The following is a 72,089-nucleotide window of genomic DNA, read 5'->3' on the forward strand; positions in this document are numbered from 1 at the left end:
TGGACACGACTCACCAAAAGACATATCATGTAGTTCGGCTCTAATTTGGAAATGGCATGTTTGGCTCGTGAACATGATCATAGGGGCGTTCTCAGCATGCTTAGTTAAAGGGAAATATCAGCATCTGGTTTATTAGAAAATAAATGCCACAGTTGTTTATCCTTTGCCCATTATTGTTGTTAAATAACTAATTGTGGTTTGCAATTACAAGAAATTAATTGGGGGATCCTTGGGTCTACGTGGTCTCTCCTCTCTGCTCCTGCTTCTCTCAGCATGAAGCTTTATAAAGACAGATTTGTGCTTTTACAAAAAGTCCCAGTTTGTCATTATGTCCAAATCACAAACAGCAGCCCCAGAAAGGCCCAAAGGGGTTTACAGCAGCCCACTTCACATTGTCAGAATTCATACATCCTGAATGTATGGAAGGGAGCCAAGAATTTCACCTTGTCCTACAGCCTGAATACATTATGAATAGATCATCTCTTTGTCTTTTGCAAACTGGATTCGAAAATGAACTGCAGTTGTGACCTCTGTTTACTCTGTGTGACTTTGCAGTAAAGATACTGCTAGCTAATATGTGCCATCCTGTGCCAACATAATGTTCCATCAAAAACAGAAATTAGAGCAGGAAATCTTAGGATGAGTTGGGATGCTTTTGAAAGCAGTAATTGACACACTCTTTTCAAAATCTTATCAGTTTTTAGGACTGGGACCCATTTAGTACATTTTCTTTAGTCCCTTCCGTTTGGCTCCTTCCCTTTAGGCAGATGGATGGACTCACTCCTTACACCCAGCAGAAGGACCTTTTCCCACCTGTGTGTACACCCACAAGATCTCTCACACAAACCAATTCTTATACAGTTAATAAAGGGCATGCATCAGAATAATTTCTGACCCTGCACCTCTCACTTCCTATTCCTCTCTCCGTATTTCTTAGCTTTCAAGCAGTTGTAGAAGTGGCAGGAAATCTAGGCAGGGAACAGTTAGCAAGCATCACAGGCTGAGAGGAACTGCTGACATTTGCCTCAGGCAGGAGCTGGCTGAATAGGCTAAAGCTAAACCAGTGTTAGGCATACCGTTGTTTGGCAAATAATGTGTAAGAATGGCATCTGTTGAGATCCCCCTGGATCCACAAAAGGGTCTAAGTGGAAAAGCAAAACACTTAAAACTGGGGAGTGAATCCTCACTTCCCAGACTAGTGGACAGCTACTAGTCTCTCTAACTAAGAGAGGCAAATCTTCAGCCCTACTAAGCATTAAACCAGAAGTCAGCCCTACAAGATAGAACACTTACAGACTGACTTTCACAAAACAATTAATTTGGAAGCTTGTAGCCAAATAGGCCAAGGGACTAGTTAAGAGTGAAGTGCTGAAATCCAAATAAACCACAGAAGTATACTAAAATAGTTTATTAACAAGAGTGCAAGAGATTGCAAACATAGAAGTTTGCAAGACAAGAAGGAAAATGAAGCTAAATCACTATCCTAAAATACTATACAGGCTTTGATGTTACCTTGTCAAGCTAGAGCACAAAATCCAAATCAGACTTCAAAGTCCAAAATGCAAAGAACAAGGGTTCTGAGCTGACACCTATCCTGGCAATCAGACTCTGAGCACAAAATGTAGAGCAGCAGGGATCCACCAGCACTCGCACAGAACAAAAAAATAAAAGTGTGTGTGTGTGTGGGGGGGGAGCTAGAATGAAGATCTTAGCTTTATTCCAAACTGCTTGCATCTGGCCTGATCCTATTTACCCAATCAGGAATATTGCATGTACTCCAGCCTAAGATTCCTTGCTCTAGATAATGCAGTATAGGCGCATCTAACCTTGAAGCTCTGATGTCATTTTGCACCTGCTTATTTCAGTTTCACTCTGAAAACTGCTAAGTCATGCTGACATTACTTTTCCAGAGAAAAGCCTTTGCAGTTTAACCAGACCTAGAAACCTGAATCAAGGGTCTGAATAGCCAAGAAACAGGCTAGGATAGACCAGTTTCTTTAGAGAATTGGTTTTACTACCACTGGTATGTATGCATGTGCACACAAACACGCAGGGTTTTTTCTCAAGGATATGGAGTCTCTCCCATGAGAGAGAATGAGAGAGATCTTTTCCTGGCTCTCTACTGATACTTCATCAGTCATCCACTTATGAATTTGACTGAGTTTGGAAACAATATAGGTTCTGCTTAAGTAAGTAGTATAGAATCCTGCTGATATTTGGTATACCCATCATCATCGTCATCAAATAGCTGATAGAGAATCATTGGCATGTTATGTGATGGAGCTTCAAAAATTCTCCATTTGAAAGAACCACACACACACACATACACACAACCAAGCCACTACTAAAATTTGGGACAACTTCAAGAGTTACTCTGATGCACATCAGGGGGTGAAACAATAATGGGAAATCCCGGGACAAGCACTTTGTATACTAGAATAGGTTATTTGAGTTCCAGTCACTGGTTCATGGAGAAAATCTTACTATCAAGCTCTAAATCACCATATTTAAAAAAAAAAATGAGGCATATTTTTAACAAAAGCTTCAGGGTAGCCCTTTCAGTATGAAGCTGATATTAGAGATGAGCACGAACCGAATACGAACCAAAGTTCATGATGAACCAGGCTGGTTCGTTTGGTTCATTTTTTGGTTCGTCACTGGAGACAGCCTGGCGCTGATCAATCAGTTTCCTAGGCAAGAGGGGATGGACTTCCTGCAGACCTTCTGCTGATCCGGAAGTAGCCTTCTGCTGGCCCAGAAGTGACCTTTTGCTGTCCTGGAAGTGACAATTTGCTGACCTGGATGTGCCGTTTTCACATACCAAACAAACTGGTTCACGAGCCGGGGCAGGTTCATGAAAGTTCGTGGTTCATGAAATGCAACGAACCACAAACTGCATGGTTCATTTTTTTTCTGGTTCATGCTGAGATAGGCTCTGATTTTTAAGCACAAGAGGAACTTCAGTTAACATTTTATAGAGTTTCAAAGGGGTGTTTTATAGCAATAATTTATGGTGGCTTGGCCAAGAATGAATTTCCCTCAGGATTGAAATACGTTTTTGGATTAAGTACCATGCAGTTTTCATTAGCATAGTGACCTTTTCTGTCTTATTAATTCACACCAAACTTCAGCTAAAAGTTTCAACAACTTAAAAAGCACACACAAAAAAACTATGGATACATTAATATTCATCGTTCAAGGAAAACACATTTTGTTTTTATTAGTATTTCCTGACCCATGAGCAACGTTTCAGATTTCATGATGCCCTCGTTCTGTGAACTATGTTGACACCTCTCATATTATTACTACAAAATGGCAATTTAGAAATGAATATTTAAAGTGAACGTTTAATAAGATGATGTTACAGCATTATGTTTTTTAAAAGTTTTTAAAAGATTTTATTTAAAGAAGAAAATATATGAAAATAGAATGTGCATAATAAAGGTTTATACAAATACTAGATTGGAAATTGAGTTGAGACTCATATAATCTTATATAAACAATACACATAAAATTGTTTTGAGACTTGTACAAGCACTACGTTTAAACTTACATTGAACTAATAAAGTGATACATTCAAAATTTGCCATACCTAAACATAATGTAACTATTAGTTACATAACAGTTCTCCTTTCCTCTCTTTCCCTCCTTCTCTCTCCTTGATTAATTTTACTTATACAAACTACAATATCAGCTTTTTTCCTTTTAATTCTTGTCTTTATACTGTTGCCTTAATTAAAGTTAATTTCTACCTAAGTAGTCAAAGAAGTCCTTCCATTTCCCCCAAAATTCAGCTACCAGTCTATTATATAGATAGGTAGTGGGTTTAGCCATTGATGCATATTCATGAATCTTATGTCTCCACTCGAACACATCAAGATAATGTTATAGCATTATGTTTAGTGTTGGGCCAGGGTCTGGAGTAGGGTTGCCAGGTCCCCCGACCCTCAGGCAGGAGATCGGCGGTCTGGCACCCACTTTATGAGTTCCCCTGTTGTGCTCTCACAGAGCACGTGCACACTCCCAGCCTGTACGATGGCATGACTTCCAGGGAGTGACATCATTGCGCTGGTCACATGCTGCCCTGAGAGCACTCCCGTGCCCCCAGGGGGCCAATTCAGGCCCAATTTGGCCTGATTCGGGCTTGAATCAGGCCACTGTGAAACATTGGAGCTCTGAATTGGCCTGAATCTGGTCACTGCAGAGCATGGAAGCGCTCCTAACCTCCACAGAGGCCCAATTCCAGCAGAATCTGGCTTGATTCAAGCCAATCCAGCCCGATTCTGGCTGAATCCACCCCGATTTGAGCCAAATCTGGCCCAATTCTGGGCAAATGCAGCCTGAATTGGGCTGCTGCAGCACACAGGAATGTGCCACGCCACCTGGGATCACACCTCGTTGCCTGGGAGTATGTTGCGCAGCCAGAAGCATGCTGCCTGGGAGGTGCGCCCCCCCCCCACTGGCCAAGTAAGAGGGGCAGTAGGTGGAGAGCAGGAACAGGGGATCCTTCACCCCAAGTGGGGGACTGGCATCCCTAGTCTGGAGGGCCTAGTTCAAATCCCTGCTGGGCCATAAATCTTTCTGGGTGACCATGAGTTAGTCATTTGGCCTTTTAACCTAAGTTATGTTATAAGGATGAACTGAATTAAAGTAAAGGGGAGAATCAGGCATAGCATTTTGACATATTTTAAAAGGAGGGTGTGTTTTTTAAAAAAAAAGAATTGATAGCTATTTGGTTGTTCTGTATTTTAGTGTTCTCTTACCTTACCAGGAGTTTTAATTTAATTATTTATACCCAACTTTTCTCCCCAGTGGAGATGTGAAGCAGCGCGCGCACGCGCGCGCGTGTGTGTGTTTGTCTATATCTAGCTCTCTGTATATAGAAACATATAGAAGAAAGAAAAAAGGGCTTCTGAATACAGAGCAAACCCCTCTTCCACACTTCCCAGAAGATTTTCTGCCCTTGGTTATAACTCTTAGACCTCTGAGCATGTCCAGACTGAAATACCTACAGCAAACAAACTCAGCCAGGTTTTACAGAGCTGCTGCTAGCTAGAGATGGGCACGAACAGCAATATGAACATGAACAGCCCAATCTGCTGTTCGCAAACAAGTTGTTCATGAGGCCCCATTCTAAACGAACAGGTGGTCGTTGCAAGCCTTGTTTGTTGCTGTTCGTCGCTGTTCATCAAGCCAGACAGTCTGGCACCTGCAATCAATTCCCTTGGCAACTTAGGCAGGGATTGTCTGAACTCTGTCTGAACTCCTGCTGTTGCCCTGGAAACCCCAATCTAAGCCCAATTTAGCTTGATAGGCAGGTCTTCCTTTCAAGTGTGGAGCTCCAAATTTGTTACAACAAGACAGCAAAGACCAGGGGGGAGGGGGGCTCCCATCTCTGACTTTGCAGACTGTGGAGAGACAGTTGCTGTTCGCATTTTGATAGAGAGAGTGCATTGGAGCCTGAATTTTCTTTGTGTGGTGAGATAGGGATCTACCCCTTCAAGTTCCAGGGCTGCTGCCAGGCTCTGGGCCAAGCTATTATTTATTATTGGTACCTTTCCTGGTGCCTGCTCAGGTCAGGTTTCTGGGAGTGGTGCAGTAGGGATCTTGACTTGGATGATGGCTGGAGGAGAGCCTGCCAGCCCCCATGAACAGCCAACCACAAACATGTTCGTGAACAGGGCCATGTTCGTGGTTGTTCATGAGTCCCTGTTCATGGATGGCAATGAACAATGAACATCATGTTTGTTTTTTTTCTGTTCGTGCCCATCTTTACTGCTAGCCAGACAGTAGGGTTTTTCCCCACTTGCTCCCTTGCATCTGCCTACACACATTCAGGCATTAGGCAGCATCTTCCTGCTGCTTGGCTTTTTAAATGAAGCAACCTTCTTCCCCCTGAGCCAATTCCCCTATGCCCTGGTCAAACATAAGGCTGGTGTCATATTTTGGGGTGTCCTGAGCAAGATGTCCTTTAGCACTCTCTCCTTCAATTTACACATTTGCATGTTAAAGAAAAAATAATTTTGAAGGAGAAAGCATCTCTTTTTTTAAAAAAAATGAAGCATTTTATAAGACAAATACCTGCCTGTGTGACCCAAAGAATGATTCTTCTAAACCAGCACCTATGAACCATGATTTTCAAAAGCTCTTCTACCATTAGTTTTTTAAAAAATAAAAAGCACTGCCTGATTATTGGAGGCAGATTTTAAACAATCATAATATTTAATATTATTAATTTAACTGATGATTTGACTATAGATTGCAGACCTAGTTTTAAAAAAGCTTTCTTCTGTTTTTATGTCACATTCCCAAGTGATACATTCCAGATATATCACTCCAAATTAAACTGAAAATAAATGCTAATATTTATTACTTAAATATTTTTTAAAACATGTTAATACAACTGCAGGTAGGCCATGGCTGAAATTCTACAGAGCTACTGCCAGACAGAGAACAATGTACCTACATTAATTGATGGTCAGACTTAGTACAGATAATGGTCAGACTCAGTACAAAGAAGCTTCCTGTGTTTGAATGCATAGATTCTGGACTGATTTCTTGCATTCTGGCTGCAAAGGCATTCCCTACCTTATTCACTGTCAGTTTCCTCTTCATTATAACTCTAAATTCTGCCTTTTTGATTTTTTCACTAGCTCTCCCTCCTGTATCTTGCAGGGGCAGTTTAATCCTCTCATTGTCTCTAGCAGGGAAAAAAGAGTGTGAAGCAAATTCAGTGTTAACTCACTAACAGTGCCATCTTAAGCAGAGTCACACCTTTCTAAGCCCATTGACTTCAATGGACTTAGAAAAGTGTAACATGCTTAGGATGGCACAGTACATCAGCAGAAACTTTTACGAGCAGGAAAAGCTTAGATCATCTTTCAGTTTCAAAGAAGGCTCTGGCATTCATTTTCGCTTTCCGGAACGCACCAGAGTTTCAAGGGATTATAAAAGAAGTAGAACAGCTTTGCTAAAGCTGGGTTTCTATAGGTTGCACCTGGAAAAATATTTGCACATCTCAACTCATATACAAGATTTCTCAGTCAAATAAGCTATTCTGTTTTCATCATGGAACAGTGTCTGTGTATACTTAAAGCCCATTATCACGATCCTTTTGAAAACAATATGATTTATTTTATGCTACAGCAAACACAATTAAGCCAATCAGACAAACTTCCTTTCAGCACATTATCAACAAAATCAAAGCAGGTTTTTGGCCTGCCTCCTCAGTTTGTCAGGGAAACACAACCTGGCAATGACTGCATTCCACTTCCCACCCACAGACCATCAGTGATTCTTTATTCTTTCAGGAATGAACTCTGATTATGGTTTATTGCTGAATATATAAAGTGCATCAGTGCTTTTCAGATGTTCTGTCCCTGTGATACATACAACAAATGTGATCAACTTTTCACGTGAGTTGCATAACATGTGGATTTTCCATTTTTGTATGTGTTGCCCAGTTTATAAGAAATGTGACAGTGTGTATTGGGTATTTTCACAGGGACCACACACTCCAAACGTACACTGTCGGCAGGCTGACAGTTTGTGTGGATATAATGTCTACTTTGAGACTCCTGGGTATCTGTTCTCAGACTGTACATATCAGATCAGTCTTTGACACTTACATTCCATAATAAGTCTCCTTGATGAGTCTCCTCCATCTGATGTCATCTAAAATAAGCTTCCCTAAGATTATCTGTATACTTTTCAGTTGCAGTCAAAAGATAGGCTTTTTAATCCAATGTTTATACATTTTTTCCTCCATCCTCTTTCTTTGTATAAAATATGTTGCTGATTTAGGGTTCATTTTGCTGCATCTGATAAAGTGAGCTCAAGCTCATGAAATCCTACTATAAGTTTGATCATTAAGTCACTACAGGACTCATTTGTTTTTGCGCATCAGACTAGTAGTGAAATCCTAATCAGAGTTATATCCTTCTAAATCTATGGAATTTGCACTGAAGCTGAATAGCTCATCTTCTTTCTGCAACATGATTAGAACTCTGGAATCTCTAGCATTCTTTCATGCAACATGATTAGAACTCCGGAATCTCTGTAATGGCATAGATTCCATAGGTTTTCGCTTTGAGATAAATTCTTCTCTTTAGTTTGTGAAACCTAAAGCAACCTCAGTTTTATTGCATAAGTTTTGTTTCTAAGAGATCAGCAGATTTTAAGCAAAATACTCCCACGTGTGGGGGTCTTCCCTTTCTTGTCGTGCTAGGAATGCTGTGATTCTTGTTACAACAACAAAGGCTCTGGAGCACACTCCAGCACGCTCCAGAGCTCCTGGGCCCATTCCCCACACCTCCCCCCCCCCCCGCTTGTCAGCAAGGTAATAGGCGGTTGGGGGCAGAGGCTGGGAGCGGCCATTTATCTGTCACCAGCCTTTGAAGCACTAATAGGGAAATGGGAGAATTGGTAAGAGGCCTTCCACTATAGTAGGATCCCCCCCAGATTGAACAAATCTGGGCTGAGCTGGTGAATTTGGATTAGTTCTTTGATGATATGTTGGCTATATGATTGCTTGCTTTTGATATTTCATCATAGAGATTCCAAGTTCCTTCCACAGGATATTGGCCATAGAATTGTAAAACAGTCAGTAACGATGCTTCAAGACTTGGAAACCATGGTGAAGGAATTCTATGCTTCCTTTGCCATAGATCTAGGCGGAGACCACACATCCTCAAGCTATTTTCAGTCCCCATTCAACATGGTGTAAATTGGTTTTCAGATAATTGGCCCTTAAACTCAGGGAACATTGGGCCGCTAGATGATGTCTGCCTGGTACTGAAAACAGTAAATTGTGTTATGTCTTTTTCATCATAACACTGGGCAAGTTGTAACATGCTAAGAAAATTTCAAACTGGTCTACAGGGTACTGGAAGATTGGAATGAAACACATTTTATTCCTTTCTGACACCTATATGTGCATTTTACTAAATTGATGAGACTTCTTGGCCTAAGCCCCAAACTATCAAATATCAGAACAACCATCAAAGGAGGCCTGCTGTAAATTATTTTCCCTGCTTAACAATTAACCCAGACAGGCAACAGATTTCTGTCAAAAAAAAATGTAGATCACACAACCAGAGGCTGCACATCCTGGCCTAGGGAAATATGTCAATTGATATTCTCAGGTAAATACAATCCTAGGCATTGCTTTGTTAATAATATAGTGCAATCAGCGTATAAAATCTTAACAAAGTAACGTAAACTAAAAGGGCAAGTTGGTTGAAATTAACTTGTACCAGATCAAGCCATTGGTCCATCTAGCTCAGTTTAGTTTATTCAGGCTACTCACCGTTTTCTAGAGTTTCGAGCAAAGAGATTTTTCTTGATTGTTGCTATCTTGCAGCACAGCTAAACAGTGCTGTGTCCCTGGGGACTGCAGCTCAGGGGGAGGAGGTATCCTGTCTCCTCCCGCCCCCCAGGTGCTGTTTTTTAAGAGCTCAAATCTCTTGGGTATTTAGGCTCTTGAAAAATGGCACACTGGGGGACAAGAGCCCCTCCTCTCCACGTTCCATGGTCCCAAGAATGATAGGGCCCCTGCGGCAGTTTTAATGCAAGAGAATTCTTGCTGTAAAGTAGCTGCAGAATCACCAAGATCAAAAAGAGTCCAGTAGCACCTTTAAGACTAACCAATTTTATTGTAGCATAAGCTTTCGAGAAATAATACAATAAAATTGGTTAGTCTTAAAGGTGCTACAGGACTCTTTTTGATTTTGCTACTACAGACTAACACGGCTAACTCCTCAGAATCACCAAGTTGTCCCTCAGGATATTGTCTAGTTGTGCCTTAAGATTCTTTAAGTGGAGGTAATTGAAACCGGGTCCTTCTGCACATGATATATGTGCTCTGTTGTGGAGCCAAGGTCCTCAGGCCAAGAAGCAGGCAATTTAAGCTTTGACAGTAAGGGAAGCACCTGTTGAGGAAAAGAGGAGGATAGTGAGCAAAATAACAAGCTGTGACAATCAGGTATCCTAATAACCATATAATCCACAGCTAAGGCATTCACTGATCAAAGTATAATAATGACCAACATTTAGGACATTCAGTAAAAGAGATACAATCGGTTATGGTAGGAGAAATTTGAAAAAACAAGCACAAAGCCAAGCACAGATATGAAATCTCTCTGAAACAAAGCATAACTAATTTACATGCCATGTTTAGCAATGTGGAAACTCCCTAGAAGGCTAATGTCTGCATCAAGAGACAGTATCCAACAAAGTAACATATAGTCCCTGTCTCTACCAAGGCATCTCTCTGAGCTACTTCTTATGACACAGCCCTATAATCTGGGTGGAAAGTCCTGAATAATTCAGTTTCACATGCTTTGTTTGTTTGTTTGTTTATGTCATTTATATTCTGCCTTTCTCACTGAGACTCAAGGTGGATTACATAGTTTGAGATTAGTACAGTTAGTTTCAAGGACATATCAATTAACAATGCAATAGGGTATTTAAATGTGAATTTGCAAATATACAACATCAGCAGAAATACAATACAGAGTTGAAGAAATGCTGGAACAGAGCATAAGCGGTTCTAAGACTGACATATTGAACATCATAGAACTACCCAGTAGGATCATACATTAAAGCAACAGATAGTACACAGTAGCATGTAGTAGTGAAGTCTATGGTCTCTATCTCTTTAGTGAAGCATCTCTTTGAGATTACCTCCTTACAGTACAGCCTTCCTATCTGAGTGGGAGGTTACCCAACCTCCTCAGGCAGGTCATTTCATAAGGTTGGGGCTACCACAGAGTACGCACATGTGTGGACAGCTGTTGATTTCACCTGACTGCATGGAGGTATCTGCAGAAGGTCTTGTCCAGATGAGTGAAGCTGCCATGGTGGAACATAGGGGGAGAGGTGATCGTACCGAAACTTATGTATGTATGTATGTATGTATGTATGTATGTATGTATGTATGTATGTATGTATGTATGTATGCATGTATGTATGTATGTATGTATGTATGTCAGGGCAGGATCGATGGGGGGGCAGGGGGGTAGTCTGCCCCCAGAGCCACCAAAGAGGGGGCGCTGGGCGCAGCTGCCAGCCCTGGAAGCGTGCGGGGCAGCGCAAGTGGCTGGGAGGCCGCCTGCGCCATTCACCTGACCCGCAGGACAGGGGGCACACAGCAAACTGGCCAGCCCCTGTCCTGTGGGGCAGGCGAATGGCACGGGCGGCCCTTCAGCCACTCGCACTGCCGCTGCCAGCTCCACGACATGCTAGGACAGCCAGCTTGCCGCAGGGTGGCATGTGCTGCCCTGCATGATGACGTCATGGAAGTTCCATCATCACGCAGTGCCGGGAGCATATGCGCGCTGTGCTCACGCACAAGTGGCTGGTCTTCAGTTGCCCTGGGTCCCGGCAACCGTAGATCCGCCCCTGATGTATGTATGTATGTATGTATGTATGTATGTATGTGTGTGTGTGTGTGTGTGTGTGTATGTATGTTTAATACACATTTTAGCTTTTTAATATGTTTCTTTGTATCTGTTGATCCTTCATCAAGAGCTTTGGCTCTCAAAAACTTATTCCCAGAAAATCTCGTTGGTCTTTAAGGTGCCACTGGACTCAAACCTAGCTTTTTAATATGTGTATCTAGAGAGAATTCTGTTACCTGAGACTGTAAAATAGGACTTTATTGATTAGGGGAAAAAACATGGATGTGATTGGGAGACCCTTTTGGAATTTTGGGAAGGAGAAACTGTTAAGGTGGTGACCATCAAAGAATGACAATAGGGGATATGACAATTTGAGAGAGGGAATGTACTCGCTAGGGCTGAAGAGTATAGAGTTATAAAGCCTATGGATTTTGACAGTGAAATATTTTTACTGTTAAAAGATAGTCCTGGACAGAAACGGTTAACAGTTTAAAATATGTTAAACTATCGAGATAGAATACAGTCAATCTTGATGACTGAGAAGTATTTAGAACTCTGCAAGTGAACTTCTGGAGCAATCCATTTGCTAAGACCGATTTTAATGGTATAAGTTTTAATGTTCTGTGTGATTTTCTTCATCACAACTGTTTCTTTTTTAAAAATAAGTAATTAAGAGGATCTTGTTAACCTCTCACATCTATTACTCACATACCAGGGAACTGTGCAGAAAGTAGATTTATTCTTAGACTGCAACTTCCTAATAAACTTAAGTCAACCTGATTCTGCATATTCGAGTGATTAAAGAAAAGCTCTGATTGGTGGCAGCAGAAAAGAAAATAGATATAGATGTCCAGAACTGGTCACATGGTGCACTTCATATGATGCCAGCAATGGCCACCGCCCCCCTTCTTCACTGGCCCCCCACAGAACCCACCTGGGACAAAGGCATTGTGGATGCCAGGATGAAGTCAGGGAAAACCAGGCAGCCACAAAGACAAATGGTGATGTGGATCAACCAAGAGTCTGGAGAGAGGGTGGTGCTGGGGAGAATGCTGGCTAGGAGGGCCAAACCACCACCCTGAAGGCTGGTGAGGCTGCAGAGCTCAGCAGCTTCAAGGAAGACACTGCTGAGACACCCAGCAGAGCCAACAGCCTGCTGCCAGCTGCCAGCAGAGACACGGCAAGGCTTGCACCACCTGGTCATGACATCATCACCAGGTGCCACTGTGAGCAGTCAGCCGGGCCTCCACCATCTTTAATAATTGCTTATGATATAAAAATCCTTGAATCTGATGCACCTTAATTCGCATTAGAGAGCCAGCCGGCTGAGCAAAATGTTGCTAGACCCCACCCGGGAGAATGAGTCATACACGGAATGTGTATGCAAAGTTGAGTGATTGAGTGTGATTGGCTCCTACCTCCCCATGCTGCAGAATGTGCTATCTTGACAATAAAAATGCTTGTGAGTCACCACCCCAAACATTCCAGTCTCCCTTCTTTCCATTGATTAAATCCTATCCTATGATCGAGGCCATCAATCAACTGTGATAAGTTTGTAACTTCTTCCTGGGAACATCTAATCAAAACTCTAAATTCATTAGCCAAGCTCCGAGAACATTTAATTAATGCCATTTCTTTATGAAGCACCAGGAGTAACTGGTTTGATTTCTTTGTTAAACCCTGGTAGCACCAATCAAAGGTACTCAAACCTTTGCCATTCCCAGGTGGTAACCTTTAAGGAGGTGACCTAACATCCAAGGCACCTTCCCACTTCAGCTTGATTTTCCCTATAAGAACCTGGGCTTTGCTCCCCCTCAAATTGTGCATACTTCCCTGGATCCAAGTGCTGTGCCCTGAGAATCTCCTTCTCTGAACCTCTCCTGGTTGAGAACACTGGCCGCTTGAAGCCCTCTTCCCCCGTTCTCTGCTCTCCAGATAGCATTATCTCCTGAAAACCCCTAAAATCTATCCCAATTTTACCACTGCTTTCCTAGGAATCTTGTATGCTTGTGAGTTACTTCTTGTATATGTGAATATCCCCCTTTAAATAAAAAACACTCTTTGTTTCTGAAAATCCTGTCTCATCAGTTTCCTTGGGGAGGGGACTCCATAAAAATTTGGTGGAGTATCCTGCTTTGTTATCCCTCTCACATAGCCTTCTCCTTGCTGCTAATTCCCCCCTACTCTTAAGGAGACCCTTTCTGGTAACACTGTATCTAGCGACCCTGACTCTGGGGCAGGGCCAGCTCCCCGGACTAGCAGGCCAGCGGTGATCACCCCAACAAGGTTTGGGCCCTGTCCAGCAAAGGAAATTGCCCCAGCAGGGAGAGGGTGCCAATTCAAGTGGAGGCCATCAGGGCAGCTCAAGAGCAAGGCTGTATGGCAGCCCCTGGCCCATATATTGAGCTTTACCCTGGGGGTGGGGACATGAGTAGTGGAGCAGGGCATCCATTAGTGCAGGAGGGATAAAAGAGGGCTGAGAATCGCCAGCCAAGAAGGAGGACAGGAAGACTGGCCCTGCTTGCTAAAGTCAGCTTCCAAAGCAGGAAAGGGCTTTCAGTGGTGACACAACCCTCGCCCCTCACCTGCCATATCTCAGTCTATGAAGGGGTGCCTTAGACCTGGTGAGGAAATTCTGAGTGCAGCAGGCAGCCTATGAAAGGAGGGGTCCCAGAGGACCAGACACCACAGCAGCAGGGCGAACAATGGACCTCATCCTCAAGGAGCCTCACATTAAAGATCATTGAAGAACCCTACCAGGGACAAAAAGGTAGTAATCAATCTAGTTTCACCAGAGGAGGTAGGTTGTTTTTAACTGTTAAGTTTTTTATCTTAAATTTTAATATACATTTTGTGATTTATGTGCTCTAGGTCTGGAATTCAGTCCTTAATGATGTATTGTTATCTATTTAAAAGAATGTTTCTTGATTATTAAGAAGTCAAATATCAAAAGCAATGTCAGATATAACAGGTGACAAAATGCTACCTGAGTTCCCATTCACACCCATTCGTCAATAATTCAGTCCATTCACTGCATTACATCAGATCAACTATCACATGACATAAATGGGATTTATGATATTCTGTGAAAGATTACAGCCAGTATCTTTTCCCCCTACAAGGCAAAGAAATGTTGTCAAAAGGACCAAATGCTTAGCCATGTATAAGCATATTTTTAAACATAACCATTTAGCTCCTTGGCATTAAGATTCTTTGTTTAAATTTCATTCACATAATTTCTTCTGAGATAAAAATGTTACATTTATGGTTGTTGAGTTTTCCCAGTTTTTATACTGCTGTGACATATATAAACCAATACAACACAAATTATTAGGAAGCAATTTCTTTTCAGTTTCTAATGAGTTCTACAATGCCATCTTATAAAAATGAAAAAATAGGTTATGCCCAGCTGAAAATGTGTGTTCTCATATTTGTATTTCTTGCAACTTTAAATTTAATTTTCATTGTGCTGTGATGCAGAATAAGACTAGTTCTGAAATTCAATAAACTCTCATATTTAAGGATTACCTCTGTATAGATTTGTTACTCAGAGAAGCTGCGTGTTATGTTCCATCAAGCAGCTTTCAGCTTATGGTGACCCTATAAATTAATGATCTCCAAAATTTCCAGAAGCTGTGTGTGTTATGTTCTGTCAAGTAGCTTACAGCTTATGGTGACCCTATGAATTAATATCCAAAATTTCCTATCATTAACAGCTTTGCTCAGGTCCTGCAAACTGAAGGTCGTGGCTTCCTTTGAGTCAAGCCATCTCATATAGATCTTCCTCTTTTCCTACTGTCTTCAACTTTTTGGTACATTATTGTCTTTTTCAGTGAGTCTTATCTTCTCACAATGTGTTCAAAGTACAATAGCCTCAGTTTACTTATTTTAGCTTCTATAAAATTCAGGTTTGATTTGATCTAGTACCCACTTGTTTGTCTTTCTTTTAGACCAGGGTATCTGTAAAACTATCCTCCAACACCACAATTGAAATTCAATTTTCTTCCTGTCAGCTTTCTTCATTATCCAAGTGTCTCATCTATGTATAGTCATGGAGAATACCATAATATGAATTATCTTTATCTTAGACTCCTGCGACACTTTCTTAAGGATCTTTATAGCTGCCCTTCCAAGTCTCAATTTTCTTCTGATTTCTTGATTGCAGTCTCTGTTTTGGTTGATGATTTTGCCAAGGAATATAAAATCTTTAATAGTTTCAAGTTTTTTATTGTCATCCTTAAAACCGTAATTCCTCAATAGTCACTCATTACATTTGTCTTCTTGATGTTCATTTTTTGGCACTTTTCTGCCAGTAATATGGCAACATCTGAATATCTCAAATAATTAATATTCTTCCACAAACTTTCACTTCTCCGTCATCTAAATTTAAGCCAGTGTTTTGTATGATATGTTCTGCATATAAAGAGATAAAATACATCCTTGTCTGACATTTTGTCTATTGGAAACCATTCTGTTCCCCCATATTCTGTTCTAACAGTCCAGAGTGCAGGTTGTACATCAAAACATTCAGATGTTGTGGCATACCCACAGCTTTTCATGATCTACACAGTCAGAAGTTTTGATGTAATCTATAAAACACAAAGTGATTTTCTTCTGAAATTCTCTGGTATGATTCTGTAACCAATGTAATTTTACAATATGATCTCTAGTGTCTCTTCCCTTTCTGAATCCAGCTTGAACATCTGGTATTTCTTATTCCAGAAGATAAGGCCTGAATATTTCTCATTAAGGTTTTTGGGGAGGAAAATGCAAGAAAAACTTACTTGAACTTGTGGGGGAATTTTTATCTTGGATCAGTTAATAAGGTATAATGATGTTTTGTCATTTTCTCAGCTGATATCTAGAAATGATTTGTCAACTTTTGCTGAACAGCAATATTTACAACTACAACATTTGTTGGTATCCAAATGTGGTCCTACAAGCACTGAGTGTTTCAGAATCTTCCTGACTTTTAGAAACTTATTGAATCTATGCAAAAAACAAAACCTACAGTATTTTTTAAAAAAATATTTGATGGCTGTCAGTTAAGGAGTATGATATGAAGAATCTTAGGAATGAATGGAATAAAGATTATATCATCCCAGTTTGCTAAAGCAATGAAATAAAGCTTTAAATGTTATACCTGTTATGTCTATGGATCCTAAGTTGCAACTTATTCAGCAAAAAATTGTGTTTAGGGTATATTGGACATCACAGCACTTTTATAGTAAAGGACAAAGTAGTGTCTTATTGCTGGCACTGTTGTTTACAGGAAACATCTCTTATGTATATGCTCTGGTTATGTCCAGTTATTTGACCTTTTTGTGAGGATGTTATTAATTTTGTATTAGAATACCCATTGATCTTTGAGAATGTTTACATCCTTTTAAATTACCTACCTATATCCTGGAATCTAACTAATGGTCAATGAAAATGGGCCCTCCATGCCCTTGCTGCAGCTAAAAGAGACAAATACCTACCTCCCATAATTCAATGGATAGAGGACCTTACAACTTTATCTGTATTCCAATATATGGCATATAGATGGACTTATTTTTAGATATTTGGAATGCTTTTATGGATACGTAAGTGTAGATTCCTCACTATTGTTATCATATGTTTATTTCTATTACGTATGAGGCATATTTTTTATTTTCAAATAAAATTAAAAAATCAGCTTGTGAAATAAAAAATGAAATATTTATTATATATCATTTTAAAAGGCAGAGCAGAAGCTTGGTAGATTAATGAAAATCCTATGAGGAGAAAATAAAAAGTGATTTGTGTTTCAAATTAATATTTAAGACAGCCATTTGGAATGGTGAAGGCAAGGCTTATGGTCTCCTTGGGATCTGCAGGGACTTGAATTGGAAGAAACGTGTGTAGTAGACTGGTGGTAGACTGGGATGGATAATGCAGGATGAGGGATGGCTTGAGATTCAGATTCATCTGAGCAAGAGAGGAGGAGGGAGAGGAAGAGAGAGAGAGCTTGTAAAATTCAGATATATAAGTCTTCTTGAACCCTGACCTGGATAGCCCAGGTTAGTCCAATCTCATCAGTACTCAGAAGCTAAACAGGGTCAGCCTTGGTTAATAATTGGATGGGAGACCACCAAGGAAGACTAGGATTGCTATGAAGAGGCAAGCAACAGCAAACTACCTCTGTTAGTCTCTTGCCTTGAAAACCCCAGAAGGGGTTACATTAAGGCAGTTGTGACTTTACAATACTTTCCATCACCAAGACTTCTTGAAACTGCAGATCCAGCCCAATGACCTCTGCTGATGGCTGAACAGATATATTCAGTGTGTAATCTGTCAGCTCTTTGTTAATTTCCCCATCAGTTTTGTTCTCTTAAGAATTTTGTTACAAAGTGCATTGCTTAACAATGCTTAAGGGACCACCTCTTCCTGTATGTGCCCCAGAGAACACTCATCAGTTGGAAAACATCTGCTAGTGGTCCCTGGCCCCAGGGAGGCTCAGTTGGTCTCAACCAGGGCCAGGGCCTTTTCGGTCCTGGCCCCAACCTGGTGGAACTCTCTGTCTGAGGACACCTGGGCTTGTCAGGATCTTCTATCATTTTAGCGGGCCTGTAAGACGGAGATGTTCCACCAGGCGTATGGTTGAAGCCAGCATGAGATCCTCACTGAGCCTCCCACCAGCCTCCCACTAAGTGTGGGGTTATACAGTATCCACCAGCTGGCTGTTCAACATATGGGTACAGCACAGGGCTATGTAGTGCCCATTTGTTAGCTGACCCACGTATGGGTTGCAGTACATTATCTGTTCGCTTCCCTCCTGATGGGCAGGAATCTGGAATTGACCCTATCTTGGGACAGTTATTATCTGTTTGTTGATTTTATGATGAACTGTTGTTTTATGAATTGTTTTTAATATTTGTATTATATTTTTATAACTGCTGTACCTCGCCCTGAGCCCGCTTGCGGGAAGGGCAGGTTAGAAATGTAATTAACAATAAAAACAATTACTTACACAATGTCATCTACGATTTTGTTATGTACTCGCCCATTTTGGAGATATTATGTGAAATTCTTCATAGCTGCTGCATTCATAATGTTCATGTAGCATAGTGGTTAAGTGATTGGGCTGAGAATCAGCACTCTGCTGGTTCAAATACCACAACTGCCATGAGCTCTGCTGGTGGTCTTGGGTAAACCTCTCAGACCCAGCTCCCTAGTTGTATTGTGGGGAAATGATACACTGATTTTGCTCACTACTCTGAATGGGCACTTATCTGTCTAGAAGAGCAATATATAAGTGCAGTTATTATTATTATTTCTACCAGATGTCAAGGACTTATTGCTAGAGCAAGCCGTTGCCTTCAAGGCATCCAGTTAGCAAATAGTGGTGTTGGAAACAAAATATTTGATTAAATTAATTGTAGCTTAAATGGGGGTGGAAAGTGCCTTCAAGTCATAGCTGACTTATGGTGACCTCTACTGGTCAAGGCATGAGACTAACTGAGGTGGCTTGCCATTATCTGCCTTTGCAGCCCTGGTCTACACTGGAAGTGTCCCATCCAATTACTAACCAAGGCTGACCCTGCTTAGCTTCTGAGATCTAGAAGTGCTCAAATAATGCAAAGGCAGTTATAAATACATTCTATAAATTCAATAAATACATTCTATAAATACGATAAATATCACAGAAAGTTAATCCTAGGAGGGAATGATTATATAAATGAAAACAATCAAACACCACTGGAAAAAGCTCAATAGGTAAGTAATCAGTCCCACATTATTAAAGTTATTTCTTCCTAATTTTCAGATGCACAAAGCTAATGAAGGTGTGATGTCGGGCTTCTCCAAGGAAAGCAGCATTGCAACCATTTCTTGCGAATAAATGTAAATGGGCGGAGCACAACATAGGAATGTCTTTTGATCAAGTTCAGCGGTTCCACAGCCTGCAATGTATTCCCTCTGCTTCACTCATTCCCATGAACTCACGTGTAACCTCTCTTTATACAGGTTCTATGGTGCTAAAATAGGAAGCAAACTTGCAAAACAAATGTAAATCAAGACATTCCTTTAAATCAAAACCTTTCAATAGTCCGACCAAAACAACGAGATTTTTTTTACAGCCAAACACATAGAACAGAAACGTGCAGCCAATAGTGACTTTAAGTTAAGCCAAGTAACTAGTTGTCTCTTGGAACCACTTCAGTTTGTTCTAACTGTTGGGTGCACCCAGTGCCAGAGTCCCTTGCTACAGTTCTCTTGATTATGGAATCCAGGCTTCTCTCTTCCGTTTAAGCTAAGTTTAAATACCTTCCCTTTTTTTACTCATTTGTTTTCACATACAATATCTTCCCAGTGCTAAAGGCAAGATGCTAAGAACTCATCAAATGTTATTAAGTTCCCCTGCAACCAGGCTTTTCCATGGCTGCTCAGCTCCAGACACTGATTCTGCCCTACTGGGCTAAACCAACTAGCTCATGGGGGTTACATATGCATTTATGTAGAGATGCAGTGACCAAGTAGGCAAACATACCAGTGTGGCGACAGTGCACCTGCTCTGTGGAAGGTTTCATTGGTGCATCCACCAAAACCCACCTTTTTAGCTGGACCCTCCAGTCTGTTCTCAAAATCAAGCCTTAAAATTAGTTTTCCAGGTGAAGCACATGAAGAACCATCGAGGCAGGCAGTTTGATTAAACATATAATATAGTTCTGGATTTTGTAAATGAAGAAAAGACTTCTGAAAAACACAGCCCTTCGTTAATCCCACCCATTAACCAGGTTCCCATGGGAGCAATAAATGGGGACCATGCAACCGTTTAAATGCAAACGAAGTGAAAACTACATTCTAATCAAATCTGAACCAATGAATAATTCATGCAGACTTCTGTATGCGAAACAAACACGATATAACAAATTGCAGTGTGGTGTTAAGCTATAAATTTCCCTCTCTGCTTTGCTCCTTTGTCAAAATGAAAGTAGTCTTTGTGGTATAATGCAGTGCCTGTTTTCATCATCTCTGTGGTAAAAACGAGAATCCAGTAAAGATACCTGCATTTTCACCACCATAATTATGTTTTTCCAGCTCACCATAGTTCTGAAAAGGTGTTTATTTTCCAGTTAGCTGCTTTTTAAAATATATATTCATTTATGATGATGAGATTCGTAGTAAATGAGAACTTCCAATAAAGAGACTAACAAAAAAAACTTGCCTGAAGGCAGGCTGCTGACATATTAAAAAAGATTCTTGGAAACAAAACTTGCCCCAAACACATGTATATCTCCATATTAATGCATGAGATACTTGAATATGTGAGTAAAGACAAAATTGATTTAGACTCAGAGCTGATTTCATTACTTGCAGCCTTCTTTCTGAACAATTTTTTGCAGCGAAAGCTTTCGTGAAACAGATCCTACACTGTTAGAAGTAGAATAACGACCACCACCACCACCACAACATTCAATTTATATATGAGGTTTTACCTTAAGAGGGCAATCCTAAACTCTTTTATGGAGAATCCAGCTCAGCTCTGTTCAGTGGGGCTTACTTCCAGGAAAGTATTCTTAGTGTTTTGCAGTAACTTGGCCAAAAAAAAAGAAAGAGGGGTTAATATAAAGAGAGGCCAGACATAGGTGGGGTGGCCAAATGGCCTGAAAAAAAAGTTGTCTCTGAGGTTTAATCTGTGGAAATGGGCAGCGGAGTAACATCCCATTATGGCTCCTTTAAAGATAAAATACATTTTCTCCAGACCTGTTAGCAGCCCGTTGTGTGTTATTACAATGTATAGCACTGATGAAAATAATCTAGTTAGTCAAACTGCATACGGACTAGTCCCAACTGTTCATGAACTGGCAAAAGAAGATCAATAATATACACAAATCAGTAAAGGGTGAGAAGCAATTACTTTCTGAAGCTGGATAATCATTTCTATAATCTCAAAAGTTTCTGCATTTAATATGTCATGTTCTCCATTTAATATGTCATGTTAAATTGCTTATGTTTTGTTTCAGCTGTGTATCAGGTTTCTGGTCCCCCCCCCCAATTTTCTGCAATGTAAACCGTATTGTATTGTTTATTGGACATCTCAGCCAGCTGACTGTACTGACTTACATTTCGTAATCCACCTTGAGTCTCAGTGAGAAAGGCGGACTATAAATAATGTAAATAAAACTTTAAAAATAAAATAAAGCAACTTACAGAAACTTCCAGAATAAGCCAAATTAAACAATAAACGTTAACAGTGCAATCCTAAACAGAGTTACTCCAGTCTAACCTCATGCCAGGTCCCCCTACTCTTACTTTTTTGGCATCCTCTGGTTCTACTCGTGCCTACACGATGACATCATTTCCAGGAAGTGACATCTTCGCACAGGGGAGTGCACACATGCATGAGCGCTCTCGGTGGTGGCACAATGACATCACTCTTGGAAGTGATGTTGTCATGCCACCCTGGGAGCGCACTTGGGAGGCCTGTTCCCCCACCTTTCCTCCTGTGCCAGCCAGGTAAGTAGAGGTGGAAGTGGAGGGTGAGAGCTGGTGATCCCCTGCCTCCAGTGGAAGAATGGCATCCCTAACTATAAAACAAGCAAGACAAACTAAACAAACACATCTTGGGTAGGTCACCATTCATTGGAATGGCTGTTGCGGCCCCCACAGCTGCAAACCATGGGCAAATAGTCAAAGAATAGCTTCTGCCCTTCAGCTCATTCCTGGGCCTGGACCTCTGCCATGCCCAAACATAAGTACCTGCAAGTAGAGGAGAATAAAAAATCAGCCCAGGTGGAACTCAGCTTCAGCTAGCAACCTTGAAGGCTTTTCTCAACTTTCTCCCCTGACATTTATCAGTGGATTAAGTGGGCTTTCTCTGAGCTGTTTTATATACAGAGCTATGTACTACAAAGTAAACTTTATTAGCTCAAGCTGAGTTTTCAAACATCACTTCTTAGATTATCTGTTTAATTTGTGGGTGTTATTTGATCAACCATCTTTGTGTTTAGTATTATAAATGGCTATGACAAACACAGTCAGCCGAACACAAAGTAATCAGAATCATATTACACAAGAATAGCTATTTAACTGACTAGTTAATAATTGCTACTTGTTTCTCCTCAGTTTATTGGGCATGGATACAACTGAAGCTAAGTCTTTCATATATCATATGGCAAACTTTTTTTGCATGGCTAAAAGACTGATCTGGGTCATGCCTACCTGGAGATGAAACCCTAAAATGTATACAATTTAGATATGCCTAGTTTTGCTCGTAGCAATGAGTTAAATGCATCAGTGCCATCAGTATTTCAGGAAGTGATGCCATCTTTTCCTCAACAGAATTAGACTATAACAGCATCCACAATCAAGAATCTTTTGTACAAACTTGGCAACCAAAGTGGGAGTAAGGCAAGCTTCCCCCTCCCTCCTTTTTGTTTTCTCCTAAGAAATTCATTGCCTGTCTAGTTGTAGACATACCCTGATTGGACTGGATGGAGAATTAGGGTGACTAGGAGGGAGGTACTAATTATTTTCTCCTAGAGACCCCATGCTCAGTAATTGATGCCACAGTCGAGATAATATAGTCACAACAGATCTGTTATTTATGGCCAGATTTTCAGCCACACAAATCATCCATGATCATGGCCACTCTCTCCCATCTGAACCTACCCATTCACACCCATCATCTCCAGAGGCCCTGCTTTGGGTGCCCCAGGCAGGTGGCAACCCGAGAAAGGGCCTTCTTGGTCATGGTGCCAGAACTTTGAAACTCTCTTCCTGGGGAGATTAGTTTCTCCTCCTCTGTTGTGGTCTTCCACCAATGGGTGAAGAATTTTCTGTTTCATTTGGCATACCCCTATTAACTGTTATGGGTCCTCCTCCCTGTTCTTGGTGATGTTTGTGTGTGTGTGTTTATTGAATTATTTTTATAATATTTTAAATGTTTTAAATTTAAAATGTTGTTTTAATATTTGGTGCCTTGGGGACCCTCTTTGGGTAGAAAGGTAGCATAGAAATGTTTTAAATAAAATAGGAAATAAATAAATTCCTATAGCCTTACAACATGGGTGGCTTATTAACTTTGGCATAACTTGTCATCCTAGGTTCTCCTAACAGAGAGAGTGAAAGAAAAATAAAACTACAGCACGTTATGCAACATAGAGCACAGCAACACTATCAGTGCGGGCCATGTTAACATGGATGATATCCACTGATCATGGGGTGCCATGTCAAAGATGCATGAATATTAGCCATGCATGGAAAAAACCAACATACATGCTGTGATGCAGCACATGTCCATGATACCATGCCCTAATACACAAGCAAAACAGAACCCAAAAGATACAACTAAAATGCAGGACCTTCAACTATGTCCCTGTGCCACAGCCAGTAATGGACAAATACCAGGGAGTTGCAGAGTGCAAACAAAGGGTTTGAAGCCCTTTGTGCCACACTGAGGGTGTGCACTGCCACTGCCACAGGTCATTAGATGGGAAAAACCTACTCAGACAAACAAACAAGGAAGATACAAGACACATTTAAGTTGGTTGTGATGGGATACAGAGATACTTACAGTCCAAACCTCCATCAACTGGAAATGGTGACAGTTTTAACAGTTATTGAGTTCAATGGTGGTCCAATGGTGGTCCAAGACCATGGCAATACAGCCCGGAAAACCCACAACAACCATGGTGGTGTTTTAATTAGTGATAGCTCTTAATGGAAGAACATCACACTGTCTTTGGTGATGATAGGAAATGGGGGAATGGGTAGTTGTTCAGTCAATACATAGTAGGCATAAGTTGCTTGTCCTCACCTGGATAGCCCAGGCAAGCACAATCTCATCAGAGCTTGGAAGCTAAGCAGGACTGGAGTTGGTTAGTAATTGGATAGGAGATCTTGAATGAAGACCGGGATTGCAGAGGCAGGCAATGGTAAACAACATCTGTTAGTCTCTTGCCATGAAACCCTCACCCGGGGTTGCCGTAAGTCAGCTAGGACTTGAGGGCATTCTCCACCACCACAACATAACTTGCTTAGTTGTGTGCGGTGCATTGTCCTTACATCACCAGTTGGAGAAGGATCCTGTTTGGCAGGTGTCCTGAGGTGGAGTTTCTGTCTGGGTCTTCTGAACAAAGTTGGCAATATGGTGTAACAACAATCTTTGTTCCTACCTTTAGCTGTTTGTGACTGCATAGTGCTTCATTTTTGTGCAAATGCTCTTTTTATGGGGTTCCCAGCAACCAAGTACTACCGTCTTTGTTGTAAGTGTGCCAAATATGGGGCGAAAAAGATGTAGTCCTGTGATACATAACCTATCTGAAATATTTACTGCATTCAATGGGAGTGTTTATACTAGTGGCAGCATCTTCATTTTCATAATATTATGTCAGTACCGGAAACAGGACTTTGGCTGAGATGGCTTAGGATGCCAATTGAGGTCTTTTCTGCATGGGGCTTTTAAATCAGTTCTGGCCCCATACTTCATAGATTTCTCTTCAGTTCTGAACACAATGTCAAAATATCCCAGTTCAGTCTCCAGACTGTTTCTCAGACTTTTGTGTTCTGCATCTGCCACAGAATCGATCTTTCCCCAGCTTTTCCGTGGCTTTTCTTCCTGCACACACACCTCCATTTTTTCACGCCAAAGTCAAACCGCAGCTTTTTTGTAGTGTAAAATGCTTTCTTCAGTGTGAGGCCTGGCCCTGGCCCTGAATTTGACCTCCTCTTTATCCCCTTGCATCCTGATTGGTTGAACAGCAAGCTATCCAGGGTTTTTTCATGGTTTTATAAAAATTAAACATCAACATTGCACCCTTGGTGCCTTAAAACAAAACAAAAACCTGCAGAGAGCCCTGAATCTCCCACTTGATACTTCAAAGTTTCCCTGTGTGCTTCTTATACTTTTTAATCCATTCGTTTTGGGACATTTAAAAAAAATTTTTTAAAAAACCAAGGTTGCAACTTTGGTTCCTTAAATACCCCCCCCCCCCCCGCCGCCAAAAAAAAAAAACACCCTTAGAAGTTTTGTCAGTTGATGAGCTGATGAAACTGATCAGTCCTTGGCTGATCAATGGACAAAACTGACATGTTCCCCAGAAAGCCTGCAGTAGAACAGAGCATTTTTCTAGTGCATTTTGGTTCAATGCCCTCAAGAGCAAAATTACACAGGTCAAAGTGAATCTGATCCTCATAAATCAAATATCCAGAAAACCCAGTGTAAGTGTGCATGTAGAAAACATACGAGTCCTGCTCCTTCCACCACACAACCATAGTGCTTCCCATTTCTGGCTTCTATGCTGACCCAGCTGCGCCAGCTCTGGGTTTACACTGGTGCAGGGTGAAGAGGGTGCTTATTTCACATAGGCCAATATATCTTCAGAAAGGCTTACTGGCCATCTGAAACAGTTTCTAGAATGTCTTTAGGGATCTCCCACTCTAAAATCTCTGTAACAAGCCTTGACAGTTTGAAGTATTAGAATTTTTAAGTTTTTTTTAAAAGATGTGTACCTCATGAAAATTATGACAGCATGTCACAAACTCTTTAATATTTTCATAGGTGTTGATGTTTCACAGCCTAATAGTTTTCTTCCCCAAATTAGTATGTTCCTTGTTGTTTTTCTTTAATAAAGATACATTGAACAATATTCTACAATGACTGAGGACAATCTAGAGAAGAGATTATGTTGTATAACTGATACAGATTTATTCAGAAGTCCCATGCAAAAAAAGTATAAGATTGCAATCCTATAATCCACTTCCTAGGAGTAAATCAGGTGAGCCTGACCTCGTCAGATCTCAGAAACTTAGCAGAATCAGCCTTGGTTAGTAATTGGATGGGAGACCTCCAACAAAGACCAGTGTTGCAGAGGTAGGCAATGGCAAACCATCTCTGTTGATCTCTTGCCATGAAAACATCACAAAGGGTTTCCATAAGTCAGCTATGACTTGAAGGCACTCTCTACCACCAACATACATAGGACAGCACTTTACCTTTATATACAATCAGGAAGATTGTATATAATTCAGGAAGTATAGGCAAATTCAGGAAGTATAGGCAAATTTTAAATAAAATACTTTCCTACTCTACTCTTGCCTGACTCTCAACAAATTGCAAAACCTTGTTTCAAACATTTCCAAGGCCTGCAAGTAGAAATGCAGCCCTTGGGGACAGAAAATTTGTTTCCACAAGGAAGAGTAGAAAACTTGTACCACATTGTTGCCTTGAAGCAGGGATATTTAAAAACTTGAGGAACTGTTAATTCATCAATTAAAACAGTATTAACTACTATATTGAAAAAGGTGCTTATCTAGTCAAACGTCTTACATGAGCAACAGGCGATGCTACCTGATAGCATGGGAACTTTACTACTTGACAAACTCATTTTAAAATATTCAGCAATTCACTTTTGTGCCTTGTCCTTTGCTCCTACTGAGAGCAGTTGTGTGCAGGGGGGGCTGGAGCACAAATATATGCCCTGAAACAAAATATGGAGAAGTATCCTCTTGAAGGGATGGACCTTCCAAGATGATGTAGACAATGCAAGATAGTGGTACAACATGTTTGCAGACACCTTGGTGGGAGAGGCTATACCAACTGATTATGAGTGACCTCTCAGCTTTTTGATACTACCTTTCCTATCCGTGCCAGATTAGTGAGAACAGCAGGATTTGCTTGTCAAATAGATACTTTTGTTCACCAAAATCTGCTCCACTGTCACAGAAGGGTCTCCCTTGTTGTGGTTATGACAGGAAGCTGAGTAAGATGAAGCTCTGAAGCAATTGTACTCTAAGCTCAAGGCTCTATTATGTTTAGAATTATGTTGTATTAAACACCTCAAAGTCCTTTGTAGAGGCTTGGAACCTCTACAGGGTTGCCAAAGTACCCTTTTACTATTTACTAGATAACAGACGAGCTCACCTAACTAGTGTGTGGGGGGGGGAATGGAGAGAATGTGTGTGTGGGGGGGGGGGGACATTGTCAGTGTCCCAGTGTCCCGGTCCCAGTGTGCACCTGAAAGTGATAACAATGTATCACCAGGGGACACCGGGGACACACTAGCATTTGAGGTTAAGCTATAGTTTCCCCCAAATGCTAGGGCATCCCCAATGTCCTCTGGTGATGTGCTGATATTTCTTCCATGCACATCACTGTCTTGGGACACTGACGATGTTCCTCACCCATTCCTGTCATTCCCCCTCATACTGGTCAGCTCAGCAGCAGCAGGAAGCCCCAATTACCAGAGGAATGGTAAGCCTACCTGGAACCTTTCTAAAATGGTCTCTCCCTGAAGCTACCATCTTTTTACCCTCAGTCAGAAGAGTGCATGACATGAGTTTATGTTGAAGTGTTGATAGCATGTAAACTGTGTGCCCCCCCCACCCCCAGTTTTCTTATTCAGATGCTTTGGTGTGAGCTTCTCCTTTCACCTCCTGTCCCTCGCTCTCAGAAACTGCTCAGGTAAATTTGGTGCTTCTGGCTTTTACAAGCTGCTTGTTTATCATCTAAACATAAGCGTTCTCCCCTATGCCTGCTCACCTTACCTAAAACAAACAAACAAACAAACAAAACCCCAAAATTAATCCTGGCTGACCTAACGCTCTCAACCAGACCCTACCTGACAAGGTAGGTAAGGTTTTTCCTTAGACTGGCCAACTCTCACTTGGATTTGTCTGAGGTTACAATCATAAGGGATTGGTTCAGAGACCTGGAAGAAAGGCAGGACTTTGGGGTATGATTGCTGCACCCCGATTCATATTTTCTTCTTTTTATTTGAGGTCAAGTTAAAATCCTTGTACTATTTTGGAGATCTTCCTTGATTTCTTACGTGTAAATCCCTTAGACAAGACAGCATTCTAATAACTCTCTGATGTGACTCTGGAATATTCTTCAGTAGAGCATGACATCCAATTAGTGAATGATAAGGTTTTCCAATAAGCTTGATTATTTTCTTTCCTTAACCTCTGAGCCCAAACGTGTTTACAAGAGCCCAAGCACCTTGATTTTTCTCATGCACCTTTCCGATCTTTAATCTTGTTTGTTCACATCAAAAAAAAAATCAAAACAGCCTACTCAAATCCCTCATTCCTCATCCAGGAAGAGAAAGGTTGTGTGATGATTAGCAAAAACAATACAAGGCTGTTTAGGTTTTGATATTTCACACAAGACATTTTTATTAGCATTAAAAGAAGCCAAACATTCCTTATCACAGAAGAACAGATGCTAATTACAAGCAATACTTTACTCACATCAGTAATCCCACAAGATGATACTTTACCATGGCTAACAATTAAGGTTTGTTACTTGCTCTACCATTGAGGGGGAAAAGGTTGATGGTCAAAAGTAGGGCCGTGACAACATTGAAAAGCTTGTTAGGTTTTCATATGATGATTTTTTTATGTTAAGCTCAGGACTGGCTCAGCCAAAGATACAGCAAATTACTGCATGGGGGTGTGAGTCAAAATTCCCTTTATTATATACAATAATTATAGACACAGTTGTAGTAGGGATGAAAAAGAACTTGCAGGTATTAAAAATGAAAATGTGAAACGTATTAATTTTGAACCCCATGGGCTACTAGAAATACATGCACACGTGCACAAAGATGCCTTATACTGAATTATACCTTTGGTCCACCAAGGTCAGTATTGTCTACCCAGTCCAGCAGCAGCAGTCCGGGGATTCAGCTGGTCTTTCATATCACCTACTGTCCGGTCCTTTTAACTGGAGATGCTGGAGATTGAATCCCGGACCTTTGACATGCAAAGCAGAGCCACTGAGCCACAACCCTTCCCCCCTCCCAAATAATATTATTTCTGCCAAGTACTTTTGGGCATAGGAAAGGTCTCTTGTGCAAGCCTCATCGAAATGGAGTAGTTTTTGCACCTGCTGTTCCATTTCCATGAGCTTGTGTAGAAGTTCTGCAGGCAGATCAGGCCCTTCGTCTCCCAATTTGCATGTTCTACTGCTGTGCCTGAAGGGTTAATCCTTAATTCATGACTTAAATGAAAAGTGAATTAAACTATAAACAAATAAGAGGCTCCCTCTTGAGTCAGTACTTATGTAAATGATGTTTTATTTCTTCTTCAATTTACTGTGTGCGCTACCAAAGTGCACTTCCATCAAGTGCCTCATTACTTGTTTTGTGTCATGTCATTCAGTGCTTTTCACCGATGGATCTATTGTTGATTCAATGGCAACAGAAGCCTTCGATTCCCTTCCCAATTATTTCAATCATCCCATGCAAACAAAATATTGACAAATAGAAAAAGGCAGCTAATGGGATTTTGTCATAAGCCTCTGAAGGCATTGTCTAAGCTGAGACAACGTTTTTGATAAAGTGACTCCACTGTTTACAGACACAGAGGCAAGTTTAGGTGGGTAGCCATGCTAGTCTGCAGTAGAACAGCAGGATTTGAGTCCAGTGGCAACACAGAGATCCACAAGATTTTCAGAGTGTAAGCTTTTGAGAGTCAGAGCTTCCTTCTTCAGACACAGGCGGGTGTCTCCCCCTATCCCATGCATACCTGCAATATTTTTTTCTTCATGAAAGTTGGCTTCTGTAGAACAGAATGAACAATGGAACCAGAATCAGGATCCTTGAGAGCCAAGCTACAAGTGACACCTTACACAGGTTGGACACTTGTCAGCTTCCCTCAAGTTTTGATGGGGAATGTAGGTGTCCTGGTTTTACAGCTTGGCTCTCCATTTACAGCTGCAAGACCAGGATGCCTACATTTCCCATCAAAACTTGAAGGAAGCTGACAAGTGTCCAACCTGTGTCAGGCGTCACTTGTAGCTTGGCTCTCAGTCTCATATTTTTTATATGGTGAGTGTCATTTCCTTCCCCTGAACCACCTTTTTCAGCTCCTGGGCAAGTCACTTGCCATGGCAGCAAAGTGGTTCAGAAGAAAGAGCTAGGCACAGACAGATTTTGTACAAGTATGGGATATTGTTAAATGGTATAAAATGTATATGTATCAAGATATCCACTGTAAACTGTTATAAAAATAAAACCTGGTAGAGGCAAAGGCAGAGAAATTCTAGCCCTGTACCTGACACAATATTTTTGGAAGCTGTCCAGGGCTTCATGCACTGTGATCTCTACAGGGTTTTTCAGACTTTACAGTCACATATACTGACAGCCACGTCTAACAGGAAGAAGCATTATCTGTAACCTTCCTGTTCTCAGGGCTTTTTTTCTGGGAGTTCTGGTGGAACTCTCAAGAGGGACGAAACACATGGCTCCCCTTACAAAACGGCCATTTCCTCCAGGGGAACTGATCTCTGTCTGGAGATCAGAGGGGGCGGGGCCACCGGAAACGAGAGGTGCCAGAACTCCGTTACACTGCATTCCTGCTGGAAAAAAAGCCCTGCCTTTTCTGCATTGTCATCATGCTGGGTAAACAGGGACAATATGCTTATGTGTCATGGACATACAGCCTCAGTACACATGAACACAGATTTTGAAAAATCCAGAGGTCAAATCCTACATACTGAAGCTGTACCCATATGGTAAAAGTCCCTGTTCTCACAGCATGGTGTATCTGTGAGTCTATCTGCACAAGACATCTTACATGGGAACACTCAAGTGAAAGGTCTTACACTTGTTCTCCCATTGTGGATACACATGCATTGCTAGGGAGACAGAGTATACTTGAATATAAGAACACATAATAAGTAAGTCACTTGAGGGTCCCCATGTAAGATGTCTTGTGTAGAAAGAGACTCTGTGTTTCGGGAGGATCGTAGCAGGTACTGCATGCTGCTTTTAAGTATGGTTGGTGGCTCCTGGTACATGAGATTGAAAAGGTCCTACTTCACATAGACAACTTACAAAAAAAATATGGCATGTATCAATCAAAGTGGAGGTAGACTCTGGAAAATGTGCAGGCTTTTTTCTGTACCGTGTAATGTTTAAATAGTCAGCAGCTAGAGGTAACAACTGACATACCACAATGTACATTTTTTAAAAAAAAAAAACATTGGGGACAGTGAATCATTTCTAACCTTGATCCTCATTATGTGGAGAATTTGGCTACTAGGAATGGCCTGAAAGCTTGAGATGGTTGTGCCTTGTCCCAAAATCAGCATTCTTACTTTACATGGACTGCATAAGATGGTTATGGCTAGTTAATCTTAATCTTCAATCTCCTACTGACTACCAAGTAAGGTTGCCAGTCGCCTGCTGGGGGTGGGGGATCCCCCGATCCCACCCTCCACCCCCTGCCTCCGCTTACCTGGCCAGTAGGGGGAAACACGACTCCTGGGGCACACTCCCAGGTGGTGCAGCATGCTCCTGTGCTCCACAGGTGCCCAATTTGGGCTCGAATCAGGCCACTGAGGAATGCAGCAGCACTCCCGCACTCTGCAGTAGCCGGATTTGGGGCAAATCAGGCCCAATTTAGCACCCTGCAGAGCACAGGAATGCTCCCAGGGTGGCACATGGCCTGTGCAATGACGGCACTTGCAAGAAATGATGTCATCATGAAGACTGGGAGCATGCATGCGCAGAGCATTTTCATGAGAGGGACATCAACGAGTAGGTGTCAGACCTCCAACCTCCTGCCTGGGGGGTAGGGAGACCTGGCAACCCTACTACTAGGCATGTAACATAAACCACAAAATACAAATAAAAATTGCATAAAAGCTGCACTCTAGACAAGTCTTTATATTTATGTATTTATTTATTATACATTTATTATTTATCTCCAATACGGTTATCATCCTCAAGGTGGGAACTGGAGTCCTCTTGGATCTCCACACTACAAAGGTCAGTCCCCCAGGAAGAAATAGCAGCTTTAAATGGTATACCATACAGTCTAGAAGAAACAGAAATCCTAGAATGATACTGCATCCCCACTGAGCTCCCTCCCAAAATTCTGCCCTCCATAGGCACCCCTCCCCAAAATCTCAAAAAAAAAATCATTAAAAAGATTTAGCACCCGAACTAAGTGCTGTTGGTATTTCCTTTATTTCCTTTACTTCATTTATAGCCTGCTATCACAAACTGTACTTTTAAGAAAGGAGTAATAATAATAAATGCGCTTATATACCGCTCTTCTGTGCCTACAGGATCTTGTCCCTAGCGTGGGGAGGCAGGGGAGGGAAAGAGCTGGTAGTTCATCTCTCTGTTGAGATTGCAAGAAAACAATTGCAAAGTTCCTCTCCTTCAGTTTCCCCACACGGCTGTCTTTGAAAAGCTGTTCCCCTCCCTTGCCTCCCCACGCCAGGGCCATAATGCTGTTTTCAACTCCAATTCCCAGGTAAAATTGCATCCCCAACACATTAAAAAACATGTGTCTGTGTTACTTGTAGCTTAGCCCTGAGAGCAATTTGACAGATAGGAGAACTGGGGGAAAGTTGGCAAGGAAGTTTGGGAAGTTAGCGCAGAGTCCCGTTTGGGCCAAAGAAAGGGGATAGATCTTCTATGAGAGGAGGATTTCCCTATCCAGTCAAATAGGGAATGAGGTCTGAAGAGTGAAGAGATCTCTGGTCTGGTGTGTTTGGAAACTGCCTTTGAAGACCTTAAAGGTCAGTTAAAAACTCAAGGCAAGTACTGGTGTTTCAAGAGAAGGGGTTTAGGTACTGGAAAGAGGATATCAGCCTTCTGGTACAGAAAAGAGTACAGAAGGTGTACTAGAGTATTTGGGAAAACACTGGAACAAAACCCTCTTAACATAAAGATTTAAGTAACTGTGAAGAGCTTAAGTAACTCTCATTAGTCTGAAACATTAGACCTTCCCATCTGTGTATGTACTGATTTTACCTCAGAGTATTAAGTTACCTCTGCAGCTTTCAACCCTGATTTCACCTGACCTTTTCCATCTATATTAAATAAAAATTGTTAATTTTGGATTTAAAAATGCCTCTAGTGCCATTTAAAGTGTTTAAGTCAAAGTGGGGGACGGGGCATCATAATTATTGGTAGGGGTGGGATACAAAAATAAAACCCACAACTAGTTCATCCCACCACAGATACAAACTAAAACAAGAAAGTATTTTATAAATTTGTGAGAGCAATTACCATCATGTAGTCCTAGAGAGGCACATGGAAGTACAAGAAAAGAAACTTCCACTGAAAAGAATCCTAATCAGGAGGTAGATATTATGATGAGAATTAAAACTTAACTGGCAAAAATAGAAGCAGGTAAGGAAAAAGGCAGAACTGAAGTGGAAAAAGAACAACGAATACAATTAGTTATCTAAAATTCAGGCAGATAAAGAAAAAAAATTAGCCAAAATGGCACAGAGAAAGACGGAAGCTGAGAGGGAACTTGAAAAAGAAATGTATAATGAAGATGAAGGAAATTTAGTTAAGGACAGAATTGCTGCTTCCACAGAGAGGTTGGGAAAGTACCTCAGTGGAATAAAAGAAATTTCCACATTCGACAATACATCAAATGTCCACATTATCAAGGGGGAGGGCTCATACCTGCTTTTCTTGCTGACACTTAAAGCAGATTACAGAATATAAAACAATCAGAGGTCAGGGAATTCCAATTAACAGTGCAATAGGACTAGGATTGCAGAAGTGGAAAACAATGTAAACAAAAAGAAAAAAAAACCCTTTTAAAAACATATCATACCATCATATAGAAAGTAGGTAGAAAACAATGCAGTAAAAAGGAGCTAATACAAAAACTATTGCAATACACTATAAGTGACCACCTGTATTGTTTAATTTTACTACAGTTCTTCAAAAATGCCCTTTTGAACATTACAGTTGTGCACATTCTGTAGAATGACAGAAGCGTGGAAGCCTTCCTGACCTCTTCAGGCAGGCTGTTCCACAAGTGGGAGCCATCACAAAGAATGTAAGTAGAAGAATGTAAGTAGATGCGCAGGTGCCATTTGCAGGGTGGCACCTTCAGGAGGTTTTGCTCATGTGGGCCAAACTGTGGTGGCACAGCATAATAGGAGAGGTCGTCCTGCAGGCTTGTGGGTTCAAGGCCATTAAGGGCTTTGTATGTGATAACCAACCTTTACTTGAGCCTGGAAACTGATCAGAAACCAATGCAGTGTCTGAAGAATGGGTGTGATGTTCATGTTTTGCCTAGTGCTGGAAAGTAAATGAGCTGCACCATTCTGTAGCAAGGTTGTCTTTAAGGGCAAACCCACAGAGATTGCATTGCAGTAGTCTAGCCCTGAGATAACTATAGCATGGATCCACATGGCCTCATCAGCCCAGTCAAAGTAGAAGGCCATCTTCTGGGTTAAATGAAAGAATGAGCAGGTGTTGCTTCTCAGCTTCAGGGGCTCTTGGAAAAGGCTGATTGTCTGGATCCATTTCAATCTGGCTTCCGACTGGAATTTGGAACAGAAACTTGATTGATGACCTCTACCAAGAACTAAACAGGAAGTGCTGGATCTCTTAGCAGCCTTCTATACCATTTTCCATGGAATCTGAGTCACTGCTCAGTTCTGGGACTAAGACACACTGTGTTACAAATGGTTCGAGTCATATCTGGGCGATTGGTACAAGATGGCACTGGGGGCTCCTATCCTATGGCCATGGACCTATGGAGTTCAACATGGCTCAGTTTTATCCCCTATGTTATTTAATATTTACATGAAGCCACTGGGAGAGGTTATAAGGAGATCTAGGCTGCCATATCACCAATATGTGGATGATACACAACTATACCATTCTTTCCCACCTAATTCCAAGGATGCTGTTGATGTTCTGAACCAATGATTGGAGTCAGTAGTGGGCTGGATAAATGTGAACAAGCTGAAACTTAATCCTGACAAGACAGAGGTTCTCTGCTTTAACAGAAAGGCTGAGCAGCAATGTGAGATCTCTTCTGTCTTGGGTGGAAGTCTTGTGTTGAACCTGAAAAGTCAGGTTCGTAGCTTAAGAGTACTGCATGACACAGCAGTCACCTTAGAAAGCAAGTTGGCTGAAATGACTCAGGGTGCATTTGCCCAGATTTGGTTTGAGCTGCATCCGTTCCTGATTCAGTCAGATCTAGCCACAGTGATTCATACTTTAAGCACGACTTGATTGGACTACTGCAATTTGCTTTACTTTGGGCTGACCTTGAAGACAGTCTGGAAGCTGTGGCAAGTGCAGAATGCTAGACTTCTGGTCGGGGCCAGCTATTGGGAATATGTGGCCCCAATATTACACCAACTACACTGGCTACCAATCTGTCCCTAAGCAGCATTCAAGGTGTTGGTTCTATAAAGACCTTAGGGCCCTGGTATCAGAACAACCGTCTTCTCCCACATTTCTGGCTGGGAGTTAAGATCACAGGGAGAAGTCCTACTGAATATCCCATCAACCAAAGAAGCTTGGCTGGTGAATACACCTTTTTGGTGGCAGTCCCAAGTTTGTGGAACAATTCCCCAAGTTGGTGCACCTGGCCTCTCACTTCCTAGTTTCAGGAGGCAGCTGAATACTTTTATTCAGGAAAGATTTTAAAATGTGGGCTGGATTTTAATTCTGATTTAATAGTTTTAAGTTTTCACTTCATTTTTCACTGTTGGTGTTGATGTATTTGTGCTTTTATTGTAAGCTGCCTTGAGAACTTTTGGAGGAAAGGCAGCTAATAAATACTTTAAATAAATAAATAATAAAATGACTTTTTTCGGCAGGTGCTTTATCTTCCTGCTCCAGCAATAACTAATTTACACATCATGGAATAGACTAAATTTCTGGAATAACACAGAGTGAATGGCAGCTGTCAACATTTTGACAGTACAGTACTCATTAATTTCACAATGATGAAGTTATATTAAGCAATTTCAAACACATAAGCCTGTAGCATTTTTTTTTCTGTTTCAGAAAATAATTCTACTTGCTGATTGAAAAATCTCTTTACTCATTACAAGGCAGGCTCTTAAACCATAATAAAATGTGCTAATGATAAAAAGCCAACAAAAATATCTCTTTTCCAAAATAAATAAATAAAAGGCCTGGAGCACATCTCCTTTTCTATATTTGTCAAAATATGTGACAACTCAGTTCTCTGCAAGCAGACTAACATGAATCAGATGATGCAAATAATAAAAATGAGAGATGTGTAGCACTATGAAAAGGAGTTGAGGATTCACTTGGGAACTGACATAGATGAAAACTGTAATGCACAAATAAAAACTGGGGGGATGAACCAGGATGTACAATTGGCAGAGCAGCTGAACGCTTAAGGCGGGGGGAGACATCTCCATCTATTATCAATTAACATCAGCACAATTGGCTGAAAAAGCAGTCTTGGAAAACTTGTGGGATTTTTCTTTGGAATTAGCAAGTGCTAGGTCGTAGTAGTTCTGTATGAAGGTCATTTCCATCAGATGTGTGATTTCTTGTCTATATGAAAAGAAATGAGGTAAGAGGCCAAACATAGCTGTTCTCACAAGCTGTCCCTATCATAAAAAATTACTGTTTTATTGTTAATTGTAGTTTGTATCAGGATCGTCTTGTCATCTTAAAGCTTCTGCCATCTACATTAGCCAACTTTTTAAGGTCATCCTTTCTGCTGAAGTGTGAATCACATTGTCTTGCCAATGTGGAGGAGCTTTTCAACCATGCTTTCCAGTCTTCTTATTAGCAAATGCTCAAAGGGGATGTTATTTGGCATTTGGAAATAGCAGCCCCTGTTTAGACAACACAACAGCTCTGTTCAGTTATTCAAAATCTTACATACTGCAGACAAATCAAGATGAACAGGATCATACGCATTGGTTTTGTCCCCAGCTACAGCTGTGCAACAGCAAAACCTCTGTACCTACTCATCAACAGGGCCAAGCTAGAAGTGACGAGTTAGACTTGAACGGCAAGTGAACAGACATGTATTCCTCCCTGTTCACTTGCGCTCCACTTGCACTCCACTCAATCACATAGTGAATACATGTGAGTCTCTTCACTTGCCATTCAAGTCTAACTCATCACTTCTAGCTTGGCCCTTATATATATAGTTGTATGTGTCTCGGTACCTCTGAGCGATCAGCAATGAAGCAAATTTGAGGGATCTGACCATGAAGCGTTGCCTATGAGTGTATACACATAGGGGTTCACTGCAGATATTCCTTTATATTTGCTCCCACACAATCCAATCCTCCCCTATATTTGGACTGCCAACTCTAGCTTAGGAAACTCCTGGAAATTTGATGGAGGTTCCTGGGGACAGCAAAGTTTGGAGAGAGGGATGTAATGCCATAAAGCCTGCTCTCCAGCGTTGCATTTTTTTCTAGGAGAACTGATCATTTGTAATTCCAAGAGAACTCCAGGCCCCACCGAAAGGTTGTCATTGATTCAACCTAGCTAAAATCTTTGCTTTGAAATTTTTCCCTGTCCAAATCCTTCCCCCCTTTTTAAAAATTTTCAATTATCTGCTTTCTGACGTGGAACAGAGGCATTGTACTTTTTAAATTTCTGAAACAGAGCTCTATGGATGTGCCATTTCATACACCTTTCAGTTCTTTGTTTTCATTTGCAGTTTTCTTCCACCTCTGCATTATGGATGAACACAGGCAGAGTGATAAAACACTGCAGACTGGAAACCTCCCCCACCCCCAATTACTAGTTTACCTGAGAATCAAAACTAGAGAATATTCCTTGCAATTCCAGATTAAACTCAGTACTCAGCTAGAGTTACTAGTTCACCATTGCCTTTCTGGCTACCAAATGTATCCCCCCAAATTTCCCCGATTCAGCAATATATAGAGGAAACATCAATGTATCTCTTTGCCAATGTAAGAAAATAGGTAACAACAAATAGGGCTTCCCCCGGGTGGACCACAGTCAAGAATAGTAAAAAAACCGGAGGAGAAAAATATTTTTAACTCACAATTTGAAAGAATATATATTAGTCATGCAAGGTAAGAACCTACTAATGGTGTATTCAGTAAGTGTATAATCTACATTTCACATTAATTACACATATACATCATGAATTCATAACACAGAGTCCCCAAGCTGGGGATTCAAGGGTGTACAGGCAGATGGAAACAAAACAGGTAAGTCTTGGATATGTTATACAAGGACTTCTGATATAATTGTTTTCTTCTCTTATATCTTTTCTTTTTGTAGATTATGGAAGAGTCTGAGGTGCAGATGGAGAACACAATCTCAGAGTATGCCCGGAACTACAGCCGGCACTTTATCTCTTTAGTTCTTCATCCTTGGAGACTTCCTCAGGGGCAACCACCTTATGGTGTCACATTCCAAACTTGCCTGCTACATGACCCATTGCGACATGGAGAAAAATTGGCTGCTGCAACCTACCTCCAGAATGGTTTCCACAACTGAGTACAGATTTGATTCCCTGGGGCCCTAGAACAGCTGCCACTACTTGCCTCAGCCTCATCAGCTTCTTTGTAAGAAAAAGTTTCCTTCTTTAATCCCTTTTCTCTTCCATATTGCTGGCCATGCTTCCAGATTACTAACTAGAGGGAATCCTCCTTGATCCTGGGAAATCATGGCTTCAGTAGCTATCAGCTTTTGGATTTCTTCACCTCCCTCTTCTTCTCATGCTCTCGGAAGACAAGGTGTTGTCCAACTTCCCATTGCTGTCATTCTCTCTCCCTTCAGTTCCTCAGCTATGACACACTTAAAAACACTGGAACTTTGCAAGATAAAAAGTGGATGGCCATTCTTCAGTATTTGAGAGAGCCAGTTTGGTGTAGTGGTTAAGAGCGCGGGACTCTAATCTGGAGAGTCGGGTTTGATTCCCCACTCTTCCACTTGCGGCCAGCTGGGTGACTTTGGGCTAGTCACAGCTTCTAGTTCTCTCAGCCCCACCCACCTCACAGGGTGTTTTGTTGTGGGGATAATAATGACATACTTTGTTAAGTCATCCTGAAGGGCAGTATATAAATCGAATGTTATTATTAGTATTATTATTAAAGGAGCAGCTGTGGCAAAGTCAAGTTGAGGCCGCTGAGAGGGGTAGCCTTGCTCATGATGAACTGTTTTCCAGTTCTCTTTTTGATGGAAATTTGTTAACCATCAGCAGGATTGATCTTTGTCAGCTGTTCATGTTGAAAAGGTTTACAACGGCATGTAAAGCCAGAGTTACTTCTCATAGTAAACTATTGTTATGCTAGTTTCTAGTCCAGTAGCACCTTAAAGACCAACTAGATTTCAAAGCTTTTGAGAATGTATACTTACTATTATGTATCTATACAAGGTTTTAGTATGGATATATAGAACCATAATGTGAAGGTTTTTAGCCTAATTTGTGTATTTCTAATTGATTTATTAAATTTTGTACCGATGTTTTTAATTCTTATTTTCAGTCACATTTTACTATTGCAATATTTTCTTTTCTCTGTCCCAATCTCCTTGGCTACTTTTGTTGTTGTGGTTTCCCTCCCCTTGTCATTGTCTATATCAAAGCTCCCTACACCAGATCTGAAAAAGGAAATTTTGACTCTCAAAAGTATACCCTGGAAATCTTTTTGGTCTTTAAGGTGCTTCTGGACATGAATTTTGCTCTTTTGACTCAGATCAACATGGCTATCTACCTGATACTGTTATGCTATAGGCCCTGGCAGGGCTTTTTTTCTGGAAAAAGAGGTGGTGGAACTCAGGACCGCACAATGACGCCACTTTGGGTCAGCTGGAACAAGAGGGGTGTTTTTTAAAATTTAAATTGCCCTTGGTGAAAATGGTCACACAGCTGGTGGCCCCGCCCCCTGATCTCCAGACATAGGGGAGTTTATATTGCCCTCCGTGCTGCTCCAGTGGCACGGAGGGCAATATAAACTCCCCTATGTCTGGAGATCAGGGGGCGGGGCCACCGGCCATGTGACCATTTTCAAGAGGTGCCAGAACTCTGTTCCACCCCGTTCCCACTGAAAAAAAGCCCTGGGCCCTAGACCTAGCAGGCCAGTAAGCCAAACTTCACAGTTGAGAAGGTGACTACAAATCTGCTATTCTAGAAGAACAGATAAACTGACTGACATAGTAAGGAAGTATTTTGGCAACTGGCAATTAAATCTTGTTAAGTCTGTGAGTGAAACAGGCTGATTAGATCACTGTAGTTCATGTTAGCATTGTTTCACTTAATCTAATCTAAAGAAGGAAGCCATCATTACTGTGCTAAAATAAGGTAAGTAGAACTGCCATCCTCCAACCATTATACCAGAGCAATGCCACTGAATTAAATGAACAAGTGATTTATGAACTACAATATAAATTACATACATTTCTTCAGTCTATATCATTGGCAGGCACTAGGAAGTTACCAGCTGGCATGATTTAGATGGTTATCTCAGATATATTAAAATGTTACTCTTATAAGTAAATGTTTCATGAAGTTGTTCTAAAAAATAATGGCAAATTGAAAGTCGGTATACGTGAGAAACTGCTTTGTCACAGTTTTCTGAAACATCCCTACATTTCCGAAGTTATGTTCTTTATGGAGCCCTAATGGCAACTTGCTACAAAAAGAATATTAATAACCATCTGAATGAAGAAGAAACCTAAAAGCGTAGTGGTAAAGTGAAAAATTTGTGTGTAGAAAGTCTCTGGTTCAGTGCCTCCATTATCACTTTTCCTCTCCAGCACTATTTTTTTCCTTGAAGTTCGTTCTTCTTACCATACTTTCTAACTAACGAGTAATTCATTTTGTGTATTCTTATTCACCATACATTAACAATTCCATTCTAAAGACAATATCATCAAGGGACGTGTATACCGACCTTCAATTTGGTGTTATTGATCATTGTTGTTAATACTGTTTTCAACTGAGATAAACAAAACCATTTTTTTAAAAAAATCAAACACTTACTACCCATTAACCAACAATAATGTGATAATGAAATTGCTCACTTATTAACCCCTATTAAAATAAGTAGTTCAGTAGCTCATTTGCAACTATTGATTCATTACTTTATAGTACTTTACTGCAATCGATGGGTATCAAAATGTGGATTATCTACCAGAGCGTGGCTGTTTTCACACTGCTTACCAGCCATGGAACATTGCTCCGAGCTCCCAGAATGACAGCGTGTTCCTGGTGCGATTTCGTTCTCTCGCGAAACTGCCGTTCTGTCATGAAATTGTGCCAGGAAGACGCTGTCGTTCCGGGAGCTTGGCATGATGTTCCGTGGCCGGTAAGCAGTGTGAAAACGGCTCTCATCTAAATGCAATTGATCAATCAAAACTTCTTCAATTTATACTGTAATTAACAGACCATCAGTATACAATCATCAGCTCATTAGCTCAATAGTACTTACAACGATTGTTATCTTTTATTTCACTGGCATCCCATAACATTCAGTGTCCTTGTGTTGTACTCCAAAGCAGTGCACATACATTTGCTCAAATATATGAAGTATAAAACACAATGCAATCTTAAGTAGTGTTATATCCTTTTAAGGCCATCAACTTCAACTGAGTTTGAAGGGTATACGTCTGTTTAGGATAGCACTGTTACTCCCAGCATTATGTAGTCCTCCCTGTCCATGCCAGCATTAGCTTGTTCTGTTGGCACTGTGAATCACTCATTCTTGAACATTTATTTATTTGTTATGTTATTTATTTATGTTATTTATAGTCCATCTTTATCAGAGAGACTTAAGTTGGATTACATAATGTAAGTCAATATGAACAACAGTTGGAACATCCCATAAACAACGTAATACAGCAACAGTCAGTACACAGCAGAATAGTCTCTATTGCCTTTCCAAAGCATTTCTCGGAATACTTTTGATACAGTACATGCCTTCTACCTGCATCATGATAGCAAGTGTGATTCCAGTTCAAGGGGGGGGGGGGAAGTGCTCTTCTAAACATCTTAATTTTTGTTTGCTTAAAAATAAATGCCACAGTCTAGCACTTGATTTGAAGGACTGTCTCCTTTCATATGTCCCTATGCACCAACTGAGGACCTCAGGCAGCCATTTGCTGGCTATCCCACCACTTAGGGCAGCCTGTCTGACATTGACCTGAGGCTGGGCTTTTTCCATGGTGGTTCATGCTCTGTGGAATGGGTTGCCTAAAGAGGTGAGGGGAGCCCTTTCCTTGGATGTGCTGCAAGACTTGCTTGTTTGCCAGGGCTTTTGAGAGAGTGTGAATGGCAGGCATCTTTCAAGGCAAGGGGGAGGGAGAGTCTGGGGTTTGTTGTTTTATTTTGGTTTTAATTGGAAATGTTTTTTTTTAATTATAATTTTAAGCCACCATGAACTCTGTGGAAGGGCAGGCTATAAATGTTTAAACAAACAGATAGAGGTAGGCTTAAGTTGAAAAGATGTGTTCAGTATTGAGGGGGGAAGAGATCTGAAGGTGGAAGAATGAACAAAATTTCCAGTGAGTGGGATATGGAGATATAAGAAGTCTTTAAAGTCACTGGGAAATCCATTAAAATGGGCTCAGATCCAAGGCAGTGTTTCCAAGGATGGAATGATTTCTGCTCAAGGATCATGAGTTTCTTGCCTTTCCTCTCCTGTTGCAGGCACCCCCCCTCCCCGCCCAGGAACAGAATTTTAGGTGGCATTTAGGGCTGCAGGAGCAGGGAGACCATAAAGTCATATTCCAGAAACTGTTTCATCCATAGCATCACTCCATTGGAATAAAAGGCTTGATCTTTTCTTGTAGATTTCTTTTTCTATTGGAGTCAGTGTACCACCACTGTCACAGAATGGTAGAGGTCACTGTGACCAGTTATGCAAACCATTTATAATTTAGGCACACATCTGAATATGTGAAACACCAGAAGAAAATTTCTTTCATGATTTCACTTTATCTGCAAAACCTGCCGCATGCTCTTGTGATCATTAGTGGTCTCATTATGAAGCTGAAACACCTTCTGTGTCTAAAGAATTATCAATGTAGCTCCATGAAACAAAATGATTTTGCTCAAGGTTGCATTCCAATTAGCAATTCCTGCCTCATTAACATACCTTTCACCGCCTACACTACAGTTCTGTTCTCACCTGAGATACAAAATACTTCTTTCTTCATAAATGATAACAAAAAGGCAAAAAGATGAGAAAAACTGGTAGGAAATAAAATTGATTGCTTACAGAGTTTTACATCTGCTGGCGAAGAGAACACTGATGTGCCAAGAATGATGTTAGACTGTGACCTAATTATTAGCCAAACAGTGAAAAATAGCTTTTAGTAAACAAATGTAAAAAGTGAATGTATTATTCCATCATAACATGGGTTAGAACCATCAATACCATTCCAGCATGTAGGGACCCTAATGCCTGTGTAACAGCACTTCTATTGGCCAAAGATGGGGGACATGATTTGCCCCCCTAGTTGGAATGAGAGTCAGACACAAAGGTTTGGGTAAAATGGGCCGCTTTATTAACTGAAACAGCAAAACAACAATTACGGCAAGGGGCCTAACTAGGTCAGGCCCTGGGGTCATTCACTGGGACCCCGCCCTGACCTGTCTGGGCAAGCACCCGCTACCACCGGGTGCGATCCATCCCATGAATGGCTGCAACCCGTCCTGGCCAGGCGGAGTGTATCGCCCCTGGAGAGCCCCCCTACCCGGCCGAACGGCAGCTGGGGGAGGCCGGCTTGTCCAGGGGTTCCCCACCCAAGGGCGTCTGACCTCGCAGCTGGTCCGAACAGCAGCCTGCCGCTCCTGAAAGACCCCTGTTCCCCACCAATGGGGAGGTGCCAAGGGTGCTCACCGGCCCGCCACAGGTAAAACCCTAACTAAATCCTGCCACTGCAGAGGCCAAGCCTCTGCTTAGGCCTCAGCGCCCCACAAATGGCATAAAGCCAACCTGAGCCCCTGCTGTAGGTCATCTAGAAAAATGCTGTTGCCTCTGTAAGAGAGGTGCACCCCATCCCCTCTGTAGAGGGCAACAGACTCGGCCCGAATCTGCGGATGGGGCAAATAAATCCCCAACCCACCCGTCATTATTTTAAATAGGGCTCTGTTGGCCATCTGCCTAGCCCTGTCAATCGCTCTGTGGTCCAATGCCTCCCGCCACACACGGCGAGGAAGCATGGCTGACCAGAAAATCAGAACGCCAGGCCATCTGCGCTGTAGAGGGCGGAGCGGCAGCCTGCTGCCTAGAAGCTCCGCCCCCTTTAGCCAAGCCCAGAAAGAAGGGCAGGTCCTCTCTGGCTTCATCCTGCCAGGGAGGCAAATGGCTGCCACCAGCCTAACGGGGGCTTAAGCCCCTGGCTGGAATGGCACTATTTTACTGACTCACCCTCCTGCTACAGATAATAATAATAACATTCAATTTATATACCGCCCTACAGGACAACTTAATGCCACTCAGAGAGGTTTACAAAGTATGTTATTATTATTCCCACAACAATAATCACCCTGTGAGGTGGGTGGTGCTGAGAGAGCTCCAAAGAGCTGTGACTAGCCCAAGGTCACCCAGCTGGCTTCAAGTGGAGGAGTGGGAAATCAAACCCAGCTCTCCAGATTAGAGTCCCATGCTCTTAACCACTACACCAAACTGGATCTCCTCTTCTCCATGCTCCATGATGGTCTCTTGAACACCAGGAACAAAGTGTTAGTGGGCTCATTCAGTGAGATTGCAATGAAATGTTGACCCTAGGAGACAGCGGATTCCAAGGAACAACATGTAGGAGATCTGCCACAAGAAAGGGAACTCAGCAGAAATTACCAATTTAATGTGGATCCAACCCATTCTTAAAACATCCTATCATACCCTCCACCAGGCAGATTCAGTTAAAATCATAGTATCAAGCCATTACTGGAGAGACATGATTTTCCCCTGTATTTAACAAATTGTTTAACATTAATTCCTATTATTTCTTTAAATGTCCTTGAATTTTTGAGACCTCATAAAAGTTCAAGGAGGCTAAAACATAAAACAATCTGAATAACATCAATTATTTCAGTCTGTGTGTAGCTATTTAGTAACATAACAGAAATATGTGGCAAGTTCTTTCTCATTATATCTCTAGTGAGATTAAGAAAGCAGAAGAAATTTCAGCAGGGTTGGCTCTGTAGCTCCTTTAACTACCAATTTGTCAACAGGTAAAATAAGCTAATTCAGATGGAAGTGGCAAGTGAGTATTAGCGTTTCTATTTTTGGTGAGGCAGCTTTATTGTTAACAGTAGAATTCTTCATAGCAAAGTGAGAGAAAGTTGCCTAAATCTAATTGGATTCCCTGTTCTTATCCACTTGTTCCCTAAATGTGATGGTGTCACAAGAAATCTACAGGAATAAAGTTTTACTAATCCAGAAGGATGTCAGGACTCAGAAGTAGGTAGAAGATTCTCCTCTAATTTAGGTAGGTGAGAGAACAGACTACTCTGTAGAATGTGGTACATGAATGATTCTTTTCATGTGACAGGTGAACCTAAGCATGCAAACCGAATACAGCACGGCACATATGGAACAAAGCTGCAAACTGAAAGATTACATGCCCAGGCCATGTGAGTGTATGTGTAACCCAGCAGAACCCTGGCTACATAAACCCCTCTCCTAATTAGCTTTTCCAGTAGGAGAGATGAGGGGGAGGGATTCAAGTCAATAAATAACAGCACTCAAGAAATTATGAAATTGCTTCAAAAAGAAAGCATGCAAGGTATTATAGTTTTCAAGATCACGTACATTTATGTAAAACCTAACAACTTTACAGCCACTGGTATAACTGAACCATAATTGCCATAAACTAACTATGGGGGACTTACTGAATGGGTGGGGCCATCACGGTGACATAATGACACTCCTAGCACCACTTCCAGGGACACAGGAAGAGATATCAGCCCATCACCAGCAACATCATTACTTTGCTAGTGAGGCACCCATCTGGTAAGTCTCCTATTGGTTGCCAGTCTTGTGCTGGCAGCCCTAATCTTCTCTCTCTTTTTTCCTGTGAAAATATACCAGATGTCTGTCCAGCTCCATGAAAGGTGATGTCAGTTAGGTCTGTATATAGGCATGTAAGAGATCTGGAGAAAAAATGCAAAATTTGGTGGGGGGAAGTTTTTTTTAAAAAAATCAAAGGCTTTTTCGTTTCTATTTTTTCAATGAAAAAATTCCTATGAAATTCCTATGAAACATTTTCTTTTTTAGAATGAATAAAATGTTTCTAAGGCACAGTTTTTCACAATCAAAATATGTGTGTGTACATTCATGTACCATCAAGTTGCAGCTGACTTATGGTGATCCCATAAGATTTTAAGGCAAGAGAGACAGAGAGATGGGTTGCCATTGCCAGTCTCTGAACAGTGACCCTGGACTCCCGCAGTGGTCTCCCACCCAAGTCCTAGAAATCTGAGAACTTCCAACTCCACTGGAAAAATTGGGCAATTTGGGGTGGCATTGAAATTTTCCTCACTTTTTCAGTGAGGAAAATTTTGTCTTACAAAATTTCACTCATTCCAAATGTACAGCATAAAAAAGTCTGAGGACCTTTTCAGTTTTCCAATGGAAATATTGAGAACTCTTGAGCAGGGGAGGGCTCTTGTACTATAGATGTACAATATTGAGATTATTTTTGTTTAAATGCAAATAACTTTGGCAAGAATTAATATGCTATGATTTGTTTAATGATAAAACATTATTTAAGAGTTCAGTGTTTTCAATGGTATAAGGTTTATCTTAATGTGGCAGTCCTACCTACAGTGGTTTCTATAAGAGAGTTTCTGTCCAAATACATTTTCTTTTGCTTAATACAGAATTTATTTTCTACCTTCAGCTACCTTCAGAGAGCTTCTGTGGCACAGTGGTTAAGTGGTTCTGCTGCAAATCAGTACTTTACTGGTTTGAATCTCACTATTGTCATGAGCTCAGTAGGTGGCTTTGGGTAAGCCCCACTTCTCAGCCCCACCTCCCCAACTGTATAGTGGGAGTAATAATATTAACTTGTTCACCACTGTAGGTGAGGCACTAATCTGTCTAAATAAGGGTGCTATATAAGCACACTTATTATTATTTTATTTTTTCCCTACTTCTCAGGTTGCAAAAATCCAAGATACATCTGCTAGGCTAACATAGGGTGCAGCAGTTTGGAACCCTTTCTGAAGTACTGGGTATACTTGAAATTTTTCTTATAAAATGAAGATATTTATACATTTAAATACCATAAAATATAACAAGAACAACAAAATTCAATTTATATACCGTCCTTTGCAATTTTATGTGCAAAGTTATAAAAAACGTATTTCATGTTATTAAAACAGTAAAAGAAGTTTTGGGTTGCTACAAATATAGGTATTGAGACTGAGAGCTAGTGTGTTGTAGTGGTTAGGGTCTTGGACTAGAATTTGGGAGACTTAGGTTCAAATCCCCACTCTGTCATGGAAGCTGAGCTTAATCAGCCTCACAGGGCTGTTGTGAGAATGAAATGGAGAAAAGGAGAACAATGTAAGGTGCTTTGTGTCCCCACCGGGGAGAAAGTAGAATGTAAATAAATAAAATATTGCACATATTTAAATTTTCCCAAGGTTTCCCCCCCATCAGCTTCAAAATTTCCAGCAATTTTACATCTCTAGGTCCATAGAGCCTTAAAGGACACACAAAACAACCTACTTCAAAGAAAAATTACAATGCAAGATTGCTGAAATTGAGTTTACTTGCAAATTTGAAACAATAGATTCCCCAGGGTTGAATCAGGACATTGGATTTTTCTTGCATTACAGATGCTAATTTTCTGCACTTCATACCTATGCTCTATCAAACTAATTACAACATGTATTATAGCTAGCTTCCTGACACTCTAATTTACCGTACCCTTCCCTCCCTCTGCCTGGATTATAAAGACCTTTTTCCATTCCATGTATCTAACAAAGAGAACTTTGACTCAAGAGCTCATACGCTGGAAATCTAATTGGTCTGGACCAGAATCTTGCTCTTTGATTGCAGACCAATATGGCTATCTACCTGGATAGCCTCTCTGACACTGCATCTGGCAATTGCAACAGAGAGTACAGCAGCTCTATTTGTAATTCCCATTGAATCTGCCTTTTTCATTGCAACACACTGAGATGATCTTAACCCACTACTGTGTTCCACTAGGCAGAAATGTTTCCTAAATGAAGGAAGGGAAAAGAAAACAGTTTTCTCATACTGAGGTCATTTGCATTTACAGAGGATTCAGCTTGCTTCAGTGGCTAGTTAGTGAAACCTATGGCTTCCCCATTGACCACGTCTCTACTGGATCCGGATGAAATGTTTTCTTTTACTGGGTGGTAGGAAATATGGCATTTGTTAACACCAGTTTAGGTTTTTTTGACAACAGAACTGATGAATAAGGTGCAAGTTTTAATGCTGTGACTTCAAATGGCATGGAAAACCACAGTCACAGCTGTGATGGTACCACTTGTGTGGTGGTAGCCATGACAAAATCTGTTTTTCAGTCGATTCCCATTATTTTGTCATCAGTTTGTAGATAGAAAGTATATTCAGATCACATTTTTCAGCTCTTTCAATCATCAAGGCAGAAAAGCAAGGAGAATTAACTTTAAAAGCAATCCACGTCAGCTGAATCAGAAATACGTCCTTTTAAATTAATTAAATGATAAAGAAATATTGCATAGACAAAGTATAACATGAGCATTTTCCAGAGACCTTGAAAAAGCTCCATAATATTCCAGAAAGTGCTCTTTTATGCTAATATCCCTGCCTGCAACATGGGTGATTTTAATAGGAGATAAATTTTGAAGATATTGGGCCATTTATACATAAGTGGATCATATCCTTATCATAGCTCTGCCCATTTCCTCCTCTAGTAGTTTTCTCATGTTGACAGGTAGCTAGGAAAATTTATTAAAGTACACCAGTTCCTCACTGTTAGTCTGCCATTGTCTGTTGTTAATCGGCCTTTACATCTTTCTATATCAGCTCCTAAATGCCTAGAAAGCCTCACAGTGTCCTTGCTTGCAAAGAGGACCCGATTCTTTGTGCAAATGTAGTGCTTATAAGAACTGTGAGAGATTCTGTGCTTGACAAGTGGATCATTTTAATGACTCAATCAGGGCTCATTTCGAGGGGGAATGTACAGGAACACAGTTCTGGCAGTTCCCCAAAGAGGTCACATGTCAGGTGGCCCCACCCACCTGACCCTCGGCCATTTTGGGCCCGTTTCAGCCTGGATTGGGGCTGAAACGGCCCGGATCGGGCCTCTGACAGGTGGTGGATCATTCTCCCACTCAGCAGCGGCTCGACCATTTTGGGCTCCTTTTTGGCCATTTTCAGCCCCTTTTTGCCATTTTGGGCCCAATTTCGGCCCTGAATGGCCAGCATTGGGTCTAAATCAGCCAGGATAGGTGATGTAAGGGGGTGTGGCATATGCAAATCAGTTATGCTAATGCCACACTTCCAGTGATGGCAAGGGGTGTGGCATATGCTGATGAGTTATGCTAATGAGTTATGCTAATGAGTTCCTCCAGCTCTTTTTCTATGAAATGACCCCTGGACTCAACCATATGTGTTCTCTTTCCTGGTTATCAAGAAGATGTAGTTTTTTGATAGTACAAACCTAAACAGACTTTTTTAAGCCCATTGATTTCAAAGGATTTAGAAGGGTGTTTAGGATTGCATTGTGACTGTGCAGGAGCAAATGTCACCTCAGGCTGTAACAGGAAGTTACAACTTATTTGCCAAAGCATAGTGCAGTCTTGATTCTGTAGCAGAAAGCTGTACTAAACTACTTGGCACAGTGTCTCCTAATCTGACCATCTAGTTTATGGCATTGTTTGTTGTATTATTTTGATTTTATTGATTGTCTTCTAGTTCTTGTGATCCAGTTTTGCATTGCTTATGATATAGCGTATATTATGCTTTTTAAAATTGCATTGTTTTCTAATTTTGTAATCTGCCTTGAGTCTTGGGCGAAAGGTAAACAAAGTAAATAAACAAACCAATGCACATATAAGGTTTGATCCGGTGTCAAATTTCTGCTTTTGCTAGACCTCTTGGGCAAGCAAGAATATACTAATTCAGACTTCTTGCTTCCCCACTTGGGCAGCCAGTTTCTGGGCACTATAAGAATGGGGGAAGTATCACTAAAGCCAGTTATGTTTCTGCTTGCACTTCACTGGATCCAAGCCACTGGCCTTTAAGAATCCAGTGAACTCATATAGGCTGAAGGAAGAGTTTGAATGTCTTCTCATTTGTGCGTTTATTATTTCCGCATCCATCGAGTGTGTGAAAAGGGATACTGTAACCATCTTAATTTCATCAGCTACAGAAGTTTAATGCCATTGTTCTGACTAAATATGTTAGAAATTGTCAATTTGTGTTGGACGTGTAAAGAAAACAATCTGTAAAATAGTATCTGGATCTTTTTTTTCTGCTTAGTGGGCTTTATTTATTTGGCTGACAATTTAATAGAGGCTGCACTCAATATTTATGTCCACCTTCCTTATTTGTTCTCTCCAAGAGAATTCTTCTGTGCTAAGAAAGTGGCCTAGGTCTTTAAAAAAATGAGATCATGTTTTGGCTTCCACCCTTTTCTCTTCGAGAATAATGACTTTCCCAATTTTAGAGTCAGTCAGTGCCAAAGCAATAAATATATCCAATAACCAAACAGATACGTTGGAAGCAAGTGCTCCCTTACAAAGTACAGATTTGGTGTATGGAAGCAACACGTACAGACAGACAGAAAAAAAGCATTACTCATAGTAATGAGATATATTTGGATGACATTGACTGATGCTGATAGGTTCACTTTTGATATATTATTAAGCTCATGATATGGCAATTTTGCAAACTGGTTCTGCAAATTTCAGTGGTCCTCACAGGTAAGGTTACCAACTCTGGGTTGGAAAATTCCTGGAGATTTGGGGATTGTGTCTGGGAAGGATGGTGTTTGGGGAAGAGAGCGGGGTATAATGCCATAGAGTCCACCCTCTAAAGTAGCCATTTCCTCCAGGGGCAGTGATCTCTGTAGTCTGGAGATCAGTTGTAATTTTGGGAGATCTCCAGACCCCACTTGGACGTTGACAACCCTACTCATACAAGAAGTATCTGTACTAATAATTTTACACCAGGCTGTTGTGTCTCCTTGCTGAAGTCTACTAGCAGCTTCAGATCTTGGAAAGATGGGGTAGAAATCTTTTAAAATAGAATTTTCAACATACTCACAAATCTACAGTTCTCAAAGTAATGTGGGGCAAATGGCAACAATCAAGTTTATATTCAGGTTGTGGAGTAGCAGTATATCTGCAGGCTCTGATGGATCTGCCATGTGGTGATATGACTCTTCTCCTCCCAGAAGAACTGACCCCAGCAGTCACATTAATATAAATAAGATTATCATGGGCCGTTTCCACACACGTTGAATAATCCACTTTCAATACACTTTAGTGCACATTTGTAACGGATTTTCCATGTGTGGAACAAAAAATCCACTTCTAAAGGATAACTAAAGTGCATTGAAAGTGCATTATTCAACATGTGTGGAAACGGCCATGGACTCTTATGCAGATAAAGATGAATGCTTGTGTCATGAGTGTCAAGAAGAGTGTGTCTACATATTTCAAACCTACACAATGGCTGTCCAAATCACTACCTGTTTCTGTCATTGGTGATTTTTTAACAGTGGCTAGTGCTGCCATTCCCCTATTCCCACTCCCAGGTGCTCACCTGGCTGACTTGGGAGAAAGTCACCTGGGGGGAAGCACGTGCAAAAAGCATGCATAAACTTTTGCCCTGTGCAGGAAAATGACATCATTTTCTGGTGCGATGCAGAAGCTACTGGTCATACTGGAGAAAATGCACTAAAAATCACCCCCAAACTTGAGTGATGTCATTTTCTAGTGTGACGGGTGGGGGCAGAACCGCATGTATGCTTTATGCTCATGCACAAGTCTTTCTCCTCATCCCTTTCCTCACATTTTAAAAAAAGCAATACCTTTGGTGAACATACAGGTTTTGAATTATTTCTTTGAAACATTTATAAATACACCACCCCTCCTGAAAACTGCTCAAGGGGTGAGAGACTGGAGTTCTTGGTGATTCCTGGACAGGTGTGACATTGCTTTTGGGTTTTCCTCCAAAGTGGCATCATGCCATTCGCCTGGTAGACTTTTAAAATTTTTATTTTTCTCCCCAAACTATTCAGAGTGGCAGTGAGAAATGGGAGCTGGTGGTGGAGGAATCCCTTATCCTCACCAGGGGACTAGCAATTACAACTAATTACAACTGATAACAATTCCACAAAACCATGAAAGCACAACCATTGAAAACAAATCCATTAAAACAGCCCATTAAAAACAAGCCAAGGCATAAACTCAGCATTAACACAAACATCGAGCAGCCTAAAATGATAGCACGTAACAGCTAAAAGAGATAAACCCTCTTAGTTAAAAGCCTGGATAACAAGGAATGTCTTCGCTTGGCACCTAAAGGAAAGGAAATTAACTGTCAGGCAAGCTGCAAACGTGATGACATTCTAAAGGTAAGGCACCACCACTGAAAAGTCCCTGTCTCTGCTCAGGCATGGGCATGGAGAGCAGGGTTTCAGAAGAGGATCTCTGCTGGTGGACTGGACAATATTGGTACTGGCTCCTTTCCCCAGAAATTGCTGTTCTGGTACAGTGCCTTTTAGAAACAACTGGACTTTTCCTGCAGCTCCATCCCAAAGCCTACTACAAACTGCTGGTGTGTGACATACCGCCGAAATCTGACAAAATGGCAGGCTGTTTTTTGCAAGAATCACTTATTTCCAGTGGCTTACGAATATACAGTTGTGGCTTGGATTCTGATCAATGTCCATGGCTCATTCTGTCACATATGACAAAAGAAATGTAACGTGATGTGTACCCATGCCTGTGGTTTCCTCATTGGGCTTTAATTGCTGAGGAAAAGCTTTGGCTAAGTGCACATGAGGGCTGGAAAAGTAGTGTGCCTGTGTAGTCTGAGGGAAGAGATGGATGGGGTCTCTGTGAAAAGAAACGGTGACATTTAGATGCTGGAAGAGAGAAAGGACAGGCATCTCTGGAGTGGGCTGAAGTGCTCTCTCTCTCTCTCTCTCTCTCTCTCTCTCTGATCAGATGTGGGGTGGTTGATCTGCTGCCCTCTAGCACTGCCTCTACACCACCACCTCTGCTCTGCCTCTATATTTGTAAATGTGTGTGTAAAGTGCTGTCAAGTCACGACTGACTTATGGCAACCCCTCTTGGGGATTTCAAGGTATATTTGTAAATAAGTACTACAAAAATGCCATTGGACTCCAAATCACTGTTATTCAAAGGGAACCTGCTCAAGTAAATGCTATCACCTGAATTTTTTCACCTTTCCAAAAACTGAGGCACCTGTAACCGTAGAAAGTTGCCTTATACTGAGTCAGAGTATCTAGACAGCAATCCTGAGCAGTTCTATTCAGGATTCTGCTCTCAAGTCTCAAGGCATATTCCCAGGAAAGCGTTCTTAGAATTAGACTGTTACTTTCTATTGTCATTTTGACCTGCAGCAGTTCTCCTTGGTTCCTGGCTTATTATTTATTTATTTATTATTTTATTATTTCAATGTATAAACCGCCCATCCTCAGGGGCTTGCTATCTAAGATCCTGGAACTGGAGATAACAGAGACTGAACCGGGACCCTTCTGCATGGAAAATACATGCTTTTCTCCTGACCCCAACTCCTTAACTACAACAGTCCAATTTCTTTAGATGAAGTTTTTGTGGAATACCATCCATTAAATCTTCATGGTCATCAATAGCACATTGATTTTATTCAAAACCTTAATTAAACTATTGCACTAATAGGTTTTTTGCCCACTATTTTTTCTTGAAGGAAAAAAAAATCAATTTATTCCTCAGTTATTTTTTGCTGCCATTTGCACCCTCTGAAACCCGGCTATCCTCTGCATCAGCAGAGTTAATATACCATTTTCCTGCCAATCAAAATTAATTAGCAGGGTTTCTCCTGCAGAACTGCTTCCACAGTCAAATACTTCATAAATGCATTAAAAGGGATTTTTAAAATTGTTGTTTCAGGAAGGTTCTGCATCCTGCAGTTAAAGCTGTAATACCTTTCTTTTTCCTTTTTCAAGATTTATGTTCCCAGAGGACCAGCCTCCAAATTGTCTCCCACTCAATGTTCTCCAAACTGGGATTTTCCTCAGCTAGTGAGAGAATGTAAAATGAAATTAAAATAACATTTCAACCAAAATAATTGAATCCTGGGTCTTTAGGTTTTATTTTGAAAAGCGTCTGAATGTACAAAAAGAAAAACAGAAATGAAAAAAGGAAGAGGATAAGAAAAATCCTATGAAATGATAAAGAACCTGCTTACAGATCAGAGCCCTGGCACTACTATTGTGTTTTTTTCTCCAGTGCAGGGTTTTTGGATCATTTGAAAACAGGCAATTTTGATCTCTTCCCTCCCACCACCCCCATTACTTCAAAGTGGACAGATTTGTATTTAAGTACTTGGTTCTTTCAAATAAGACGCCACATAACTATCTTGCACTTTCCTTTTGTAAATTGTTTTACCGTCTGCAGTCTCTTTTATATCAACAATATGAACAAACCTCTTTGATTTACACTGTTTTCAGTATTTCCTTGTGAGTGCTTTTTTAAAAGATTGAGAGCCAAGCTACAAGTGACGCCTGACACAGGTTGGACACTTGTCAGCTTCCCTCAAGTTTTGATGGGAAATGTAGGCATCCTGGTCTTATAGCTTGGCTCTCCATTTAATTGAAGTTTACAGAAACCTCCCCCCCACACACCCAGCAGAGGGGAAGGGGGGCACCTGACAACAGCCCGACGCCTGCACTCCCCTCCCAACCGCATGTTCTCCCTCCCATAGACTGCAGCTCTGTAAACTTCAATTAAATGGAGAGCCAAGCTGCAAGACCAGGACACTTACATTTCCCATCAAAACTTGAGGAAAGCTGACAAGTGTACAACCTGTGTCAGGCATTACTTGTAGCTTGGCTGTGTGCTTTAATAAGCGTTTGCAGAGGCGTTTGCAAAAAAGCATTCATTGCCCTGATCCATCCAACTCCTGCAAGCTCTTCCATATTCCCTGGGCTCTCTTTCCCTTGCCCAAATTTACTTGATGGTAATGATGATGCCAGAAAACTCCCACTGTCCTTTTTCAAAAATGTTGTGACAACAGCATCCTAGGGTACAGGGAGTTCTAGCTTAGGTTGATCCCTGGGACTCCCGAATCCATTCCATTGATTCTTGGAGATCTCTGCTTCCCAGGGTACATTGTACCTAAGCTTCTGTTGTTGAAACATTTTTAAAGATGTGTTGATGGAGAGAGAAGGAAGGAAGGAAAAGGGATAGGGTTGGACTTTGCTACTGCCACTAAACCCTGGGGAGGGAAAGGAGAGAAGGTAGAGATGCCAGGGCCTGATCCCCAGGAGCTGTTTGGGGGCAGGGCTTGGGAGAGGAAAGCATTGCTGTCACTTTTGCAGGTAAATACCATAGAGGTTTGGTGATTCCCTAGAGTATTAGTGAGGCAGTGATGTCTCTTCTGGTTCTTCACCACTCCAGGGCTATAGGGGAGAACTGCAGTGGAAGGGGGTGGCAGGGTAGTCCCACTGTGCTGATGGAAATTACCTCTCAATCCAAACCATTATGTTTTAATCCCAACCCCCCTCCATGGAGCTAAGGACCAAACTAGACAATAAGTTTGACATGAGTCAAAATGGAACTGGGGTGGGGGGGAGGCTGAACCTCTCCTTCCCCTGCACTGCATTCCCAGGGCAAATTGGCCCCTGGTATGTTGGGATCATTAGTTTCCTGATGGCATGATAGGGTTGCCAGGCCTCCTGCCAATCTCTGTTGTTCCCCACTGCCAGGAAAATAAAAGTAAGAACACTGCTGGTCTCTGTACCTGTAGTGGTGCTGATATATAACTCCTGATTACTACCTAGAATAAACAATTGGCAGCTCTAAGAATCAATGAAAACTGGTAAAACCATAGAGTTTCCAGCAATTCCTAGAGCTGCCCACTTTCACCACCCTTCCAGGTTGTACTCAGAAGTGATGTAGTGACCTTGGTGCCATCAGCATGTCCCATCCCCACCTCCCAACCCTCTCACTGGTTGCCAGGCAACCCTGCATGTAACTCTGACCTGACTTGTATCAAATATATTGTCTAGTTTGGCCCCTATCATTCTCCTTTCAATCTTCACAATAACCTTGTATGATAAGTAAAGATAAGAATGAATAACAGGCTCAAGGCCACCCAGTGATCTTTGTAGCAGAGAGAATTCGAGTTCTAACCACTACAGCAAACTGGCTTTCAGTGTCAGCCTTCATACTTCATACTAAAATCCTTACTTATGGATACCAATTAGAGATTTAGCCGGCTCATACTTTGATCATTAAAGGGCTGCTGTAGCTTATGCAGCAACTTCATGCAGATCTCACAGCACGGGTTCACTGTGGTCGTAGCGTCGAGTTGACTTAATCAATTAACCTCATTAATGGTGTTAAGCAGTGATGCCTTTTGGCCCCATTTTTATTTAATCTATATATGAATGATCTTTCGACCTGTTTCAATGAGTCTTGTCACCCAATTGCCCAATTGCAGTATTCCTATTTTGCTCTGTGCTGATGATACTGTCTTCTGATCTCAGACCAGCATCGGTATTCAGAAATCCTTAAACATTTTTCTAGAATACTGTACCAGGGAAGGTCTGAGAATAAATTATCAGAAATCTAAAGTGGTGGGTTTTTTTCCAAAAAAGAAAAAGAAATCCTATAATGCATCGCTGGAGATTGAATGGTGAAGCAATTCAGCAAGTAAAGGAATTTTCATATTTGGGCATTCTATTTTCATCTAATGGGGACCACATTAGTGATTGATGAGAGATTTAGAATTAGTGAAGATACTGTTATTCTTGTACTGTAAGACTGCTCTTGCAACTTGTATAAAGAAAACCTTTCATCCTAGCAAATCATCTTTAAAATGCTGAGCACAGATATACCTATACAACGTAATGTTCAGAAGTTTCCATTCCTATCAATTATTCCATTCCTAATTATTTTCCCCTGAAGATGTAAAAATCAAGAACAATAGCAAATCTACAAAGGCAGTCTTTATTAAATGTAATTACTTTCCTTGGTCATTTGTATGGAAACGGTCTGTAGGAAAATGGTTTCTGCTAGGAAAAGTGCAGTTGCTAGTCAAGAAGAACAGCTGTTCATTAATGTCACACAAATCTCTCAGAATGCACTCTGCACTCACTAGCATTTCAGGAAAAGAAACTTTGTCCAGAGAGGATCAGAACAGCAAGCACAGGTCTGCCACCCAAAATGGTATCCTTATTTCATGTTCCTTCTTTTCTACTTGTGGCATGTCCCCATGATGCAGTTTTGTGGCATGCATTGTTTTGTTTTGGCAGGCTTAATCCATTGGTAAATCTCTGCAAATGGAGGGGGGTTCTGTTGTTTCATCCCTCCTCCCTGCCACCCAAAATGACCCATGGGGGTGGGCAGGGGAAGCTCAGGGACAGCATAAGGGAGGAGATGGAGGTCTGCAGTGGGAGGGGGAAGCAGCAAAAATTATCATAATATTTCCATGCAATCCGAACAAGGATATGAGGTAATGCTATTAAAAGTAGGGGCATCATGTTGTAGGTAAAAGCAGGTCTTATGAAGAGAGAAAAGAACTTGATACAGGGATACCAGGGGCTTAGCAGCAGTCTCATGTCTGTCAGAGCATCAAGGCAATCCTCTAGTTAAGCAAAATTGCTGACTCTAAAATGGAGATTAAATGCCATAAAGCTGTATGAATAGTTGGCTTTGAATTTGGGACGCAAGTTCAAATCCTTTTCTTCCATAAACTTTATGATATTTTTTGCCACCTTTCACTTTTGACACAAAATATTTTATAATTCTGAATTAAAACCTTCCATAATACAATGAAGTCCATTAACCCACCCTCAAGAAAATGCCTATGGCTTAAACCTCATAGAAAGCCCTAGCAAATAAAATGATCGAACTTCACTTCCTAAAAACTTCTAAGAATGTCACTGTAACAATGTGTTTAGTTTCATGCCACTTAATAATGATTTGCTGTTTATTTTTAAAAACTTTAAAAACCTTTGGCTTTGGACCTTAAATTCAGTTCCTCCTTGCATTACCTTAAACGTATACTTGAGGAGGGCTCTGGTCACAGCCAATACACTTTTTAATTCCACTCACACAGAGCTTAGGAGTTCTCTACTTTACCCAGGCTCAAGAACACCTCCCCCTGCCTTTTTTTTTGTGAGTGTGATCTATATATTGCTGCATCCACAAAAGGTTTTCACTGCTGCCAAAGGCTTTCACCTTAGATCTCTTCTGCTTAACTTGTACTACAGGAAGACTTTGTTATAGATGGTAGTTTGACAGAACAGTCAGTATATGAGGGTAGTTGTGAGGTAAAAAAGGATCTTTCTTCTTAAAGAAATGTTGAATTTATTTATAGGTTCATAAGCATGATGGTTGCAGAGTTCTGATAAGAGTATTGGTTTCAGAATAGTTCTTAAGCCTGACAGTTTCAAATATAATCATATCTTCTTAAAGGTATTTTCACAGACTCAGTCACACAAAGTAATTTCCCACACAGGCTTACTAACAGAATAAACTCTTTTTATATCCACATAGACATAGGCCCTTTCCACACATTGTTAAAGGGACTGCCCACTTACTGAAAACTGGTGGTTTCCCCCCTTGACTCCAGATGTCTCCATTTTAAAAATAGTTGCAGGCTCTTTGGCTTCCATTTTTTCAACACCTCATGGTCCCAGAAAGGCACCGAAAGAATGGAAGCCAAACAGTCTGTAACCGTTTTTAAAATGGAGACAGCTGGAGTAGAGATGGGCATGAAACGGGAAAAATGAAATGAGAGTTTTGTGTTTTGTCACATTCCATGAATCACAAAACATGAACGTCCATGAAATTGTTCCTTTTCACGATATGATTAGTTTGTTTTGTGATTCGTCAGAACCTGGGGCACTTCAACGGCCTGCTTCATACCCAAAGATGCCAAACTTGCAGGGAGACTTAGGCAGGGTCTCTTCTACCCACCCTCCCAGTTTGACCAAGATTACAAAACGTTGACTGGAACCCACAAAGCTGGGCCCCAGAGCCAGGCAGTGGCCCTGAGACTGAGCTTGGGGGAGGGCCCCCAAACCACCACACAGACACCTGGCCAGGCAGGAGAGGTGTACAAAATAAAACCAAAGAAAACAACAAGAGTGAGAGCCCTCAAAAGAGCAGCGAAAAAATTAAGTTAAAGACAAGCAAAGAAAAAAATGAGAGTCCTCAGTCAAGCTAGGCCCCAGAGCCAGGGAAAGGCCTGAGACTAGGGTGAGTTGGGGTGGAAGAAAAAAGGCACCCTCACCCAAAGATCTTCCCAGCAAGAACAAGTGAGGAAAATAAGAAAGAGACATTTCAGTCTCTTTTGAAGAAGCAGCAAATCCAGACAAAAGTTCCCAACTCCACTCTCACTCCAAATCCCAGCAACAGATCCTCCCACTCTCTCTGTCTATTGCAACTAAAAGCACAAGGCAGGAAGAGGTGCCTTATATCACAAACACTCACACAGAACAAAACAGGAGGTCTGTGGTTGGCAGATAGACCTGCCTAAAAGGGTTTGGAGGGATGAGATTGGTGTTCCCATAGATACAGAAAGCCCATCTCCTCAGTTGCCTAAGGGATTAACCCTCCTGCTCCTCGTTGCGTAGGGCAGAATGGAAGCTCTCCAGTTGGCAAGGAGAGCTGCCTATCAAGGTTATGTGGGCTAAGATTGTGGTTTCCAATGGCAACAAAAGGTCTGCAGACATTCTGGGCCTATGTTGCCTAAGGAATCAATGGATCGGCGCCAGCCTGTCTGGCATCACGAATCGTTCACAAATCGAACAAATCGGGCCAGAAAGTCATGAATTTTGTGAAAACCGCAGCCCCACAAAATACATTTCATGAAACACAAATCGCCCTGATTCATCACGAAATTTGATTTGTATTTCGATTCATGCCCATGTTTAATCTGGAGTCATGGGGAAAAGCCACCAGCATTTGGTGAATGGGCATCCCTTTAATGACATGTGGAAAGGGCCATACAGTCAATCAGACCTTTCTACTCAGCTTGCCTGACTTAGATAGATTAATCTATCACTCAGAGCCAAACTACACGAGATGAATTATACACATATGACACATAAACACACTTACACATGTTTCCCCATTGTTTTCCTGTTCACTCGCACATCGCGGTCACACTGCACTCAATCTGCACTTGATCCTGTCCTTGGACTGGCATGTGTTTCTTTCCCATACCTCCCAGACAAGAGACAGTATCCCATGATGCACCTTCTCTTCACATATGCTTAAACCTTCCTCTATAGCTTTTCTGAGAGGAAGACTTGTTTACTCAATTGGATGTATCCGGGGGGGAAATCCCACCAGGTTTCCTGGGAGGGTGGGCTAAAAAACAGGAGTTCCACGCCTCTGCTTACAAATGCCTCCCAAAGTCCAATCTTCATGAAACCTGGGGGGTCTTTAGAGAATGGCTAGGAGTAGGTCCCCAGCAAATTTGGTAAAATTAAGTCCTAAAATTGGCCCCCCAGACCCCCAGAAATCCCTGAATTGCATTTCCCATTGGAAACAATGGCCAAATTTTGCCCAATTTGCTCTGTATTGCCGAGCCAAAGTGGAGAATGAGTACCCCCAACCCATCCTTTTCAGGTTCATGTATTAGGCATGCTTCTGAACTTTTTCTCAGATGCTTAATCATGTTGCCATGATCTTTCTTCCCACCTCCTCCTTATCCTGACCAAAGATGCTGCATGGAGAGGAAAAGGAAGTTAAGGGGGGGAGGAGGGTGCAGGAAGGAGGAGTAGGGAGGCGGCAGCATCAACTAGAAAAGGGGAGAATTTAAAACATGCCATATTAAATGCAAAACAGTTTGGATGTAAGCTGGGAAAAGGGGAAAAAGATGAGAGAGGGAAGCGGAAGCTACACAAAATCAATGCTCTGCAATGATGACTCGCTGATTATGACCATAGACAATTGCAACATCGACTACACCAGTTATTTATTTATTTATTTATTTATTTATTTGGATTTTTAGTCCACCCTTCCCATCAGGCGGGCTCAGGGCAGAGTACAATATTTCAATTTAAATAAATAACAGTTAAAAACAGATAAAAACAGATATACAAATAACATTAAAACAATTTTATACAATAAATACATTACAGCTTCTCTTCAGATGGTGACAATAAAACACTACATTTCAGGGCCTAGCTCATATATAGGCTCATATATAGGATGGTGGACAGATCTTTAGTGTGGCCGGTGGGGGCCCAACCTAGCCTCCACCATATGCCTGGTAGAACAGCTCTGTCTTACATGCCCGGCAGAAAGATAACAAATCCCACTGGGCCCTGGTTTCCTCAGACAGAGAGTTCCACCAGGTCGGTGCCAGGACCAAAAAGGCCCTGGCTCTGGTCGAGGCCAGATAGGCCTCCCTTGGGCCAAGGACCACAAACAGTTGTTTATTTGTTGAACAAAGCATCCTCTGGGATACATATGGGGAGAGCATATTGATGACACCCAAGTCCTAAACTCCATACCAGCTGTGCGAGAGGGTGCATATAAACATTAAACAGTAATGGGAAGAGTATTGCCCCCTGAGGGACACTGCATACCAACAGGTGGTGGGCTGACAATTTCTTCCCAAGCACCACCCTCTGTATCCAACTGTGGAGAAAAGAGACAAGCCACTGTAAGACAGTCCCTCGTATCCCCACATTGGCAACACATGCATAGACTAGAGCTGCATGACATGTGTTCACCCTGGGTAAAATGGACATGGGCAGGTAGGAACAGACAAGATTCTAGACACTTGCATAGCCTCATGTAATTTGTCTTGTCTAGTTCAGTTCTCAGATATACATAGACTGCTCCAGGCACATAAACATTTTGCCTAACTTACAGTTCAATCTTAAGCAAAGTTACTGCTGTCTAAGCCCATTGATTTCATTGGACTTAGAGTGGAGGATCTCTGCTTAGGATTACTCTGTCAGGCATCCACGCAATTTGCCTCATTTAGCCAGAATCGTTTCTCTGAGAAACACACAGACTCTCTCAGGAACAGTTTCTTTGAAGTTGGCCGAATAAATACTTTCAGAAACTCGGACTCTTTCCCAGGCTCCACACAGTTTAGCTGACTCAAGTAGAATAACCTCTCTCTAAGATATACAAAGGGTGACTGAAAAAAAATGTCCTTCAGCACTAATTAAAAACTGCTGTTCACTCCATCCCCTAAGGTATAGCTGCTGCCAATCGGCTTACACTCCACTCACCCATCCAGGCCCCCTCCTTCTTTCCTTAGAGGTCTGCACTTAAACTCAGAGCAATGACTTTAAAAACCACACATTAACAAGCAGAAATAAAATACTCAAACTTAATTATATGCAAAACACTAGAGTCACCTTCCTCACTTCCTCAAGGAACCTGATCCACAATGTGGGAGCCACTATTGAAAAGGAATGAGTTCTGGTAGGTGCTAAGTAGGCACTCTTAAGTGGGAAGACAAACTTGAGGTCTGTAATTCATACACGGGGAAATATGGTCTAGCAGATATATCATTCCTACATGATGAGCGGCTTTAAGTTCATAACCAGTACCATGAACTAAACTTTGAAAACTAAGTAGTAGTCAATATGACTGTTTCAGAATAGGCAGGATGTGTTCCCATCTTCTAGCCCCTAACAATAACTGGGCTCTTGCATTCTGGACAAGTTGCAGCTTCTGTGTTGTCTTAGTGTGTGCTACAGTAGTCCAACCATGAGATTACAAAAGTGTGGATTAACATATGAGCAACTTGTTTGAAGCTAAGAAAGGAGAGAGTTGGCAAACAGGATGGTGGTGAAGAGTTCTGTCAAGTCATAGCAAACTTATGGTGACCTCTGCTGGAGTTTTTATGACAAGAGGCTAACAGTGGTGGTTTGCCATTGCCTTGCTCTTCAGCTCTGGTCTTTGTAGGAGGTCTCCCATCCAATTACTAGGTCAACCCTGCTTAGTTTCTGAGATTGAGCTTTCCTGGCCTATCCAGGACAGGGCAGCAAACTAGGGCTACTTGCACACACATTGGATAATGCACTTTCAGTGCACATTAGCAATTATTTGAAAGTGGATTTTCCTGTTTCATATGAGAAAACCCAGTTCCAAATTATCACTAAAGAGCATTGAAAGTGCATTATTCAATGTGTGTAGAAGCAGCCTAGTAATAAAAAGTACTTTTGGTTGCCACACCAACCTGTTTTTCAAAGAGCAAGGCTGTGTCCATGAGTACAATTAAACTCTGCAAATGCCAGCACCATTCTATCCAAAAATGAAAGGGTCAAATACCTCCAAAGCTTCAGCCTTCCTCACTGAATTCACATCCATCTTGCAGCTTTCTTGTGTTTTCTTTGTCTCAAACAGACATCTTTCCAGAAGGTTGCACAATGTAATTTATGAGAAACAACATTTTTTAATAGTAAAGAGTCCAGTAGCACCTTTAAGACTAACCAATTTTATTGTAGCATAAACTTCTGAGAACCACAGCTTTCTTCGTCAGATGCTACAATAAAGTTGGTTAGTCTTAAAGGTGCTACTGGACTCTTTACTATTTTGCTACTACAGACTAGCATGGCTAACTCCTCTGGATCTATGACCATGGAAAGCACAACGTTTTTTAAAAGACATAATAAAACCTTACTGTGAAGCCTGGTACTACATGTTACTTGCTTGAGCAGAACTTTCTACCAAGCAAAATGTCTTTTCACAGTATTTACTTGCATTCTGTTACTCCACTTTTCACCACTGTACATGGAATCAAAGCAGCTAGTAATATGAGAAAGTAACAGGCTATAAATAACAACTAACCTATCTGTCAGTAACAAACTTATCCAGAGAGGAGGGAAAGGGTGCAGAACACGTGGTAATAGCTCTGCCACAGATGGCAACACTCTTGCCCCAGGCACTTCCTTCTTTCTTGGAAGCAACTTCCCTTTAAACTTCCAGGGTTGGAGGGAAGGAAATTCCATCCACTCTAGAAAAGAGTCCAGTAGCACCTTTAAGACTAACCAACTTTACTGTAGCATAAACTTTCGAGAACCACAGTTCTCTTCATTAGATGCATCTGACAAAGAAAACTGCGGTTCTCGAAAGCTTATGCTACAGTAAAGTTGGTTAGTCTTAAAGATGCTACTGGACTCTTTTCTATTTTGCTACTGCAGACTAACATGGCTAACTCCTCTGGATCTATGTCCGTCCACTATGAATTGTTTAATCACTTGGTGAGTTCTTAGTCCTTTAGTTTATGTGATTTGCATTCCATGATTCATGCGATTTTAGTATATTCCCAGTCTTGGTGTCTTTTATTGCATAGCCTTTTAATCTACCTTCCCTCCTTGTTTTCCTGTCTGTTTATTCATGTTCAATAAAGATCAAAACTAGTTCAATTCAAAGTTGTTGTTGTTGTGTGTGTTTCTTCCCTCTCCTTACATTTTCACTACAGTCTTAACCTCAAGTAGAATTGCTTTCCTCGCCTCAGTCCATGGGGACGGGTAATCCTGTCCCCAGCTCCTCTTTCCTGCTACAGCTCAGTGGTGGCAGAAGAAAATTTATTTAGAAATGGTTGTCAAACTGATGTCATGATGTTACTTCTAAGGAAAACCCAGAAGTGATATCAATCCTTTTTAGTAATTGCTAAAAACTCTATTGTTTTACCATAGAATTTCCAGCAATTCCTAGAGAGGTATGATGTCACTTCTGGGTTTTCCCCAAAAGTGGAATCATGCTATCAATGATGCCACCCCATGTCCTCGCTTCCCCTGTCTCCTGTTTGTTGCCATGTGGGACCTGGCAACCTTACCCCCAAAACTGTGGCTGTGTATACACAGGTTAAACTCTCTTGTCAGGATTGGAAGATTGTGCTATAAAGGCAGCACACTTACAACCCCTTATTCCCTTAACAACAAAAGATCCTTTCTGCATGTAAAGCTCTGTTTACAATTCTTCAAAATCAACACAGCAGGATATAAACTGGCATGAGTGTGGCCAGAAGAAACGGAAGAAAGAACAGGGCCCAGTATTTTGTTGAGTCAATACTGATTATGAGTTTAATTCTAATATAATAGTTTGTAATATGAATTCATTGAAGGACTGTGATCGTAATCTTGAAGCTGTAGTTGATGGAATTTGCTAATGGGATGAGACTAAATTGATACTGCTGTTCTAAGATGTGCATTGTTTCATTTGGGGGCAGGCAGGGCTGCCAGGTCTGACACCCCCCACTCAGAATGGCAATGGGGGGAGGAATGTGATAAAAATCATTGTCACTCCAATGATGTGATGCCCCTTGCTATGCTATGCTCTAGGATTCACCAGAAACTCTATAGTAAAACCATTGAACTACATCATCCCCACATGTCCCCACCCCCACTCTCCTGCCAGATGCCAGCTGACAATCCTGTTGGGGGGGCAGTTTGGGCTTACTATTATTCAGAATGTGATGATTTGTTTAAGAAATATTGTCAGAATGGTGGTAGTGAGTTAACAGATTTTACAACAAAGGGAGAACCAGAGGGGAGGACAAGAGTACTGAGGGTTTCTATATGATTGGTATTTGAAGCTGCTGCTGGAGCACTCAAGCTCCCTTTTTTCATGACTAAAGGCCAAAAGGCTTCAGACTTCAACCATTTATTAATTTCGGTGGGAGTAAACTGGCCGCTGAAAAGCTTATCTTCCATATTACACTTTCTGCTACAACTGGAGAGCAGAATCAAAGGGAAAAGAACAGGACTGATGTAAATAATAAAAACTGCTGTCTCGTACACACTTCTCTATACTTAAGCCTTAGTGAGCTCAATGAATTTATTTCCAAAAGACAGTGCACAAAAATGGAAGTGATATATTTAAATAATAATAATAATAATAATAATAATATTCGATTTATATACCGCCCTTCAGGACAACTTAATGCCCACTCAGAGCGGTTTACAAAGTATGCCATTATTATCCCCACAACAAACACCCTGTAAGGTGGGTGTTTGTTCCTGAAGTTATCTTTGCTAGACTGTGCTCTCACATCTGGGCTATGGGAAAGGAAGACATTTCCCAGTGGAATTAGCCAGCCTTTAGGAAAGGGGGAGATTAGCCAAGTTGAAGTGTTAGCCTTTGAGTGATATGTATCCCTGATATCTATTTGTACCCTCATTCCTGGCAAAGAACCCAGTAAGATCATGATACTAGCTACTTTTCAATAAGGCTCTTACTAACCAACAGTGGAGTCTTTTGAAGGTCACTTGGTAGATCCTTACAACACCTGACCCTTGAAAACTCACACCCTAAAAATCTTGTTGGTCTCTAAGGTGCCATTGGACTCAAATCAAGGCAAAGTAAGAGTGAACCTTTTGACAGTCAGAAAGGGAAGAAGAATCCATTGGGGAGGAGAGCAGAGAATAAAACTTCTAAGTTTGTTGAAAGAAGAGTCATTTTATACACATCAATTCAGGAGGAGGATGGAGTCCATTTTAGCTCAAGTAATCCCCCCACCAACCTGCTTGTTAGAGATAAGCAAGGAAAGAGAACTAGTTATAAGTAGAGATGGGCATGAACCGAAATACTAACCAAAATTAAGCACGAACCAGGCTGGTTCATCAGATCCCATTTCTGACGAACCACCATGAACTTTAGGCTGGTTCGTTTGGTTCGTTTTTTGGTTCGTCGCTGCAGACAGCCTGGTGCCAATCAATCGGTTTCCTAGGCAACAGGGGATGGACTTCCTGCACACCTTCTGCTGACCTGGAAGTAAACTTCTGCTGGCCTGGAAGTGACCTTCTGCTGACCCAGAAGTGATGATTTTCTGACCTGGATGTGACGTTTTCACAAACCAAACGAACAGGTTCACAAACCAGGGGCAGGTTCGTGAAAGTTCATGGTTCATGGTTTGTGAAATGTGATGAACCACGAACCACATGGTTCAGTTTTTTTCTGGTTCATGCCCATCTCTAGTTACAAGGCAAGAAAAATTAAATTCCAATAGCACCTTAAAGACCAACAAGATTTCCACAGTATAAGCTTTCAAGAGTCAAGCTCTCTTCCACGTCTGACTGAGCTTTAACTGTCCTAGGACCCAAACAGACAATTGCCTTTGGCTCAATGTTAAAAAACCAAGATGGCCAAGAACTGGTCAGTCACATTTCTCTGCATCCTTGGACTGCAATCATTGAAATGCATCCAAGCAACTGTGACTCAACTGTGCACTGATTACACTCTACACCTGACTTGTTGACACAACGTTTTCCAAGTCATGATGAATATGAGTGATTTTAGCTACAAAATGCCTAGCAAACAAACCACAGTGAGCATTATCTGCCTCTACGGATGTACACAACAGGCCTAAGACTAATATCCACTGATTCTGTGTTGTCTTTCTCATAAATAAAGGAGTATCCAGTAAGACAGAGGGTCTCTCTGTTCCCTACCTGTAATTGTAATGAAGAATTTAATATATTAATATTGTTTCACAAGAACATTGTAAGAATTAATAATGGTAAAACCTGAGGAGCACTGCTATGGAAATCACCTTCCCTGAGAGTGGCTGGATGGCTACAAGCAAAAGGATTTTTCTTGAACTGAGCTTACCTTTGAAAAAGCTTGACTTGTTTACTGTATTATGAGTTTCATGAATGAGAAGGATTCATATACGACAATGCAAGTCGCTTTGAATGCTCTTAGCTTTGCTAGCGCTATTTTTTAAAAAATATCCTACGTGACACATGCCACAACCTAATTTTTTTTTAATTATAATTTGCCTGGAATAAATAAGCAGAGCAGTCACCATGGTTCAAATGGAGAGTGCTGCTGATTCAGTGGATACAAAATGCTTCAAGTTCTAGGCCTTTACCCTAAAACAGGTGCACTTTAAAGAGGCATTTAAGCTGCTGTCACTAACACAGGATCTGTGCCAAGCAATGAGTTGCACATGGACATCTAATTTATGGCTTGATTTCCCTCAGCACTGCAGGAAGCTGCTACTTTAAGGGGGGGGGGGGTCGGCTGCATGCTTCTTCCGTTTCCCAGAAGGGGGGCCTGCCTTCACTGAAGAGTCCATGTGAAAGATGACAAGGTCCAACAGTCATTTGTTATTTTGCAATCAACAAATTGCAGTTTGGTGTAGTGGTTAAGAGTGTGGGGCTCTAATCTGGAGAGCTGGGTTTGATTCCCCACTCCTCCACTTGAAGCCATCTGGGTGACCTTGGGCTAGTCACAGTTCTCTAGAGCATTTCTAAGGCACCGATTGGCTGTGCTCTTGAGAAGAGATTCATTTATACCCGCTTGTTTCTTTTTTCCCTTTCCTCCTGCAGACCAGGTAAGAAGTTACTGATCCTGAATCTGCACACAATGCAAACTCAAGAATCATCCTTCAGAGCAGCAGACTTTGGCACTAATCCTGATTCCTGGGTAAAAGGTGCATCACCACCAGGGCTATGGAAGGCAGTCCAGGACCCTCAGGCAAGAGCCAAAATGAGGCATGACTGCCCCAAGTCTTCCTGGTCCTGCCATCCCAACCCCCCCACTCAGGCACAAGAGGTGTACCTAAGGCAGGAAGTTGAATTTTTCTTTCAGCCCTTCCATTTTTTCTGCCTTCCTTATACATTTTCACCTTTAGTTAAAAGCCCAGGTAAAAAGAAATGACTGGGTGTGCTGCCAAAGAGATGATATGGTTGGCACCAAGCAAGCCTCAAGGGGAATAGCATTCCAGAAGTGAGGGGTCACCAGTTAAGTAGGTGGTGACCGATGACAGGGGTTTTTCACTGGTGACCCCTCACTTCTGGAATGCTATTCCCCTTGAGGCTTGCTTGGTGCCAACCATATCATCTCTTTGGCAGCACACCCAGTCATTTCTTTTTACCTGGGCAGCCTTGGGAAGTACATCACAATGGGTTAGCCCACTTTTTGATACCATTTCTGCCCTTGCTGTGTCTACCATGCAGTGAATCCTGCTAGAATGACTGACAATGTAATCCTAAGCAGAGCTACTCCAGTCTAAGCTCATTGGGTACTTTAATTTAGCTAAATCTGAGTTTGGTATTTTTTTTAACAAAATCACACTCTCTTTGAGTTGATATGCTTTGTTTTGCTGCATTTTGCCACATCTCATGATAGAGTACAGTATTATGTGCCACTGATTCAATAATCAAACCAGCTTATCAATTGGTTTCCAAATAATGCTTGTGCAAAATTATTTTTTAAACACAGTTCCATATTAATGCCCAAATCCCATAACTTTGATTAATCATAGGAACTGGGATTACCAATATTCAGTGAATATAGAAATCTAGGCAGCAGCCCATATTACATTAGCCCAGCCAAAATATCCCATAATACTAAGTGCTCTTTCCTGCTTATTATCTTATTAATTTAGTAATAAAATGCCCGCATATTTTTTATAACTTGATTTGTTGTATTCATTATGCTCCCTAGCATAACCAAGCATTTACAATTTAGTTCCCCATAATGTATGTAATAAATATCTCTCCATCATGTTACAGTACTGTTTAAGTGCTATGGTAAAGCAGATTTGCTGAACAGGCCTCATAAGCCTGAGCACTTCCCCCACCAACAGTGAGTGCTTCCTGCCCCCTCTCAGCTGGATGCCAGGGGGGAGTGGTGGGAAACACGGGAAACATTGGCAGCACTCAGATGTACTGACATCCCTCCCCAGGTGCCAGATGTGCTGCTGATGTCATTTCCAGGATGTGTGGGATGCACTGTCATTTCCAGGTGCATGAGAAGTGATGGGGAGCCCTGCTGCAACCTAGTAAGTCCCCCAGCCACCCCACCCCTAGTTACCAGGAGGACCTCGCAAACCTATGTTTCATCAGAGAGTTTCACTTTCAATGGTTCAATTTCTGTTCTTTTCTAAAAAATAAATCACCTATTGCATAATTTAGACAACCTGGAGTTCTTCTGCTACTTCAGGCCAAATTCACGTGTCACTAAGTAAAGAGCAGCTGTGCTGGATCACACCAGCATCCTGTTTCACGCAGGCCTAAAAGCAGGACTCAGAGCCCAAGGCCTCCCTCTGTTGTTCTTCTCAGAAGACGGCTGCCTCAGAACATGGCACTCCACTTAATCATTGTTGCTAACAGTCATTGGTAGAACGATGCAGCATGAATTTCCCGAATCCCTCCAAAAGTCAATTAAACTAGTTATCATCACCACTGATTTCCACATTCAAACTACTCTTCGAGTGAAGTTGTACTTCCCTTTTCTCTTTTTTCAGCTTTAAATAAACTTTATTAAAACAGAGAAAAATTGTACAATAACAGCTTTAAAACAACATACATCAGAAGTTAGAAATCAAAACACTGAAAGATGCTAAATATTAAAGTATACACAAGAATTAAACATGGGCACGAACCAAAAAAAATTATCGAACCAGCGGATCATGGTTCGATGCGGACCACGATCCAGAATTCCCGAACAGCAACAACCATCTCCCGTCCCTGAACTGAACCCGGATCGTGGATCATGGAAAACACAGCGGGGCGCGCCGCTGTTCCCAGCCCATGGCTATTTATAAGCATGGGTCCCATTCAGCAACACAGGAGGTCTGTGTTTGGCCATCAGAGCTGCCTATCAGGGTTTGCAGGGAAAGCTGAGCTTCCATTTGGGTTTCCAGGGCGACAGAAGGAGGGCAGACAGAGCTCAGGCATTCCCCTGGCTCCGTTGCCAGGGGAATAGATTGCTGGTGCCTGAGTGTCTGGATTCCTGAACCGAGCCCAAACGCCATGACCCAGGCCTCTCCCGACCTCTGGATCGTTGGCCGTGGAAGATCACTATCCGCCGGGTCATGATCGCGCAATCGCCATCTTCGTGAGTTTTTGATGCTCGTAATGTGGTTCATGCCCATCTCTAACAAGAATTACTGAAGAACAACAGGTCAATTAAATTTACAATCATAGATGGAACTACGGTTCACGATAAAGCTACATCATAAAAGTAGGAACTGTCTGGGGTGGGTGAAGTAGAATGTTGCCTCATTTCTTGTTATAAAGTCAATTATAGGTTGCCGTGTTTCAGGAAAATTAGAGATATATTGGTCTGACTCGATCTGCTTTTGTTGCTTTCTCAATTTTGAAAGAATGTATTTCCTGTACACCAAAAGGACTACCTTTCATCCCTCTCCCACTGTCAGTGTGCAAGTATGAATGGTAGGTTTAAATGCAATTTTACAGGATTTTTGAATCAATGAGTTCTCTGCAGGGATGTTGATTTATAATCCTATTTCATTCTTTTTATGCTTTACAATTGCACATGCATTTTCATTCTTAGTTACATGCCCAGGACTGAGTATAGTCGCTGTTAAACTAATCTAAATCCTCTCTGTTCATTACAAGATCGAAGCAAAGAGTTTCAAATCTATTTTCACTGCCTTAAGAACACAAAAGATGCTTTTAAAAAGCTAAAACGGAGGCTCTTTGAGGGTGCTGCATTCTGAAGATGTCTGTGTTTGAATAATGCTGTAATGGAATCATGGGATGTGCGCTGCCTTGACTTGACTGAAATGTGCTAAGGGTGGAAATGATTGCCACATCCACCAAAGCCATGTCTGGAATTAGGTGCCAGGGTGGTGTGAGGTACTGCTGTATAACAAGTGATCTCCGGGCTGCAGAGATCTGTTCCTCTGGAGCAAATGGTTGCTTTGGATGGTGGTCTCTGTAATTATACCCAGCTGAGATTCCCTCCCCTCCCCAAGGGAGCTAGCTGCCCTACTCCTGGCACTGACACAATGACATCACTTCCAGAAGTGACATGGCTGCATGAGCTGTGGGAGTGTTCCTGCACTCCATATGGGGCTGA

Source organism: Eublepharis macularius, chromosome 6 (genome assembly GCF_028583425.1).
Source record: "Eublepharis macularius isolate TG4126 chromosome 6, MPM_Emac_v1.0, whole genome shotgun sequence".
In the NCBI taxonomy this organism is placed as follows: domain Eukaryota; kingdom Metazoa; phylum Chordata; class Lepidosauria; order Squamata; family Eublepharidae; genus Eublepharis; species Eublepharis macularius.